This window comes from Colossoma macropomum, unplaced genomic scaffold (genome assembly GCF_904425465.1).
Source record: "Colossoma macropomum unplaced genomic scaffold, Colossoma_macropomum, whole genome shotgun sequence".
Taxonomy (NCBI): domain Eukaryota; kingdom Metazoa; phylum Chordata; class Actinopteri; order Characiformes; family Serrasalmidae; genus Colossoma; species Colossoma macropomum.
In genome coordinates, this window is record NW_023494795.1 from 14321768 (window position 1) to 14393856 (window position 72089).

The 72089-nt window shown below is 39.0% G+C and overlaps 3 protein-coding genes across 6 annotated transcripts; all 3 read left to right on the forward strand.

Annotated features, from left to right (window-relative positions):
• The first annotated feature begins 3134 nt into the window (after nt 1-3134).
• Nucleotides 3135-12547, forward strand: scrn2 (secernin 2). 4 transcript variants are annotated; one of them, XM_036581575.1, is made up of 9 exons: nt 3135-3217; nt 5586-5748; nt 6401-6582; nt 7309-7508; nt 8219-8434; nt 9558-9723; nt 10204-10384; nt 11216-11378; nt 12157-12547. In XM_036581575.1, exons 2-8 carry the CDS (start codon nt 5587-5589, stop codon nt 11366-11368), a joined length of 1260 nt encoding a protein of 419 aa, XP_036437468.1. In that variant the 5' UTR covers nt 3135-3217; nt 5586; the 3' UTR covers nt 11369-11378; nt 12157-12547. The 4 variants fall into 4 exon arrangements, with proteins under 4 accessions (XP_036437468.1, XP_036437467.1, XP_036437469.1 ...); XM_036581574.1 differs by lacking the exon at nt 3135-3217 and adding an exon at nt 3225-3308; XM_036581576.1 differs by lacking the exon at nt 3135-3217 and adding an exon at nt 3259-3337.
• A 660-nt stretch (nt 12548-13207) lies between these two features.
• On the forward strand, nt 13208-22307 carry mysm1 (Myb-like, SWIRM and MPN domains 1). Its single transcript, XM_036581578.1, has 20 exons — nt 13208-13323; nt 13844-13916; nt 14104-14174; nt 14281-14346; nt 14451-14523; nt 14688-14786; nt 15027-15498; nt 15725-15929; nt 16182-16312; nt 16409-16512; nt 16755-16832; nt 17577-17659; nt 17794-17848; nt 17942-17992; nt 18972-19046; nt 19232-19420; nt 20252-20384; nt 20640-20745; nt 21685-21742; nt 21833-22307. Exons 1-20 carry the CDS (start codon nt 13265-13267, stop codon nt 22214-22216), a joined length of 2565 nt encoding a protein of 854 aa, XP_036437471.1. The 5' UTR covers nt 13208-13264; the 3' UTR covers nt 22217-22307.
• A 1092-nt stretch (nt 22308-23399) lies between these two features.
• On the forward strand, nt 23400-47498 carry oma1 (OMA1 zinc metallopeptidase). Its single transcript, XM_036581580.1, is given in 9 exon segments — nt 23400-24182; nt 26390-26618; nt 26874-27047; nt 28945-29052; nt 33901-34029; nt 35494-35568; nt 37185-37245; nt 37248-37333; nt 45642-47498. Coding segments are annotated over 9 exon segments (1470 nt in total). The 5' UTR covers nt 23400-23835; the 3' UTR covers nt 45903-47498.
• The last annotated feature ends 24591 nt before the right edge of the window (nt 47499-72089 follow it).

Genomic DNA, 72089 nt, shown 5'->3' on the forward strand with positions numbered 1-72089 from the left:
CAAAAAAACTTGGACTCTTAATTTATAAGACAAGGATGGCAAGCAAGCGTCTAAATGATGAAATGTTCATTACACAATTAAATATTTAATGTTGTAATGTCCACAGTAAAGCTGAACTGCTCTCCCTGATTTTTCCATGCATATTCTAAATATGTCCTTTATTATTATTTAAATACAAAGTACCCATTGATTTGCAATAAGCCTACAAAACAGAATATCAATACAAGGTTTAATTATCCTTGCCTGTCAAGTTTAACTAAATGTGTGGTCTAGTTCAGCTTACCTTAAATAGAGTGGAGTAGTGTTAAACAGAAGCAGACATCCTATCAGGGAGTTACAGCAATATTAAATTTAGTCTCCCATAAGGAGAAAATATATATTTCAAGCATATTTATAAAATATGTTTTACAACGCTTGAAAATGGTCAAAATGTATTTCCTAAATATATATTTAAAATGTATTTATTTGGATTTGTTATTATGTTTTACAATTGTACGTAATTCTAATAAAGGTTAAAGATGTAACTAAATATACATTAACTGGATAAATGATACTGACTTGTTTTGCATTGTACTCACACAAAATGTATGCCAAAAAAAAACAAGATATCAAATCGGCAAACTAAATTTTCCCAGTGTGTCAATATCTACAACACTTGATTTTGTCCTGTTAAATGTCCGTTTACCAACATTTACCATTAAGATACTGGAGTACAAATTCACTTCAAAAGGTTTCCAAACAGTAAAGTGCATTAGACAAAGTATTTTGGCAATTTTCATACATTTTCAAGTGTAATAAATAAATTTACATGCATGTATTTTTGTAAAGTACATTTCTATGTGTAATATTTCCCCATAACTTTTAACATAAGTGCATTTTAAAATGTATTTACTAATGTTATTAACATGGCAATGTATTCTGAAATGCATTTTATGTTTGGAATGTATTTTGGCGTGGATTGCAATTAATTTGAAATGTAAACTTTAAAGTGACGGAGCAGCGGCAGTGAAGTGACGGTCGCTAATAAAAGTGGCCGCGATGTGGCAGCTGCTAACAAAAGTAACCACGATATGGTGGCTGCTGATAGAACTGGCCGCGATGTGGCCTCCGCCAATTAAAAGTGGCCGCGACGTGGCGGCCACTGATAAAAGTGACCGCAATGTGGCGGCCGCTAATAAACGTAACAGCGATGTGGAGGCCGCTGATGAAAGTGGCCACGATTTGGCGGCCGCTAATAAAAGTGGCTGCGATGTGGCGGCCGCTAATAAAATATTGCTGTAACTCCCTGATAGGATGTCTGCTTCTGTTTAACACTACTCCACTCTATTTAAGGTAAGCTGAACTAGACCACACATTTAGTTAAACTTGACAGGCAAGGATAATCAAACGTTGTATTGATATTCTGTTTTGTAGGCTTATTGCAAATCAATGTATATTTTGTTTTTCAATAATAATAAAGGACAAACATAAAATATGTATGGAAATGACAGGGAAAGCAGTTTAATTGTGTAATGAACACTTCATCTTCTAGATGCTTGCCATCCTTTAATAACATTTAGCTGCAGCCTAAACACTCACTGGCCACTTTATTAGCTCCACTTACCATATATGTCCACATCTCTTTCACATACAGTAATGTAATTGTGAGCAGGGTTACACATCACATGCTCTCCAGCTCAACTGTGGAGAGCGACTGGAAATAATATGCATATTTATCTATCCAATATATCAGTTAGGAGAAATTATAAATTTGGAAGAAAAAAATATTCTGTTGAAGCCCACCATTTCATGATTTCAAACCATTTAAACTCTGGGTTGTGGCTGCAGGACTTTCCTGGTGCTCCAGATGCAGTTTGGAGTCTTCAAGAGGCTTTTATCCTGGATGTTAATTTTTTATTATTAAATAATATCAAGGTAGGATATTGTCATAATCTGGTCCCATTAAATAATCTCCATCTTTCTTTCAAGCACACAATCCTTTTTTTATCCTCAGAATGTGCACTACTTTCTACTCCTCTTCTTTCGTCCACTCTTCGCTCAGTCCTGACTAATCAGTCCTCTCTGTCAGCCTCTGTTAGTCTTTACAGCTCCTTTATTTGCTGCTTTCTTCAGTGTTTCAGCTGAACTGAATCTAAGCAGTGCAGAGGGAATCATCTCTCTTGTCACAGTTCCTTTATTATGATCTCTGCAAAAAGTTATTGGTGGTTCTAGAAGACTCCAACGTTCCGACATAGTTACTGTTGCTAAGTGCATGAAAAATTACTTATGGGCCTAAAGAAACAATGCTAAATCAAACAAAGTGCACGCTTAAAAAACATGGTTCTTCAAGGGTTCTTTATTGAAGACAGCAGTTCTATTTAGTACCATGAGTTCAATATAGAACCATTTCATGCTTTAATGGTTCTTTGATTGGTGAAATATTTTTCCGATTGATTGCGAATGTGTTGTATATGGTTCTATATGGAACCTTTTTGAAAATGGTTCTATATAGCACTAAAAAAGGTTTGGCTATTGTTATGAGGTCAAGTGTGAAAAAACAAAAGAACCCTTTTTGGAGCTATATAGAACCATTTTCTAATATTTTTTCTAATCTAATCTTAAGCATAAAATGTTCTATTTAGAACTCATGGTTCTGAACTGATCAACCCCTGTTAAAAAAAAAGAAGAAAAAGAAAAAAAAAAACCCAGCAAAGACCAGCAAGCATTTAATGCTGGTCTAAGCTGGTTTAAGATGGTCTATTGCTGGTCTGGTGCTGGTTTAGCTAGGCACCCCAGCATGGTCATACCAGCATAAAAACACAACATATGCTGGTTTTGGTGGTGATCAGCATATTAACCTCCATTGCTGCTGCCCAGCATACCAGCATCCAGAACACAACATATGCTGGTTTTAAGTGTGCACTTTACTTTGTGTACTTTTTTGACCAGTGTTTTCCAAACAGGACACCAGGCCAAAAGAACCACAAGTTAGTATAATGTACATTCTGCGCAGCCATATCAAAACCCCAACTCTACTGTAAAATCAGCCGATTTTAATCTTAAAATTAGCGTATAGTAGCCGCACATCCGTCGTGCTTTTAGATTATTTAGCTATTTAAAATTTCACCGCCGTGAAATTAGTTTGGATGACTTTTATTTTGACAGCGCTTTCCAAGCAGGTTCTCAGTCAGAGCCCTGCCTTCTACAGGCTTGCTGCCCGAATTGGAGCTTTAAGAAGGTAATAACTTCATCAATTTCATTCAGAAATGTGCCGGAAAATCACAGGGATGAAGCCAGAAGTCAGAGGGATCCGTGTTGTTGTGTGTCATGTGTGTATTTTTGAGAGTGTGTAACGCAGGTAGTGAACCGCTATTACAGGCAGGCCGCCTGAATCTGTAAACTGTCAGGTAGAAAATATGACTGTCAGACTCTTTACTGCTGTGATGCGTGCGCGGCTTTAACAGCAGCTTTGTTTGGGTCTGTTATCCTCCAGAAGGCCCGTCTGTCTGTCTGCCTGAAGGAAATGGAGGCGTTAAGGTGAAACGCTAAGCCGCAGCCTGGCTGTCTCTCCATTTAACGTTAACACTGCTGCCTAATCTCTGCGGGATGAGATGAAGGCATCTTCGTCTGTGGCGAACGGCGCTGTAATTTAGCTAATTTGATAGAGATTAAATCAACTTTCTAACAGAGTGCGCGCTTCCGTCTTAATGGAGCCTGTAAAGCGCTCATAAGATCTGACTGTTAACAGACTGACGGCAGCCTGAAAGCCGTTATTGGCTCCTCTGAGGAGAGATTAGCTTCTTTCTTGTGGCCGCTCAGCCCAGCTGTCACCACAAGAGGTGATTTTCTTTCGCTAATTATTTTATTGACTTCATAATTAAGATGGGCTATTTTTGCTTCAATGGTATTTTATAGATTTCTATTATAAAAGTCACCCTCCACGGAATAATAAACCGAATACAAAGTGTGTAAAATTCAGTTAATAAGTCCACACAGTAGGAGTGTGATGTTTTAGAACTGAGCAGAGGTTTAGCTTGTTTACAAAGTGCATTACAGGCAGTGGAATGAATGAATGAATGAGCAAATGAATTCATCATCTATGTCAGGAGAACCCTCCTTTGTATAGTTATGTAATATGGGAATATTTTTTCTTTACAGAGGTCTGTAGATAGCAAGCTAGAGCCAGGCTTTATTTTCACAGGGTGCCCAGCCCTACTCATGGAGATCAGCCCTGCACAGATGGCTCCCTATTGTTAAAGCCACTATTTAATTGCCTATGCAATGCACTGTAGGGAGCCATTTGAGCTTCAGTCTTAGTTCTATCTAATATCTAACGTACTAGGATTTTATACTCAGATGCACATGAGGACCCTCTTTGCCTTCCAGTGCAATAGAAAAGTTAAGCTACACTGTAGATCCACAGGGGCAGTGATGGATTTTACAATCCTCGGTTTCAAAACAGTTGGGGGCCTAGTCCTTTATGAGCAAGGATGGGTTGAGTTTCACTGCTTTGACAAAAAATGCATCAGCAAATTATCCAGCAGTGTTCCTCAATGGGCAGTTGCAAGGATGTTAGGTAAATCATTCCCTAAGGTGCATAGCATCAGTAAAAGTTTCAGGGAATTTGGAGAAATGCCCATATGCTTGAAAGGCAAGGCCAAAAAACACAACTAAATACCTCTGACCTTAGATCTTTCAGATGGCACTGCATAAAAATCGGCATGTTTCTGTGATGGATATCGCATGGGCTTAGGAACCAATCATGACTGTATTAAATGACTTCTCTTGGCTCCAGCTCATCTGAAATGGACAGATGCACAGTGGAAATGTGTTGTGGTATTGATGACTCAGTCTTTTAGTTTTGTGATGTAATTAATGGATATGGTTTTCTCCTGAAGAAGGAAGAAAAGGACCATCTGGACTGTTACCAGCGTAAAGTTAAAAAACCCAGGTCTGTCATATTATAGGGTGTATTAGTGCCCATGGCAGGGGTAACTTGCACATCTGTAAAGGCATCATTGATGATGAAAGATGTATACACGTTTTGGAGCATCATATGCTGCCTTCTAGATGGTGTCTTTTTAAGGGACATCTATGCTTATTTCAGCATGACAATGCAAGCCACATTCTGCATGTGTTGTATTGAAAATGTGTGGTGTATTGTACAGCACAGTAACGAAGGCCCTGCATGATTGTGCAGCTGTATGTACTTGTATAATAGATAAATGCTTTCAAAAACTGGGTTATTTCGAGTCTTTAGTCCTCAAACAGTTAAATGTTATTAAAAGGAAAGAGGATGTAATACTGGTAAACATGCTCCTCTCCCAATTTCTTTGGAATGTGTTGCAGGCATTAAATTTGGAAGTGTATATTTATAAAAAAAAAAAAGTTCTTAAAAAAAAACAGCAAATATTGTGTTTTTGTACTCTTTTCGATTTAATACAGGTCAAATAGAATTTACTATAGACTGCAAACTGTTTTTATTACAATTTCACATTCTGTCGCAACTTATTTGGAGCTGAGGTTTGTAGAAACGCACACTATTATGTGTGATTTGTTTCTTTGTCTCTACTTTTCAATTCATTCAGTCCATTGATTCATTTTAGGATGGCCGAACCACCCCAGTCATGTGACTGTTTTGTATCTCTGCCACCGGGTTCTAAAAATGATCATGTGATATTTGCAAAGAATTCTGACCGGCCGAGAGATGAGGTACAGGAAGTCGTTTACTACCCTGCTGCCTCACACACCTCTGCAACCACAGTGGAGGTGAGTGGCACAACAGTTACCCATTGCACAACAGTGATTTGCACAAGTGCAGTCACACACTCACTCATACTTACAACCTATACTATGGAAATGTCTGCACAGCTTGTTGAAAAAATGTCTAGTTTAGGGCTTCCGTAATATAGCTTAATAGCTTACTGCTTACATTGACTTTGTAGATATTGGATATTGCTTACTCTGGCACTGCTCGGTCCACACTGTGGAAAATCAGGTTTATGTATTAACCAAATATTAACTCACCCATACCTGTCCTTTGCACTCTTACCTTTAAGCAAGTGTCTTAACAAGTTTGTGATAAAGTTAAACATTAAAGCCTGGTGAGTGTTTGGCATCATGGCGTCTCCTCACCGGACAGTAAGAAAAGAGAAGAGTGAGAGAATCCATCTGTAAATACTAAACCAGTAGAGAACTCTGGCATTTTCAGCTTAATCTGGATCTGTTGTGTTTGTATCAACCCCATAGAAAACCCACTGACTTACAACATACTTACAGTGGAACCATCTGCTGTTTTTCAACTCAAAACGTTTTCTGTTCTGGGAACCATGTTGAAAATATTGTTAGTGGTAATTAACTGTATGGAGATTATGTTGAAAAACACTGGATTATCACACTAAGGTTTTTTTTTTCCTTCCAGTGCACATACATCTCAATCCCGCAAGTAGAGCACACCTATGCAGTTGTGCTTAGCAGGCCTGCCTGGCTGTGGGGGGCTGAGATGGGGGCGAATGAACATGGGGTGTGTATTGGAAATGAAGCAGTTTGGACCCGTGAACCTGTGAGTCCAGAGGAAGCTCTGCTGGGCATGGACCTGGTGCGGTGAGTCCTGCAAAGCAGTTGTCCTTGCTGTTTTTTTCCCAACTTTGACTTTATTCTCTGAGCATGAATTCATCTGCTGTTATAAAACCTTGTATCTCAGAAGTGATGGCTTTAAATAAATCTACTGGAGTGTAAAATTACAGCTAAAATCTAAATAATTAATGATATCTTCAGATATTATTGGTTATGGGAATTTTTAGCCTTTAAACTCCATAAGCCTTTAAAAAACTTAGTGACTGTGTCTTGTCTTGAGTATGTAAACTCTCTGATTCATGTGAGAGCGTGGGCTGTGTGCTGTGGATTTGGTTAGGTCAGATTTAGAATGTATGAACAGTGTATACACTACAAAAAATTGTATTTCTCATATTGACAACATTATAAGCTTATTATTGAACTTATTTCTAGACCTTTTTCTTGTTTTAAGTAATTTTAGTAAGTCAAATTATGTCATTATACTGGCATATAATTTGGCCTGTTTTAAGCATATTTCTTACAGTAATGAACCTGCCAATATAGTGAGATAATCTGACTTACTATAATCAGTAAAAAACAAGTAAGATAAAGTCTAGAAAGAAGTCAAATAATCTTATAATAAGCTTACTGTAATCTCAAAGTAAGAAATATTGGATATATATCTCAACTAAATGTGAGATAATTTCACTTGTCAATATGTCATTTTTGAGTAAGTATATTATTTGTTTGGTTTGGAATACTGTGTGTGATCAGGTTGGCTCTGGAGCGGGGGGACAGTGCACGGGCTGCTCTGCATGTGATCACTGAGCTGCTGGAGCAGCATGGCCAGGGTGGCGCCTGCAGGGAGGACCCCGAACACTTCAGCTACCACAACACCTTCCTGCTTGCTGACCGCCAGGAGGCCTGGGTCCTGGAGACTGCCGGGAAACTGTGGGCCGCTCAGAAGATCACAGGTCAGAGCCGATAACTAGTCTGGTATTATGAAAGAGGTAAACATTAGTATTGACCTTATGGACTGTGCATACTCTTTTTACTCTGTTCAGCCTGTAAGTGCAACCATTATATCAAATAAGGGTTTCAGAAGGACAGGTTTCTGTATGGAGTGCAGTTCTTAAACAGGGGTTAGATACACTACCCATCAAAATATTGGCGACAACTTGCTTTCTTTTGAATTGTGAACTGATGAGTTTTGGCTATTCCTTTTCAATAAAGTAATAAAAAGTACATGCAAAGGCCATGTTAACATTTATGTGTTAATACATTAGGTGTATTTACAACACTCAGCTTCATCTTCATTGACATATCTTTTCTAGTATGAAGAGGAGTTTTTTCCAATTTATTGATAAAAGCACAAATTGGAAATTTGGCCCAAAGGCAGTTTAAACATCTGAAAAGTGCTGAAAAGTGCTCATATCACAACAAGGAGATAAAACGTGTGGGGGTGTAATTATTGTCAAGGTAGTACTGTCACAAATATTTTGACGTCTGCTATTTCCTTAAAATAAACTTGGTCTTTAATATGCAACAATATTGCAAACTAACAAAAAATATGCTCATTTGCAATGAAATGTTTTATAAAGCTTAGTCAGTGTATGTACAGAGTATCCAGTTACTGCATGATGCAGTTAATGATATAGATGCTGACCTGGTTTTGCTGTGTCAGAGGGAGTCAAGAACATCTCTAACCAGCTGACGATAGGCACGGAGATCTCTGCTGAGCACCCAGAGCTGCGCAGTGTGGCCCAATCTCAGGGCTGGTGGAGCGGGGAGGGGGAGTTCAGCTTCAGTGCTGCCTTTAGCCCAGACAACCCCCCTGCTAGGATGGAGCTGGCCAAGCAGCGTTATAAAGGAGGCACAGCCCTGCTTCAGGAGCATGACGGTGAGTGAGCTGTATCCAACCTGTACAGATTATGATTAATATATGGAATGCACTAGTACTATTCAGCCTATATTAAATATTAAATTAAATTAAATATATTAAATATAGGCTGAATAGTACTTGCACATGTAGAGAAGATAGAAATGTGGTAGGGACTGTGCAATGAGGATGTGACTAACACGCATATTCTTTGTGGAGTTTAAGGTGAATAATGGCTAAAATTACTCTCTTTATGTGGAATATTTAATATTGCCCAAAAGTCATGGCAGTATGTGTGTTTTTTTTAATAAATACAAATAAACACAAACTCTGTAAAACATAGCGTTTTTATTTTTTTAAAAAGTTTAATATTAATATATCGGTTGGAAGAATACTGTTAGAAGACCACAGGTTTGGGTCCTGACTTCATATTGCACTCCAGTCATTTTGTGGATTTGTTGAACTCCATCAGCAACAATTTAATTTAGTGAAGGACTGATTAGCTGAAGTAGGATGGTAAATAAATATTGAGCTTCCTCAAGGAGAGCTTTGGGAAAGGTTAGGCATACACACTGACAGACATAAAATCATAATATATTATTTATGTTTTGTGTAGATGTATTCTAATTTTAGTTTTTTCATAAATAAATGCTTACTGTCCAGATTCAAACAGTTTTACATAACGTAAGACTGGTGCACAGTACTGTAGCTCTGATATTGGGTCTATATAAATGGTCAAGTTTTGGTCATTGGCTTGAGAAAACATGACCTCTGGATTACAGAGTACATTTTATTTAATTTTTAATATTGGGTTGAGCTGCACTAACGCTTGCTTTTCACTGATACAAATCTGAAGAGAAAGCATGAGAGAAAACAGAATGGTGAAATGATGGTTTTGTGCTGCATCCATACTGTGGACATTTCTGCTAGGTCTTTTTTCCTGGGACATCACAAACTACATCACTAAATAATTTTTTTAAAGGAACTAGACTTCAGCTCTTTCTCCAGGTCCAGTTGTCTTGGTTTAATCTTAAATGTAAATACTTTTGGTGTAATATAGATACACTGACGCTAAGGTTAGGCTCTGTTTCTGTTTGAAATTTGTAATAATATAGAGTGTGTGTGTGTGTGTGTGTGGCTGCAGGCTCTGTGACAGCGGAGGTGATGATGAGCATCCTGAGGGACAAACCCAGCGGCATCTGCATGGATTCCGAAGGTTTCCGTACCACTGGTAGCATGGTGTCCATCCTCCCACGAGACACCAGTATGCCCTGTGTCCACTTCTTCACTGCCACACCTGACCCTTCTAGGTAGGTCTCTACTAGAGATACTTTATACAGTAATGTTGTTAATAATTAATAGTAGTTATCATGCGGATTATGTACAGATCCTGCAAGAGCCAATGACCTAACGTTACATTTCCTGGCTTGATCAGGTGCAAGAATACCTTTAGTACTCCTACAGTCATATGCAAAAGTTTGGGTGCCCCGGTGAAATTATGTTTAGTTGATTTTCTAAGTGAACATAATTTAACACATGAACATACTTCTGCAAGTTTCTGTTCAACTACTGTTTATTTGCTTAATGTAACAACAAAAAATTAAATGTGACCAAAAGATATGGCACATTTTATTTCATTATTTATTTGCTTTACTTTAGGTTGGGTTCCATTTTAAGAATATTACATGTTGACATGTTGCATCTGATTTTAAAGAATCCATCCATAAACAATGGCATTAGGACTTATACATTCAGTGTATGAAGGTGTCTTACCATTTCTAATCCTACAGGTCTGTTTTCAAGCCATTTATCTTCTCGGAGAGCATGAATCCGGTCACTATGGTGGTATCTCCACAGTATGGTCCAGACGATCCTGTGAGGACACAGCCTCGATTCCAGCACAAGGTGGACAGGAAGCATGAGCTTTACAAAGCCCACCAGGCAGCGCTGGCTACCATGGAGGCAAATCTGGTGAGGTTACAGTAAAAGAAATTGAATGGGAGCTCCACTGAATTGAATGGGTCTCTGCCTTTTTTGAAGGCTGCTGCTGGTTACACTTCTCCCAGTTGCCAAGTAACAGTAATCACCTTATCTGTCAATCATTGTATTTTTAGCATCTAGGATGCTGATTAATACTGTCTGCTATACACGCTTAAGAAAGATGGTTCTTTAAGGGTTCTTGTCTAGTAAAGAAAATGATGGGAAATGTGTTGTACATGGTTCAATATAGAACCTTTTTGAAAAGGTTTCTATAGAGCACCAAAAAGGCTCTTGTTACAATGTCAAGATTGTACTGATGGAAGAACTCTTTTTGGTGCTATATAGAACCTTTTTTAAAAAGCTTCTATATAGAACCATATATAACATGTTCTTCATCAATCTGAAGAGCTGTTTCACCATAATTTTGACTGCCTTGTGTGCAAAAACAGAATATAGTGTGACCAGCCTCTGTGGCGTTGCAGAAGACCGAACTAATTCTTTTGTCATTTGGGGAAAAAAGTGCTAGTTTATTGGGACACAGCCAGTCAGTCATCTTGGTTGTCCCCATGCCAATGACAGAAACAGCTGTGATTGGTCAAGTTAGTTAATTAAAAATAAAAATAAACAGAGGGTGTATAAAATGTCGCATTCTTATTTTGGGGGTACAGGCCATCATCAGTTAAAACATGTTGGAATTCATTAATATTATTATTCATTAATATTATTATATATATTATTATTATTATTCACAAATAAAAAGCCAACAGATTGTTTGCCCCTGTTGCATGGATATTGAATTATGTATGTGTGTGTATGTGTCAGGATGCTGGAGCATCTCTACAGGAGACTATGCGGTTCTTGGAGTCACAGTGTCTGCAGGAGATTGAAGCTATGCTCAGAGGGGAGGTGGAGGGCCAGGAGCTCGGGGACCTCTTCTTTGACTGTGTGGACACAGAGATAAAGTTTTACCAGTGAGAGACAGCAGGTGAGATGGGAACACATTTTTACGATGGTCAGCAGAAAACGAAATAATTCAGCATCAGAGCTTGCTTTCCTCCTCTTCTAGCAGTATGCCTTCACTGTACTGTCTGCATAATTTACACGTTTTTACATCTAACGCTTGACAGACCCCCCTGCTGCTGATAATGGCAGATATGAAGTAATGTGTTTGATTTTGGCACATGCATAAGCGTCCTGATTGGTTGAATTCAAAGTGACAAACCAGTTACATATCAAGTAGGTTTGTTGACTATTGCTTTGATTTGATTGACACACATAGACTTTAAGCATCGCTATTTTCAATTTTTCTATATTTATGGTGTCACATGTGAGAATAACAGAGCACTTGTATCCCTGCATGATTTCTGACCATAAAACAAACACTCACATATGTAATTTGGTGCACTTTTAGCTGTTGCAGTGTGAAACCAACCAAACCAAATGAAAAACGTTACAAAAATCCATACAAACTAGCCTAATGTAGGTAATTTTTACAAGGACGGAGTTGTGTGCTTTGGTTTCTTATTAGATTTAGTAGCTCACTGGTCTGTAATGGTTGTTGAACCTCACAGTAGCTAAGAAAGAAAGCGTTTGTGGGCGGAGGATGAGTAGGTCAACTCTAATTAGCTGATCCTGTGATATTAACTCCTATTCATCACAGCTTGTGATAAACTAGAAGAAAAGTCTGCAGGAACAGGCCTATTCTCTTTCTACAGTTTTCCTAATTTTGTTTTTAATATGCTGGTCTTTCTGCTGTTTTGCAGCTCTCTTGTGAATGTCGCTAGTGCTTGCTGATCTGCCTGAAGAGGGACGGACCCCAGAGCTCAGCTTCCTGTCTGCTCCCATCCACCTCTCTTAGTTTCCCTGACGCCATGCAACACATTGTGATGTCCATGCCACATTAACTGTAACTGTATAAAACAGAAACTAGATGTTCATGTGAGTTGAGCACCATAATCATGTGTAATTGTCGCACAGGGCAGTCATATACGCCCCACATTAATGAGTAAGTGATAGATTACTAAGGCGTGTGTGTAGAGCTGTGTGAGAAGAGTTCAGTGGAGAAACACTGATCATTCTTGTGTACTTGCATGAGGGTTCAGCTGCCTGGCTGATCCTCTGAGGAGAAAGTCAATAAAGGTTTATTAACTACTATGTTGGATTGTTGTCTTGTTTTGTGCTGCTTAACTGATTTTTTTCACTTGTGCTGTTCAGTATACACTCATCCTCTTTATGAGAAACGCTGGTCTTGAACATTCATTCACTGGCCTCTTTATGAGGACTACCTACCTTACAGGTCACTATATAGATGTGAAATTTACCTCAAATTCATCATCTACTGGTTTCTGACTACAGGACACCTAATGATCTGATATTATTTGGGTGGTCAGTAATTCTCAACACAGCAAAGACACCAGAATGATAGTCACTGCTATGAGTGTACTGGGCGTAATGACATTGCTGGGGTCTCTAAATAAATATTTTCTGATAATAAAATTTTAATTTAAATGATAAAAATGATAATTAAAAGCAACTAAAAACATTAAGATTATTGTTTTATTATTATTATGATGATGATGATGATGATGAAGTGTCTGTATGTATGCTCACACTTTAAGCCCTCACTCTAATAACGTAATAACGTGTATATTAATTACATAGTAGTTACTTTACAATGTGTATGAGTTAATAATAATAAGGCGTTAAAGAATAGTAATAAGCGCGTTATAGACTGACTGTGAATCTCCTGAATGTATTTCATGTCACCACAGTGCTGCACTCAGGATAAACTCCCTGCCGGAAGGGGTCGTTATGAGAAAACTGGAGCGACGGCGTCTCGTCTCGTTTGCTTTGATCATCATCATCACCGACATGGCGGACGAGATGGATGTTGTTGACATCGAGGGGGATGAGTGTGATGCAGAAGAAGGGTAAATAAGCCTCTGTGGATGTTGCAGCTCGTCTTATGGTCGGTGTGGGTCCGTGTTTCTGTAGAGACGCAGGAAGGGGCCGCAGGGCCACAGCGAGCCTGTGTGTTAGCTCAGTTAGCAAGAAGCACTTCTGGAGCCAGAGCTGGCTGGACATGTCCAGGAGTTTGATAAGAATTAGAGTCCAGCTCTCATTAGTAACTTAGCTAATGTTCATCAGTGGTAGCTTTACCTGGTGTAAATATCTGCAACCGTTGTTTCCGTGCTAGGTAACGTTAGTTAGCTGGCTGCTAGCTAGCTCGCTAGCTTTCCCCATGTCTCATTGATTCTGTTCAGCTAGTCCATTCAGCGTGTTTTATGTGTTTTAGTATTAGTTATTTCTTTCCAGAGAGTTTGAAGATTAAAGTCAAGGCTTTTTAATGGCCTGGCCAACAAACATGTGTGAACGTGTTCTCTGTTTTTTGTGAGTTCTCATCTGCAGTTTTGGGTTAACTGAGCTAACGTTAGCTACATGATTTTCTAGTGATCTTACTGGAGCGATGATCCTTCAAGACCAGTATTTACAGTCAGCATGGAAGACCAACACTGCTATCTTGGTAAGGTAACATTATCTGATTATAATACTGATTGGGGGAGGACAATATGACGTTGTTGATATCGTTATCGTCATAAATTATGATATAACCTCATATAGATATAGATGTAATCCCACTCCTAATACTGATACAGCTTGTGTCATCCGCTGGTTTAGTCTGCTCATGTTGTTGTTCTTCCTTCCGTCAGCCATGGACCCTGGACAGCTCAATTAGTGATGAGAACCGAGAGGTCATTGAGAGCATGCTGTTGGAAGAGCAGTATCCTTTTTTTTTAGCCATGCTGTCAGAATCCACCTTGGCTCTTTTTTACGGTTGACTTGTTTGTTGTCAGAAAGCAGCTCTATATTTCCTTTACTATCTTCAGGTATTATTTTGCTGGTAAGAAGGTACCTAAAGTGGCATGGACAGAGGAAAAGCCTAGAGTAAAGAAGTAAGTGAAGCAGCACCTGAAACATTTTACACTAGCTGTAAATGTAAGTTTACAGCATGAGAATGCATCTAGACTGTTCTTGTGAACAGTTTGTCTGTGTGCAGGTCACCGGTGAAGAGCTCTGGAGCCCCAACTCGTTGGGCACCAGAGGAGAAGGACCTCTTTGAGAAGGGACTGGTATGTTTGTGTTTACTTTTTAAAGACATTTTTTTGCCATGATATTTTTAGGAGGAAATGCAACAATAAACATAATTGTGTATAAGAATAGTAATAATAATAAGCTGCTAATAATACTATTAGAATTCAGGCATATTTGCTGAGCTCTGTTGTGTGGTCTCTAGGCTCAGTATGGGCGGAGGTGGACCAAAATTGCAAAACTAATTGGCACTAGGACAGTTCTTCAAGTGAAGAGCTATGCCAGGCAGTACTTCAAAAACAAGGTATGTCATGGACCCAATGGGCCTCATTCACCAACCGTTTTTCATTCATTTGTGAGACAACGTACACCAAGCTTACGTCACATGCTATCAGGTGGTATCAGGTGTTGTTATCAGTACATTCTTATGAGTAAATGAGCACCGTATCGGGGCAGTATCTGATACCAGTGTCAGTATTGATGTATCTCTAAGAGCAGCTGTAAGACTGATATCACATGTTTTACTCTAATCTTTTAACAATAGGCTAAAACTGAAGGTCATGCTGAAGAGTCCTCTGTCAAGCCCCAGAGTTCAATACTTCACACCCCAGCCTCTGTATCAAGCCCTCCCTCTGTCCAGCAACACCTCTCTGTACTGACCAATGCTGTACGTATCGAACATTTGTCTGATGATGAGGATGTTGACATCACTGATGATCTCAGTGACAATGCCTCCCAGCCAGAGAGCCAGTTAGATCTTGGGGATGAGCGTAAAGTGTTCGAGCAGCCTCAAGTCCAAGGAGAGATTGCTCCAGTAGTGCCTTCTACAGGCAGATTGAACAACCACCTTTTGAATCCAGGGGAACTGACTATCGGACCTGTAGATCTAAGCTCTGAAGTGAACAGCGGACACTCTCAGTCAGTGGCTGAGCCAGAAGCTGGAGAGCAGAGAGAGGCCTTTAACTCTGACGCAAGTCCTGAGACATGCACCCTGCCTGGAGATGAGAGTGCTGAAGGTATGTGCTGCCCACTGCAGTTACACTACAGGCCAAAAGAGTACAGGAAGAAGTTAAAATATTTTACAGTTAGGTCAATTTGCCAACACTGATGTCTTTTTTAAACTATGTTTTCTAAGCTTGTTTGTTAATAGGCATAGAAAAAGTAGTGAGTGGCAGCAGTTGCACAAATTATACAGTATCGTCACTATTGAGACCTACTGACATTGGTATTCTTTTGTTGTAGATAAAGTGGGGAGTAGTCCAGTGGAAGAAGCAGAAGAGGACCAGGAGGAAGAGGAGGAGCTGAAGGCTCCTGAACAGGAAGTGACACTGGACACAAGCACCATTACTGAAGAAGAAAAGCAGGCCATCCCAGAGTTCTTTGAGGGCCGTCCATCAAAAACTCCAGAGAGATATCTGAAAATCCGCAACTACATACTGGACCAATGGTGAGTCTGGAGAGGAGGTGCTAATACATAAGTAATATAATACAATATAAGTGTATTCTAATAAAAGGTGTCTTTTACAGAAAGACAACAATGACTTTTGTAGCCATCACTGAGCTAGATATAGTCTAATATAAAATTGGGAAACTGCAAAATGTAGAGGTTATAGTATAGATGTTCTTGGTGTTCTGCCAGATGTTATATGTCTGTGGTCTGCTCAGCATTAGTGTGTGTGTGTGTATATGTTTGCGTTAGGGAAAAGAGTAAACCCAAGTACTTGAATAAGACATCGGTGCGCCCTGGCTTGAAGAATTGTGGGGATGTGAACTGCATCGGCCGAATACACACGTACCTGGAGCTCATAGGGGCTATCAACTTCAACTGTGGTAAAGCTCTAACCTTCAGTCTCTCTTTAGTTACTCTTTTGGTCTCTGTAATCTGTTCTGTTCATTAAAACATCCGTCTGTCCTTCCACCCTGTAGAACAGGCCATCTATAATCGTCCACGGCCAGTAGACCGCTCTCGTCTGAAGGAGAACCGGGACAGCCTGGAGGCCTATCAGCTGGCTCAGAGGTTGCAGTCAATGGTGAGAGAGGCCTGTGGCAATTATTCTCATAATATCTACTACCACTGCTGTGCTAGGGGTACCTTTAATATGTCAGCTCAGGTTTTATCACTGAGCAGATTTAGTAGATGCAGCCTAACATATTAGTTGTAGTAACTAGGGCCTTTTATCTTCACATAGCTAAGACAAGATTGCTTCCAGCAGCTGGCATTGTGGCCACTATATTGATTGTTGATTATTGATTGATTTTTTTTTCTTTTCAGCGCACAAGAAAGCGGCGAGTGCGAGACATATGGGGAAACTGGTGTGATGCCAGAGATCTGGAGGGCCAGACATACGAGGTAGTGGAATCGCTCAGACATTTGAATGTTAAGAGACTCGTGAAATATGTTAAATTTGTAAAACAAAAAAAAAACTTTTATATTTAAGTGTAAAACTATCAATCTTGGTATTCCAGTGTAGTTAGTTACAGGTTTATGCAAAAATATGGGCACATCTGGTCAAATGACGTTATTTTTATGAACAAAATCAACAAAAAGTGCACACTTCTGCATGTGTGGCCTGTGCAAGTTATGGCACAATTAATGTCATGTTTTTTTTTCTTTAGAGGATGTGTTAGCTTATTTTCACCTAGAAAACAAACAAAAATGGAATATGACTGGGTGTGGTCAAACTTTTGCATACTACTGAATGTAACTGCCTTGTATAGATACTATGTATATGCCACATTAATGCCAGTCTTCTGAGGTGAAAACAGGTGTGCTGCAGCTTGTTGAAAATGACAACCTGCAGCCACACTGGCCCTTGCTATTAATCCTAAGACTTAAGGTTGTTCACTATATGTCTTTTATCCCAAAAACAGTGAATTTGTGAAGAGGTAGTAGACTGATGCCAAGCGTGATAAATAACGTTAAAGTTCTATTTAATTAAATGTGTTCCAGTAGAGTATAAAAACAAACTTGAACTTGCTGTTTGTCGGTGCTTTTGCTGCATGCATTCTATAGCAACGCTCTGCTACGTGACTAATTTGTTACTTATTAAAAATTTCAAGTTTTTTTTTTGTGCATTCTATCTTTTTCTATTAGCATTTGAGTGCAGAGGAGCTAGCTCTTAGGAGGGAAGAAATGAGGAAAAGGCAACCAAAGCCCTGCAAACTCCCTAAACGCGGGTGAGCATTTGTCTGTGTCTGTTTGAATCATTCGACCCATTTCTTACTTGAAAAATTATGGTATATTCTTTAGTGGGGTTAAAAAATGAGGAGCATCTAAACAAACATTTTCCTGTGCATTTTTTGCTCTGCAGCTCTTTTGACCCATTCCAGCTTATTCCATGCAAGGCCTTCGGAGAGGAGAAACAGGTAAAAGTCTTCCAAGCACATTTTGTCAGAAACATATTGTAAGAGTGCATGACGAATATTCTCCATTAATATCACATTTTCCTTCATCTTCAGGAACCATTCCGAGTGATAGTGTGCGCAGAAGCTTTGGTTGTCATGGATGTGGTATGTTTACAGCAGGTTATTTGTATGTGTGGGCCTTGAGTACCTCAGTGTGTGCAGTAAAATACAAATTGGTTATTGGACATAGAGACATGACCCAGACACAGGGACAACAGATGCATCTTATAGCCAGTGGCTGTAAATCTGGTCAGCGGAACCAAATACAGTGATGCCATGACAAAATGTATTTAGTAAGGATGGTTTGTATTTTTGGTCCGAAGTTTGTGGACAGCTGCTTATCCAAAAATCAGGGGTATTAATAGTGAGTTTCTCCCCATTTTGCTGCAGTAACAGCCTCTGTTCTTCAAAGGAACATTTTGCAGTGAAGTGCAGTGAGACTCTTCTACACTGATACTCCAATTGTGTGGGTTGGCCAGTAAACCCTGCAAATTCACACTTGGATGTCACAATGAAATATGAAAAAATAAACAATGCTTATAGGAAGTCAGTTTTATTCTGTTCAGTTGTAAAACTATAAGGGTGTACACTTCATTTTACTCTACATTTTATGTTTCAAATTAGTAAACAATAGTTTCAAGCAAACTACTTCAATAAACTAAGAGGTTATTGAAGACTTTATGCACATATTTAACTAGTGCAACTCAATCCTGATGTTGGAGGATTAGTTCTGAGTCACAAATGCCACTCCAGCTCATCCCAAAAGTATTAGATGGTGCTCCATCATGCCAGAGAACACAGTTCTAACGGCTCCTCAGCTTAGTGCTGAGAAGGTATTGCCATTGGGCATGATGACTAGGCTCATGTATAGCTGCTCCTGAGTGTCCCATTCTATTGGCAGTGCTTTTCTATGGAGATTGTACAAGCTGAGAATGTGCAATTGAAAACCCTTTGTCAGCAATGGGTGCACCTTAAAGCAGCTGAATTCATTAATTAAAGGGACCACCAGTACAGAAACTCTACTGTATAGGAATGTCCTCCAATACTGTACAGTTTCTGAGCCTTTTTCTCTCTGTTCTGCCAGCATGCTCACGTTTCTATGGGAGAGGTGATTGGACTGCTGGGTGGATCTTATGATGATGAAGAGAAAGTGTTGAGGGTGAGTACTTTAGTACTGCTCATATGGTTTGTTACTGAAGCCTGGAATATTACTCAAATAACATATAAATAAAATGAAGTCTACCTTTAAATGTGAATGATAGGTTACCAGTAATGTTACTACATGGGTGATGTAAAGGTGGTAATGTTAGGTAGTTGATAAACTGTTGATATATGTGTTTGTAGATCTGTGCAGCAGAACCATGTAACAGCCTCAGCACTGGACTGCAGTGTGAAATGGACCCTGTCTCCCAGACACAGGCCTCTGAGCTCCTGGAGGCCAAAGGTCACAATGTAGTTGGCTGGTATCACTCTCATCCAGCCTTTGATCCCAACCCTTCCCTCAGGGACACTGACACCCAGGCCAAATACCAGGTAGGAGATCGTGGTAATTTACTAAGACAATTATATAAATAAACAATGACATAAATACAAATAAACACAAGCATAATACTGATTATAAATACATTATACACTGATGAGATTAAAGTAGTCGGAGTAGTAGTGGGAGGAGAAGGAGGAGGGGTGAGTTTATAAATCCTACACAGGGAAATTCTTAACAATTGATGCCCACAAAATAAAATAAAGTAATGAGCTTGGTGCATGCAGACTCTAACTAAGCTCTAAACTAGAACTGTTCAATCCTAGACATTGTTTACTTGACCCACACTATATTTAGTTCTTTACAGATTCATAGTAGCATTTCGTCATTATAGGCTTCTAACATTTAGTCATTCATTTTCATGGACTAAATTCTCATCCTAACTATTGACAGGCTTTGTATTTCATTTATTCAGTTTTCAACATTACTCATTAGCCCATACTTTATCTTTTGTTCATATTGTTATGATATTGTTTTGCTGTCTGGTATTGTACCAGAGGAGGATGGGTTCCCCTTTTGAGTCTTGGTTCCTCTCAAGGTTTCCTCCTTTTCCTCTTAGGGAGTTACAAAAAGCGCTACACAAATAAAATTTAATTGAAAATTTAATTGAAATGCTTAAAGTCGAACTAAACACACTAAAATTAAATGGAAGGAGCAGAGTCCCTCCATACTACCTCTGAAACTGTCTCTGCACATTGGTGTCTCACAGCACTGTATCTTTCTATTAAATTGAAGTTATCAAACAGAGAATAAGGCCTTTTCTCGTTCTCTGTGTCTGGCACTCTGACTGATTTGTTTCTGTGTCTTGTGATTTCTTCTTGTAGAGTTATTTCTCTCGAGGAGGAGCTCCATTTATAGGGATGATTGTGAGCCCATATAACCCCAGTAACCCCTCTCCTGTGTCCCAGACCACCTGTCTACTCGTGCAGGAAGAAACAGGGCCTGCTGGCTCTCAGAGTGCGTACTAAGCTTTTGTTCAACACAGAATCAAGCTGAATGTCCAAACATCATTGTTCTGTGGAGTTTAACACGGTTCCAAAAACATGTTGTTCACTGTAAATCTTTAAAAAGTTTAAAAAAAAAAAAACTATTGCCAATTATTTCAAAATCTATGACCACAGCAAGTGTGTTTTTTGTGGGAAAACCCATTTATAGGAAAAGTTTTACATGTGATGTATTAAGTTTTGTGTGTGATGTGCATATATATTTTAGAGCATCCATACAAGTTTGAGTATCGAGTCTCTGCTGAGCTTCCTGACTGGACAGAGGTGATGAGAAGAGCAGAATGGGTGGTGTTCAAATACAAGGGGTCTCATGGGTTGGTGCACTTTTTATATTTTGTTTTACATATACATTTATCAAAGGCAGCACCCTTTAATTAACAGTATCAACAAAACTAATTAGCCCAAAAGACTAATTTGTGATTGTTTAGTTTGGAACAATAGTGTAATTCAATTATTATTATCAAATTTCATTATCGGAGATAGCTTAGCAACCACCAAGCAATACCCTAGCAACCATGGAAGATACCATAGTAACCACCTAACAACATCTTAGCAGTCACCTCCACTACCGTAGCAACCACCAGAGATACCAAAGCATCCTCCAAGCAACACCCTAGCAACAGGTTAGAAACCAACTTAAATAAAAAAATCATATCAACACCACAGCAACTACCTGGAATACCATATCAGCCACCTAGCAACACCCTAGTAACCACCTGCAATATCATAGCAAAAACTAGCAGCAACCTAGCAAACACCCAGAATATCATAGATAACTACATGCACCACCTTTGCAACCATTTGGAGTACTATAGCAACCCCGTATGATTTTCCTAGTAACCACCTTAGACCATAGCAGCACTCTAGCAAAACTGGAGATTTGCTTAAACTGTGCAGTCACTCTGAATTTTCTTCAGGAAATGCACTTTTTTAGTTGTCATCATGTTGCCCCCTGACCAGATATTGAAAGGCACCTTAAAAAGCTCACATTAAAATGTACAAATTAATACAATCTTAAAACATCTCACACATCCTCAAAAATGCTTATCTGACAGAGTACATAGAAAAAACAAAAATAAAATAAAACAGTTACTTCTGTTTATACATCAGATTAACCGCTGAGGAGGAGTCAATGATATGTAACCACTTTAGATTTAGATTTATTGCAGTGTTTGGCTTCTTACATTTGGGATGTACTAAAAATAGTTATTTTTATTTACCCTATAATCCACTCTGTGGGTTTCTTCTTTCAGGTGTGTACCCATGGACAGACTGTTTCGCAGAGATTCCACCCTCACATGTCTGGAAAAGGTAATAAAATAATGAAGACAAGCTTTGCTTCGGTAGCGCAGTGTAGTCATAGAATGTTTAACTAACTGTGATTGTGTATCTGTTCTGCAGCTGCTTGTATCGTTGAAGAATATTCTTGCAGAGGTACCAGAGACAGAAGCAGAGACTTTCCTTGTCCAGATTGAAACTTTGTTCATTACACACTTCATTGATAAGCAGGAGACTGCCCAAGATGAGGCTGGCTGTTCCTCTCATCTCCATGAGCCAATTACACAGTCCCCTTTACTCACATTCACCTCCTCTGATCCAGCAGACAGCAGCGCAGCCTTGGACTTTGATGAGACGTTTACTACAGAAGAGGAATCTGTCACTAATGCCAGCAACTCTGTTAAACCTTGCTCCTCAAGTCCTGGCAGCCAAGTTATACAGAAGTCAGAAGCCAGTACAGAAGTCACTGTGCCTCTTACACAGTCAATCAGTGCAGAAAATGAGTAATGACACTCATCTGACCTGAAGACAAGCTTTTATTGTTGCAGAGAGTAATGTAAATGTGTTACATGTTAAAATGAGACTGTTCCAAAAATCATTTATGTGAAATGGTGTGCCTTGTTTGCTCATCACCTACACAACATGGAAAAGTGTTATTGTAGGTTCATTACACTCAGAGTGAGCATGTCAATCATTTAATGTATTTAATTGATGAAAAGCCATTGTTTTACACTTTCCTTTTTTAAGATCAGTGTTTCTTCTCCTTTTCATAAAAGAAATTACAAACATATTCTGTTAGCACCTTAATCAGCGTTTACTTTTTCTAAACGCACAGTGTTCCTGTTGAAAGTGCTAATTAATAAGGTGGGTTCAGGTAAACACAGGTTGGAGGCCCTCAATGATAAAGCGATTGTTTGATTCTCTTTAATGTAGAAATTAATGAAGCAGCAGCTAAAATTTAATTAAGTCTTTTAAAATGTCCCAAAATACCTGAATATACTGAGCTGAACGAGACATATACCTTAAATGTAAATCCATCACTGACCCTTTTTTTAAGTGTAAAATTCCGTTAACTAATTAACATATATATATATTTGGACGCATTTAGTGACCTGGGCCTGGTTGTAGATCTCACATCGAGGTTTGGTAATAAAGATGTTATCCAGTTCCTGTAGCTGGATGAATTGTTTTTATGACTGAGTTTCAAATGTCTTTATGCTACTACAGGGAGATTCACTCGAAAGAGGCCCCGAATATTCTGTTGTAATTCCCGTTAGGATGAAGTAATCAGATCCAAAAAAATATGCTGCATACTTTGACGTCTGTGTAATCGATTGCATTAGGTGCGATGCTGGAAGTGATCTCTATTTTCTGCCGGACACATGAAGGGGTGCGGGGGTCTGCACCCGGGAGTTGCAAACAGAGGTCAAACGTCGCGACGGCTGTCCGGCGCCTACCTCATCGCTCCGACGCAGGGGCATCCCGGCTTGTTCGAAGCTCCATGTACAGAGGAGCACATTGCACGTTGTTTAGTTCAGGTTGCTTCATCCTAGAGAGAGTTATTACAGAATAGTCGGGGCCTCTTTCGAGTGAATCTCCCTGTAGAACAAAATAACTAAACCTACCTGCGAAGTAAAGAGCACCACAGGGCGGAACCATATTTGCATAGGTGGTTGAAGGAGGGATTGTTTTTCATGTAGCACGCTAGTCAATGATGGAAGTTTTTAAGTCTCGGAGGTCACTGCGATTAAACTGACCGGCGTTAGATCATTTTGTAAACTATATAACGTTAAATACGTGACCGTGAGTTCTGTCCCGCTAACCAGGGTTACTGTCTTACGTGTGTGCCTTTACTTACAGCGGTCTGACTAATGTTAGATGATTTAGCGGACTCATTCATTTTGACCAGCAGCCTTGATAAGTTAGCTGATGATGCGAGCCAGTGCGATGCGATACGTTACGATACTGTTTTTAATGCAAAATAACCACGGCCAGTATTTAAACACTGCTACAATGACTTTATCATAGCGTATCTGAGCAGCACTCGAGGTTCAGCAAAGCTTGACAGTTTGCCATCTAACGGCTAGTCAGTTTTAACTATATAGAACTGGATAGACGGAGCTAAAATGGCTTTGATTTGCCTTCGTCTGTTTAAAACCCAAACCGTATCCCCTTTTCTCACACTGCACCGGTTTCGGACCGTACATGCTCGTCCTCTGCTTCGATGGCAGCCGCACACATCTCAGGGAAACACGAGGCTCTCTGCTCCTTTCCGGAGCTTTAAGGAGTGGACTCGACTCCAGAAAACAAGCCTCGTTTATTCGGGTAACGTTACTGTAAATGTCCGTTTCTCAGCAATAACTGAACCTGCGAAAAACTTCCACACTTCGGCTGCACTCCGAGCCCTCCCAGCCCCCTTCATATGGCTGGTCCTCAGACCTCTCCAAAAGGTGGCAGCTATCATAATAGGAAGGTGAGAGGCCCTGCAGTGCTGGAAGACAATTTTGACAATATTTTCCGCTTTGTTTCACATGTACAGTCTGAATTATGGAAAGTGTGTTTATAGCTCAAGCCTGGCGCAGTGGTGCACTATATGTACAGAAGTTTGTAAACACCTGCTCATCCAACGTTTCTTCTGAAATGAAAGGCTTCTCATAGTGAGTTTGTCCCCCCTTTGCTGCAATAACAACCTTCTGAGAAGGATTTACACTAGATGTTGGGACACCTTAAATACTGTGGTGATTTGATTGTATTCCGCCACAAGGTTATCAGTGAGGTCTGGTACTGATGTTGGGTGATTAGTTCTGGATCACTCCAACTGCAACTCATCCCACAGGTATTAAATTGTGTAGATGATGCATATACATATACATTTTGACCCACTTGTCTTTGCAGAATGGTTTTAATTTGGCAACGTTGGAAGGTTTTCGAGCATGAACTGCCTATTTAGGCCTCGCAATAGCATCTCAATGGGACTTTGACTCAGCCACTACAAAGCTTTAATTTTGTTTCTTTTGAGGCATTCAGAGGTGGACTTGCTTGTGAGCTTCAGATCATTGTCCTGCTGCCTAATCCAACTGCGCTTGAGCTTTAGGTCACAAACTGATGGGTGGGCATTCCCCTTCAGGATTTTCTCATAGACATCAGAATTCATGGTTTCATCAGCTTCAATCATTAGCTTCATTGAGAGATACACTACCAAATAATTAAGCATGTTAAGTATGTACACTGAAAGTTTTATTCATTTTACATTAGTCTATGAATAAATACATCATAAATTGTTCTAGACAGTTATTCTTTTTATTCTTAAGGTGGGCTTAAATGGTGCAGCGCTACAAAAAGCATGCCAACTACAGCCAATGCAAGCTAACTTTGAATAAGAATAACTTTATATTTCTGTATCTGGGCAAAATAATAATATGATACTTAGTCCACATTATATTTAGGCTCCCATGCATGATTTTATAAATGCATCTTTTGTTTAGGAGGTAACAGATTGTCTTTTTTCAGTATCACTCACCGTGGAACCATTTAAGCCCACCTCATCATGTTTGAGGAGTTCCTCTAATTACGAACTTCGAATTATTATATTAGCATCAGCTAATGTGTGTTATTTGTTTTCAGTGAGAAAAATGACAAGTAGAAAAAAGCTACAGCACCTGTCAAAAACTCGTAGAGGCATGTTGCCTTTATCATGACCCTTTTAATCTACCTTTGTGGGAGAAGGTTAAAGATGGTAAACGCAGGTTCATCCTTTGCCAGGCTAACCTGGAGGGTGCTGACCCTTTTTATGTCAACAGTCATAGGGAAATAGAGACCCTCTACAAAATAACAAAAAAAGCAATGACATCAGTTAACTAATAAAATTACTGCATGAAATGGAATTACCAGCAATTCATGTGTTGTTCTGCATTAACTATGTTTTTGACATGTTGAGGGTTGTTGGTTCAGGTAATGGAAGAGAGAGAGCAAACAAGCATTAGTAAAGGGAGAGGAGGCATTTCTTGTTTTGAATTTATTTTGAAAACAACACATTTTTTATATTTTGTCAGTAAATCATGATTTGGGCTTATTGGAACACACACAGGCTTAAATGGTGCCACAGTGCTAATTAAGCCCATGCCAGATTTTTGATGTATTTCATAAGATTTCTCTATATTCTATTGAATTAATCAATACATGTTCAAATTGGAGATTAATATTGAATTTTCCCACCGGATATTCATTATAAAGGTCAATATCTGTGAAAATACCTGAGAAAAGATTTTGACAGACTTAATGGGCACACTTAACCTACATACAAATACACCACTTTACTGCTCTTTAAAATAATATTAATTCAAATAGTTTTCCTTCAAATAATACATACATACAAATACACCTCTTTGTGAAAGCTGCCATGTTTTCATTCATGAAGGACATTCTCTTTCCTATTAAAAACTTTAGTACAGGTATAAATATTAACTTATATGTTGGATTGGTTTATGTCCATATCTGGTTAAATTTAGATGGTATGAAACTGATGATGTTCCAATTATTAGTACTTGCAACTGTTTTCATCATCTTTTATTTCTTGTCTTTTGATTATTTGACAACTTTGTCAACTAAACACACATGTAAGTGAGCTGTCGAAGACGATCGTGAAGCTGTCAGAACCGCTTCTCCCTTTCTCTTACATAGAAGTATCAGGAAGTGGTGGAAGGCTTTGCCTCCTAATAAGAAGCAGCTTTTCCGTGAGTGGGCATGGCAGCGGCGATGGCACCTGGTAGGAGCTGGAACAGGCCTGCTGTTCTTCATTTCACTCTTTTTCTTCACCCACCTGGAAGAGTCTCCAGTCACTGGCAGAAGCAGATTGCTGGTTTTTAGCAGAGAGACCTTTATGGAGCTGGCCCAACATGCTTCAGATGTGGTAGGGCTCTTTCACTTAAGGTGAACAGGAGGTCTACAGGAGGTTTCTGTAGACATAATGCTGATATGTATGCAGTCAGGGAACATAATAATGTGGCCATTTCACTAATGCTACAGTGAAACGACAAGAAAAGTAGCACAAGATGACGTTCTGTAAAATTGTATATTTTTCAATATTTATGTGACAAAATTGGCCATGTTTATATTACTATACATTTTACATGTTTTTCTCTTTCTCTCTTTCAAACTTATTCAGTGCGTGGAGGAGTATGTGGATGCATTCATTCCTGTTTCAGACCCCAGGCATCAGGTGGTTGAACAAGTGGTCCAGCGCTTGGTCCAAAGGAACTGCGACATTGAAGGGATTAATTCCTTGCCCTGGAATGTTCGTGTGGTAGACAGACCCTCTGTCAACGCCTTTGTTCTGCCTGTAAGTCCCTCAGGAGAATCAAAAAATCATCAAGCAGTAGAACCATCTTGATTTTATTTTATCCTAATGATTCGGTTCAGTCAAGTTCAGCATCACAGCTCTGAATGTGAGATTATTCAGTCACAGATTCTTAGATGGCGTGTTGGGTTTTAACATTGTTAAAATAAACACATTCTTGAAATGTGTACTGAATTGTCAGAGTTGGAAATGGTCCCTCTGTCTGTTTTCAGTCTCACCAAATACATGCTGCTATGTCTGACCATCACTAGTTAGAGACAGTGAAGATTTGCCTAATACTTTGAGGAAATTAAGTCATTGTGGCTAATACATAGTGTTTAAAATTTTAGGCTTGTATCTTAATTTGTTTCTGAGATGTAGGGGCTGTAAATGTAGCCAGGGGCTTCATTTTTGCCATAGAAAAGGTGCTACAAAGTTTGAAAGATCTGATGTGCTTAGGTGTGGCCATATACTTCCATTTATTAATTTGGAATCTCTTGTTAAGTGTTAAGTATGAAGTGTTTTTACATAATAACATACATGGCTATTCTTTTTGTTATAAGTTTTTTATTATAATTTTATTTTTTTATTATACAGCACTGGTTCTCAAACTGAGGTACATGTATTCCCTGATGTATGTCCAATGAGGTTGGTTGTATGTCCCAAAATTTCAGAGATTTCCACTTTATTTAATATTCATTTCTGGATAGCGATGTGTACTTTTATACATCGAGCGTATGCATAAGTGATGAGTGAGTGTGATATTTGCATATGGCAAACCCATACTCTAAAATGTTTTTTGCTCTTTATGTATTATTGTCTGTATAAAGGCTTGTTGGAGAGGAAGGTGTTGTACCCTGGCCTCGTTTAGGGGAGACTAATGACAGTAGAGTTCATTTAGTTATCTATATGGTCCTTGTTAATTGTGTATTGAAATTATTTTTTCTTTCACAGATGTGGTTTAGTGTGGGGTTGTAAGTTTTCAGTCTGTTGTGCTTAGTGCTTAGCGATTAGCATTTTATTTGTAGAGCTGTTTCAAGGCTGTTGAATGCTTAGTGAAGGATGTTTGTGATCTGTGGCATGTGTTAATGAACATTTTTGTTATTCACTATTTATTTTACAGCACGTGTCCTCATATTGATCACTGTTTTTGCTGCTGACTTTGTTATTACAAATGAAAAAAGTTCACTCCCCTTCCTCATCCTTACGCTCTGACCAGCAGTCCAGAATGAACCATGCATATGAAACAGGCCTTAGAGGCATCCCTAACTTCATTCCTTCATTCATTCACTTACTCATTCAGTTCTGCTCAGTATATCTGGTGTGATGTGTCATCACATCATAAACATGATTGATATATTATGGGGATCGATTTTACAAGATTAAATATCTTACATCATAGCATCATAGCCGCATGCGCATGTATGCATACTGCATATGCAATGGGCAAGTGGGGTGTCCAGCAGGAGATTCGAGAGGGTTAAGGGGCTACTGGACTGTAAAAAAGTTTGGGAACCACATTTGTTGACTATATAGCTGTGGAAGCATCTACAGCTCGGTTCATCATTAAATTTGTTTTCTTTGTTTTTACAGCTCCTTAAAATTGTTATTCCAGCACTTATTCCAGCGCACAAATGCATGTATTTTTTCATAGATTTTCAGCAACCAATAACACAGCAAACATGTGTCTCACTATCTTCTGTTTTGGTAGTTAAGACATCTTAAAAGGAACAAATTAATGTATTTAGCCAAATATTTCAAAAGGACTATTTTTTTGGGATTCATTTTAAAGCAAAATTATTTATTAAAATTTTAAATAAAACCTATTCTTGTTGTGTACTGATTACGTGTGTGTGTGTGTGTGTGTGTGTGTGTGTGTGTGTGTGTGTGTGTGAGACAGAATGGGAATATATTTGTGTTTACAGGAATGCTGGAGGCTGTTGCTGACATTCATCAGCTGGCCATTGTATTGGGGCATGAGATGTCCCACGCTCTGATTGGTCATGCTGTAAGTCCCACCCAATTATGCCAGTTCCTTTATTGGCTTTCGCTGTTGTCATTAGCACATAAATGTGGAATTGTTTCATTTCAATTCACTTTTTCTTTGCGTACTGTGAGAGCTGCGTGAGCTCCCAGTCTGGTTTGCCTGTCTCATCAGAATCATGTAGGCCTGTGGTGTGTGCAGCTCGTAATGTTTAAAGAGATGCATTAGTATTCCATCCTCCTCTTTCTGTCCTGTTGCGTTTTGCCTTAGAGGTAAAGCACTCTTCATTGGGTTTAAACTGCTTGTTTATCTCTCTTTGGCCATATCATGTTTTACTTTCATCTCTGTGCTGGGGTTAAATTCCAATGAAATGTGCTGTCTCTCTGAAATATACTAAGTGCAAATAAGGGCTCAGTTTTAATGGGAATCTCCATAGTTTTGGCACTGATATATCAGTACACTGCAGTGAGTCTGGGGGCAAGATTTGAAGAAGCACAGCGCAGTCAGCACTGTATTATTGGCATGGTCCATGCTTGTTATGGCCATCATTACTGGAGTCCTCATCACACTGAGAGTTAATGACAGCCATAGCAAGGAGATTCGCTCAGCTTTCTTCACAGATTTTTGGAGCCTTCTGTTTCTGCTGCATTAAAACTTTCAAAGGAAGGAATAAATTGACAAAAATGAAAGTTGTTTGTCCCCTGAATGCTGTGGATCAGTTAATAAAAATGGGCCAGACACAGTTCAGATTTTTAGCTTAGCAAAATGCTTATGTCTGTTTTTTTATCGATAACTACCTAATGCGTGGCAATGACTTAGTAAGTTGTGGGAATGAGATTAAGTGCTTCCCTGCCTAAGTTGTGTCCATGCTAAGTTGCTATGAAACTTTATTTTAAACTAGTGCATTTCAATACACAGGACGTCATCAGAGTTACAAAAAAAATAAAACAATGAAACCAGTGTAGTTTAAATACACAGTGAAGCAGAAACTGTTGTTAAAAATCAAAATGATTAAATCTTCCAATAAAAACAAATAAATTAGAAGGCCAGTCGATAAGAGGCTACTATTACCACAACTTAATCATCTTGTTCCCACACCTTATTAAGTCATGGGATAAGTCATGGTCCATTTTTCTAGATAACTACAGAGCCCTGCTGGTACTGTCCCACCCCTTACCAAAGTATGAGAACAGGATGCCTAATGCATGGTCAGGGTTGGGGGGGTTGCTTTACAAACATATTCAGTTACAGATTACTGATTACCTGTTATAACTTAATCCAAAGGATTACTGTGTTAAAAATAATGTAATCTGATTACTTTCAGTTACTTTTGGGTTACTTGTCTACAGTATTTAATTGTACGTTAAAGATGTGTAATTAAAGAGAAGAGAAAAATAATTTCACCAAGACTTTAACAAGAGTTTAACTCAACACACAAGTGACTTAAATATTGTCTCACATATATGCTTCACAGAAACAGTCACTGATCTCACATTTAGCGAAATGGCAAAATCTAAGTGGAGCAATATATGAAAACATTTAAAACATGAAGATGACAAATCTGTATGAGTTAATTTGTTTAAGTTTAGACATGCATACTCAAATCTTGAAGTTCAGAAATCAAGTTTTGCTCCCCAGGAAAAAAAATGAGTGATTTTAACAGGATTTTTTGAAAGACTAAATGCTCTTAGACTAAACCTCAGATAAACAATTAATCAGTGTAGAATGATTCAGTACGTTTCCCTTATTTACCTCAATTTAATAACGGTTTTTATTCCGTAACTGCAACGGATTAGTTACCACTTTTTTCTATTCTAATTACGTAACGCCGTTACACGTATTCTGTTACTACTCAACCCTGTGCATGTTAATGTCTTACTAAGGCGTAGGAATAACTTAATACTATGACTTAATTATCTTGCTTCTTCGCCTTACTAAATCATGGCCACAATTTAAGATCACATTCCCATGCCTTAGTAAGTTTTGGCCATGAATTAACTATCACAACTTAACTTCTTCCCACACCTTACTAAGTCGTGGTCACAACTTAATTAACTAGTTCCTATGCCTCACTGAGTTGTGGTCATGAATTATTTTTATTAAGAAGGAATGTAACCATCAGATGTTTGCAGAGAAAAGAATGAAGTACAGTGTCAGAAACTAAATAAGCAAGTTTATTTGGGATTAGTAAACAACTCTGTGTAGTTTGCACAATGCTAATTAGTGGTTATATACTTCTGTGGCCTTGTTGGCATTAACCTTGATTGGATCATGGTGTTAGAATTATCATTCAAACAAGACAAAGCATGTTTACACTTGTCCTTTTCAGATATAGCTTTTACATCCTGACATTGATCAGATCTCACTTCCTCATGCAGAATTTGCATTTTTAAATTAGGCTCCTTTGGCACTAGATAAAAGAGGAGTAGCCTTTACAGACAATTACTATACTACACAGACAGTTTTCAGTGCTTTGTAAATTATGTTGCAATTGCCAGGTACATTTTACTATGTACATTTTACAACTCATTACAAAAATCAGTTAAAATCACAGCCAGGAGTGATAGGAAAGGTGGCAAATGTCTTTTCAGCTTTAATATTTGCAAGCCTACATTTGAATACATGTGCAAATGGTTAGAAATAACTTACAACAGTGAAAGTTGTGGATGGATTGTATGTGATATAAGATTAAATGTAGCCAAGCTGGCCACACTGCGTTTACACACACGCACAGATACGATCGCAATGCATGCATGAGTACCTCTGGATCAGGACAGCTACATCCGAACACATTCCAGCTACAAACGCATTCGTTTACACTTGTCTGGACAACATCCAGATATGGGATGTTTTTTTAAAGCTAAGTGTAAACAGTGTGTATTACTTGGTAGATATATTAGCCTTGTAGCTCCATTGGAAAATTAAAGAAACAGACATCTGACACAAGACATGTCTTTGACAGATTGACTATATTTAGGGTATGGAGGAAACTGTAAATTTAATACATACACCAAAACTTCAGCTGCCGAAAATAACAGTTCATGAAAATTTTGGCCAAAATCAAAAAAAAGATTAAATAGGACCACAACGAAGTGTCAAAGTCAAAGACTTCACAAATAATTGATTATAATGAAAATGAGACAGTGATTAAATACAGTTTTTTTACTTTCCTGTGATGGTCGGCGCCTATGCGTTTAAACAGTTTGAGCTGCTGCAGATCAACAGTGTGGAACTATTTCAAGGTTTCTACGAGGGACATTACATAATCAGTTTATAATTTCTTTTCACGCTGAGTGTCAAGAGGGGATACAACACCCAAAAACTTCTCGGTTCCAGTATTGATACCACTTGAAAACATACCATCTCAATACACAGAATATATCACCTTGAATGACAAAGCTTTCTCTGTTGCCAAGGATTTCATGGCACATGCTGAAGCAAATGTAATCGTTTTTAATAAAGTTTATTTTATCTAAGCTGTTTTTATTTATTGACAGCTTTTTTTGTTTTCCAGTTTCCTTTTTCTTGGTCAGTTCTGTCCTGAATTTCGGTTTCGGCATGTTAAAGAACAGGCAGTAATTTGCCTGGTAGTGTGTCAGTTCTTAATTATGATGGTGGTTCTTGCTTGATATAATGAACAGACTCTTATATAGCCATATGCCTGTCTGTCTGTCCGTCTCTTTCTCTCCGTTTCTCTCTCTCTCTTTTACTGTCTCTACAGTCTCTCGCACGCCCACACACTCTCTTGCACACATAGAGGTAGTTCTCCGTATGTGTAAGGGTCTTAAAGATGCTCATTACCCTTAACGGCAGCTGTCACGTTTCTAGCATTTCATAAAAGCACAATATTTCTGTGTCAAACGTTACTATTATTCTGAAAAAATAAAAACGATTGCACTTCTTGTAGGTGCCATCACTTTATAGCCTTGTCAGTCATATTAAGACTGTCGCTTCCAGATCCTTATCTGTGTCTGTTAAACGTCTACCTCTACACTGCGTCTATGAAGAGCTAAGATTGTAGAGTTTAGAGAAAGACTGTATATTTATAAGACGAGTGTCGTGTTTGTCTGGCCTGAGACACACATGAGAATGATTGAGTAAAGTGCATTTCAAGGAGCCAGGCTGCTGGGAGTGAAATGGCGAGGCCGTATTAAAGAAAAAGCAAGCGAGAGGCGCGTTAGCTTTCTGAAAAGATGGGTTTTGAACAGGATTGTTTTTGATGGCTCCAGGAGGTAATATAAAGTTCTGATGCCATCTGCATTGCGGCACATTTTGCTAATGCTACTCACTGAGCCATTGGCAGACAAGGCTCTGACTGCTGGGATTTGCACAGTGGTATTTTAATTCAGGTGGTGATTAATAATTAATTTTTATCTGTGTTCATTTGAAATTGTTAGATGCTTGTGTTGTTGTTTTCTTGTTGTTTTGGTAAGTGCTCACGCATAATTGGCCTGTCAAAAAATGGGTGATAAACAATAAAAATAACGTGCTCTGTAATTTCTCTTTACAACCACAGAACACAAACAAATTAACACTTGAATGATGAAATGAGCTTATAAAAACAAACTTACAAAGCTCTGCCTCTTACCCTGAATATTAAAATAATGAGCTTTTTTCAAGACTGTGCACTGTGTATATTAATTTTCTCTGTCTCTCTCTCATTCTGTTTGTCTCCCTTCTTTCTCTCTCTTTGCATCACCTCTTTGCCCCATCTCTCTGTCTGTGTGTCTTTCTCTTGTTCTCCCCTCTTTCTTCTCCTCTTTCTTTATCTCTCTTATCCTCTTTTTATGTCTTTGCCCCCCCACCCCTCTCTCTCTCTCTCTCTCTCTCTCTCTCTCTCTCTCTCTCTCTCTCTCTCTCTCTCTCTCTCAGGCTGAGCAGGCCAGTATGTCTCATGTGGTGGATTTGTTGTCTCTGATCCTGTTGACAGTTATATGGGCCATCTGTCCTCGAGACAGCCTCGCTCTGCTGGGCCACTGGATACAAAGTAAACTGGTCCAGGTAAGAGATGCCTGAATATGAAAGCAGTAGTTTGGCAGAACATCAGATGTACATGTAATTTGTCCATTTCCCTCATTGTAATTGATGAGTCTGAATTTTGAATGTACGTTTTGTCCATTTTAGTAGATAACAGTATGTCATACACTGTTGTAAACCACATGCCCTAATAAGCTAACTTCACACCCCATATCTTTGCTGACTGACTGTACTTGAGGTAAAGGGGAAAACTGTGAAAATTAGATTTTTCATCAGACTGTCCCTTTTACTGCGAATTGTCCCTTTTGGCCCTGTAAGGAAGTAAAACAAAGTGCTGTTCCCACCGAAATACATCAAAAAGCATTCTCTTATGAGCGCAGTAGTCGTGTAGCCCATCTATGGAAACAGAAATTCTGTTATACAGCAAGCATGATGTAATTGTTCAGTGTTAAACAAAAGTCAGCCATGCAATCTCTCAGTAAAGTTGGGGTTCTTCTTAGTCTCTAGCAAGCCAACACTGTCTGCGTATTGATCCTACAGTGTTTTGTTCTAAAACTGCCTTTTTAATGCGAGTTATAAATCCACACTGAATCAGAACTCTGTAACACTTTCTTCTGCACGGCTCATTGTGTGTTCTATACACTCCAGTTCTAAAGTCTGCAGTTTCACTACATCTCTGTGTCCGGGTTTGAAACAAAATATATGCTGGATGTAGTTGTATATTAGCACTTTTAAGTAATAATAGTAGGTCACTGTGTGTTTTAATTGCAATTGTAAGTGCTATCTAACTCACTTTAGATTTTATTGAACGTTTTGTTCTTCCTAACTAGATACTTGCTCTCTCCTGACAGTTTTCTTGTTTTCTTTCCTTTGTTCTGTTTCTCCTTTCACTTCTCTTTGTCTGTGCCACTTTCTCGTGATCCTCCCTTTTCCGTGACCTCTATGTAAGGTGCTTCCGTGTAATTTAAATGAATAATTCAGCACAAATCAAATTTACACAGTTGGTGTATCAGATGATCAGATAAGACATGTTGGGGGTCTGAAATGTGCTTCTTTACATTCACACTTGAATGACACATAATGTAAACTTCTACCCACCAGTTAGAATTGTACAATAAGCATGCGTAAATCATCAGACCCCGCAAACTATATCAGTGACATACCATATCTAGAAACAGGACAAAAGTGTTTAGCATAGCTAACAGTAGCAGCAGTCATCTTGAATTCTGTCTTAAGTTTTGTCTATAATTATAGATAACAGTTTCTCATACTGAGGTTACTTAACAACTCTCTCTGATGATTTAAGCATGCAGTTTGTACAGCAACTGATAGTTTTACATTTTCATTAGTTCTGGGTTCATTAGCCTCGTAGTACACTAAACATAACTCTTCTGACTACATTTGGGGTGAGAGAGAAACTGATTTTTTGCTAGACTGTTCCTTGCTTAGCAGCGTACTCAGTGAATGCTTTGTGTGGCTCTGTTGTAGTTCATGTTTGACCGACCCTTCAGTAGGAAACTGGAAGCAGAGGCTGATCAGGTTGGATTGAAACTGGCTGCTAAGGTACTTCAAACATCAGCACATACGCTCATTAATAAGTTACATGCTCATATAATGCTCATATAAAGCAATATATTCAAACAGTTCTACTGTGGTATGTGAACAAGTGTTATTTATTATGGGTATTGTCTATAATTGAATTTAACAATTTTGATAAGACCACCCCTTCTAGACACAAATTGTGCACTCTCAGTAATTTTAAGAATATTTTCTCTCGATTATACACTGATGGTCAAAAGTTTGTCTAGCATTAATAAAAAAAAAAATTCTGTAAATATTCTAACAACTTCATAGTTTTCAAATAATAAGTAGGGATTATTAATTTTAATAACAGAGCTGTGGATGGTTCAGGCTGTATAACATCAAGAATAAAGTTATAATATATATAATATCCAGAATGCACCATACTTAAAAACTATTGATTAAATCTCAAGGCAGATTACTTGGGAAAAAAACTATGAATAGATAATTACAGTAAATTATTTCTTAGTTAAAACATCTAAAAAAATGTTCTGTGTCTCTGTTTACAGTATTTTAATGTTCACTGTATTAAAGATTTAACTAACAATTATTAATATGTAAAACGATTCCAAACTTATGAACAGTAGTGCATATGTGTGTATATATTGTTATTTGATATTGATTTATTAACAATTTTTTTTTAAAGTATTTATTGTTTTTTTTTCTTAGTCACAACACTTTTGTTATTTTTTTTTGTTTTGTTTTCTTCCTTCTTTATGGCTTAACTGCCTTTTTCATTTCTTTTTCTTGTTTTCTTATGCGTGTTTATATTTGTTCTTTCTCTGTAAAGCAATTAGAGCTTTAATAGATTTATGTAAGTGTTAATCAACTCTTTTGGCAATAGTTGCAACAACCTGATGTATGACAAACAATTATTCAGTGCATTCTCCCTCTTTGTGCTAGGAATGATAGATTGCATCTATGATAAATGTCATATCCACATTGTCCATTAGATGGCAGTGTTTACACATGCAATTATGGCTTAGAAGAGCAGTGTCTGCTGTTTTAGAGAGTTTGGTGTGCCATCCAGAGCTATGCTGCCCTCATATTTTTCATTCTAAGCAGACCTCCTTTAGAGCAAAGTGGTCAGTTTCCCTTTTGCTGTCAGTGGGTGCCTCCCTGATAATGGACACCCCTCTGCACATGTTTGCTCACATCCCCTCCATCACATAGTAAAGGGAAGGACACAGGCATGTTGCCCTGGTAACAGTGAGGGGCTAGTCGGGCTAGACATGATTCAGGGTGCTGTGGAGAGGGTCTTTGTGAGCACAGCATACGATGAACAGTTTAGCAAAAACACAATCACAAGCACTTCATTTACTTACTTTCTGTTTTGTAGCTCTGTTGCTATTCTCTCTCTCTCTCTCTCTCTCTCTCTCTCTCTCTCTCTCTCTCTCTCTCTCTCGCTCGCTCGCTCGCTCGCTCGCTCTGACTCTGTAACCGTATATCAGGCTAACTCTCTGATACCCTTGTCACTTGACAGGAGGCAGCCTGGCTGAGTTGCAGTGTATATGTCATTGAGGGTTTCCTGTAGAAACAGTACTTCAGTACAGTACAGTACTTTGTCTAACTGTCTGTCTTTCCCTCTTTTTCGATAGGCGTGTGCAGATGTGAGGGCCGGGCCTGTGTTTTGGCAGCAGATGGAGCTAGCTGAGCAACTGATGGAGAGCCCACCACTCCAGAGTGGTTGTCCACCCACCCCTCCCACCACAATCGCATCACACACCTCAACCGCCTGGTCCCAGAGGTAACACACTCGCTCCTCTTTGTAACATCACAAGTCTGCACCATTCGTCCCAGTGGTACATGCACTAGAGCCCACACAACAAATCCATGAAATGGTGAGAGCTGAAATAGGCTTCTCAGATACTCAGAGCTCATCACAACATTAACTGATTTAAACTTATATTTGGATATATTATTATATGTCATATATTTGTTTCGGTTTTGCAAAAACAGGTCTAAATTAAATCAAAATGTGATAATGGTTTTTATACTGTAGCATAGTCCAGAATGATGGCCATATTAAAGACCATGTACCATGTGTTCTAATGCACACAGAGTAGGAAGCATGTCATTTCCGAATCCTTTCCTGCCTATAGAGCTCAATGCAGGTCCTGGAAGAAACCAGCATCTCTGTTCTTCTTGGTTTCTTCAAGACTTTCCTATACTAAAGCTTCAGAGGACTTACTGGAGCTGATAGTTAAACATCTTCTGTAGAGCTGGCACCTAAAGTTTATATAAAGGTGCCGTTGCTTTTATGGATAATGAAGTACAGGAATATAACTCGTTATATAATATAATATTTTCGTTAGGAAGTTCCTGGTGCGAGGAGGAGCAGTCAGAACGGCAGTGCACAGAGCTCCCAGGCCTGTCTGCGATTTTCAGACTAGACCCAGACTAACAAGATGTCTGGAGACCAGCATAACGTTCTGCAGCCGTTAGCGTTCACATACGTGCGCACACAGAGGGCATGAGGGAGGGAAATGTTGGCCTGTGGCTGTTGGGGTTGCCAAACACTAGCTAATGCAGGAGAAACTCTTCATTGGGTAACTAAATTATTCACTCTTAATCAGGGATGGGCAGTATGGTGATATTTTGTCATTATTGTGATAAAATACACGATGATTCGCTTTTCTGAGTGTATCATGGGTATCATCTGTACTTCTGGAGTTCCCAACAACCGCATGGATCATAAAAGACAGATTTTTGGCCCGTTATAGAGAACATGTAAATCACAACAACAATCAGTATGTAGTAACTTAGGGCCAAACAGTTATGAGCAAGAAGTGTAACGGGCATAAAATGCTTGAAAAACGTGCTCAGCACAGGTTTTTTTGATACAGGGAACCGTGTTTAGGGCCACAAAAATGTTCAGTGGGATGACATAGCAACGCAGCTATTCGCTGACTGGTTCTATGTTTATGTCGGTATTGTAACACCGCACCCTGAGTTATTTCAAATCCAAACACAATCAGCAAGTTCAGTTTGCTCACACGGATGCCAAATAAATACAAGCAATGCACAACTTCCAGTCCAGCACTCAAGAAATGTCAAAGCTTCAATCTAACAACAGTTTCTAAATGTTGAATGATGTTGCTAAACAGAAGAGAATAGCTGGATAGCATTAGCTTCTATTGCCTTCTAGCTAGATAATGCTAGTTGGCTCCTCTCTCCTAGCTAATTAGCTAGTAGGTGCCACCCCAGTACAGGTTTGATTAGACTAACTGGTGTTCTGCTATCACAAGTATTGATGATGAAAACTTATAAAAGCGAGAGTATAGTCAACTGATTGGTGGTAGAGTGACAGACGTTTTGAGCTGTAGCCTGCTAGGCTAAGCTAATGCGAGCGTGCAGGGCCTCCCGCCACTGTACAGGCTCAGTTCCAGCAAACCGATGCTTTAAAAACACCTGTTTGGAGGATAAAGACTCGAATATTTGAATATTTGGTGTTGAAGTGACAGACAGACAAAAATAGAATTGTTCTGTGGTGTTTTGAGCTGTACCCTGCTGTGCTACACTAATGCTAACATAGTTAGCCAGCTACAGGTGCAACTCACTGCGGTACAGGCTCAGTTTCAGTAACTGATGCTCAAATGCCACCCATTTGGAGGATAAAGATCTGAGGGCACAATGTCAAATGGCGGGTGTTGGAATGAAAAGACAGAAACAAACATGTTTTGTGGTAGGCAGTGTGTGTGTGTGGTTATTAGGCCATAGTTATGCTAGTTTTCTTCAGTATTTCCTGGTTCAATTTAGCCGCAAAACAGATGGAAAAAGAAACTGTAACCAGTCTCATGAGTCCGTACTGGCGCGGAATGACCCAGTACAGCCCTGAGAACCTCAGTGTGGAAAAGAGGCTTTGGTGTACTAGCAATTGACACTCCAATTCATCCCAAATTCCCAAGTTTCTCCACACCAAACTCGTCAAACCATGTCTTTACGGACTTTTCTTTGTGCACAGGGGTGCACTCATGCTGGAACAGGAAAGGGTCTTCCCCAAACTGTTGCCGTAAAATTGGAAGCATATAATTGTCTAAAATGTCTTTGTATGCTGTAGCATTAACATCACCCTTCATTGGAACTAAGGGGTCCAAGACCATTATCCCTACTCCACTAAACTTCACACTGTGTCTTCTGGTAGGTAGTGTTCTCCCAGCATTTGCCAAATCTAGATTTGTCCGTCAAATTGCCATATAGTTAAGCGTGACTCATCACTGTCCAGTTTGTGCCAAGCTTCACACCACACCAGCAGCAGTTTTGCTCCTAGACACTTTCGTTTCACAATAGTAGCATTTACACTATTGTGGTACTTATTGTGTGTTGTGAAAATGTCTCAGAAAAGTATCATAATATATATTTTGTCATATCATCCACTCTTATATGGGCCCTCATGGAAGGCACACTATTTATTATTTTTATTATGATTATTATTATTGTTATTGTTGTTATTATTATGTATTGTGCAGCATGGTAAGTATTTAACAGTATACAAATTCTCACGTTTTATTACTGGATATCTTGAGAGTGTGGCTTAATGAAATGACTACTAGGCCATTCTATCAGCTTTTAGAAATGTTAACATTTTTTTACTGGAGGACACAATGAAGGCACGTTAAGCCTTTGGATCAGTTTGTGGTGCATTTTTTGGCCTGCTTTATGTACAAAAATGGCACACAAAGCTAAAGGCGCATTTATGGGCCATGAAAATGGTAAAACTGTGGTATAAAATGCTCTTCTCTTCCTTGGATATGCATATGCGTTTGAGAAAGGGCCTTGAAAAATATGGGAGGTTTAAATAAAAGTTGATGAACATGTTACATGTGTGATCAAAATTCCGCTCAATTTTCTAAAGTTTGAGCAGCTCACGGCAGTTGCAATTTGATTGAGATTTTTGTTACTGATAAATGAGCTCTGTTCTGATTGGTTGCCCAATATTGTGCCTCATTCAAAAACGCACTCAGAGTTGAAAGACTTCTTACACAAAACTTCAACACAAATGGCAGAGCTGAACTGCTGTAGGCCCAATAGGTGGATATATGTAAATAAGTTGGTTCACTGTGCAAATGTTATACTGGCATTTATATTAAGAATAGTTGTCTAAGTTATACAGACCAGTACATGCTTAACCAAGCTTGCGTTTTTTTTCTGAGGTTGCTTGGTCTGACAGCGTTTGGTGTAATGTTCAGTTAGCAGACTTAGTAAATTGAATGTCAGTTCTTGTGCGTGGTGGGCACGTATTGCAGTTGCATCAAGGTGCATTTTGCACTGCGCCTTTGCTCCTATTTAAATACTTCTCTTTTTATGTATCAAGGTTCGCCTGGTTTTTGTAGTTGGGGTGTATTAAAGCTGGAGTGGAGATGGAGGTGCTTTGTTTTGCCTCTCTGGCTAAATTCTCGTTTTCAAGACCCAAGAAAACGGTTTTACTTTCATCTCCTGTGTTATTTTGAATCTTGCAGAGCTCAACACATTTCCCACGTTGCCTGAAATCTCCTCCAATTCCATAGACACCTTTTCTTGATGTGCGGGTGCTTGTGTATGTGTGTGGTATGTGTGTGAAGATGAAGAGCTCAGGCTGACACACTGCAGGCTAAGAGAAAGCTGGCGAGTGAGTTGAGTGTGGAGGACACTCATTTACAGGAACATGCACAGTCCTCTCTGCCGTCACACACCACTGACTCCACAAAATGGCTGTTTAATATACGATGCAAAGTGGTGGAGGTGGCTGCGGCTGCGTGTGTGGCTGTGCATTTTAGTCACTCATTGGGGCTTACTTAACCTTCAGCCTGAACCCGTAACAGTGAGTGAAAGAGTCCTGCCTGCATCCTGGCACTGAGGTGGCTCAAACGCAAGGGAGAACAGATGGTAAAGATGTTAATTGTCCATCAAGCGTGTGTGTGTGTGTGTGCGCGTGTGTATGTGTGCGTGTTTGTATCCATTTGCGATCTTAGCATGCCTACATTATTCCTTAGGGAGGTTGCTTTCGAGTTCCCTATAAGAGACCTCAACTTAACTAGAGAGATGCACCCTCCATATACTTCTTAATGACTATTACCAAAACTAATGGTCAAGCCAGTGTCTCTACTGGTGCTCATCTCATACTTCTCTTTCACAAGGTTACTTTGTTCATAAAAAGGTAGTTTCCATGCCTGTACAAACACTAGGGGCAGTGGTAACAAAGGCTTGCAGCAGTATAATCTCATGTATTCAGGCATGAAGATGTGTGAGAATGAAAGGGTGAAACATATGTTGCTAATGTGCAACAGTCAGAAATAATCCTGCACTTAGTTAATTTCGTTCAGCCATAGTACACATGGTTCTTTTTTCAGTGTCAGGAAAAATGCCGAAAACATATTTAACAGAAAATTACACAGACGCAGTGTTTAGTGTGTCCACCCATTGCCCTTTTTACAGCTTCCGTTCTTTTTTTCATGGAGACCTGTTTAAATTTTTCAGAGAAATCAGCAGGAATATTTTTGTACATTTAAGTTCAGTCTTAGAACTTGGTTGCATTTTCTGAATTCTCATCCAAGTAATCCCAACTACAAATTTAGACTCATCAGTCCATAAAGCCTTCGCCCACATCTCCGGTGTCCATAGCACTGAGTTATCTAATTACAGTCGAAGGACACAAAGAAACAACTGTGAATTATTTAGATCTAAAACAAGAGTGGAGCTTGATTTTTTTCAAAAGAGAACACAGTACGGTTTTGGGGGTCTGCCGGGCCTTGTACTGAAAGACTGTTTTCACTAGAATTAAATTAATGAACAGTAGTCTTTTGCACAGTAGTGTAAGCTGTTTTATTTTATTACCCAACCAATGATAAAATATTGTGACAATACCAGTAACCATTATTAGACGATAACAATAGCATAAAACCATCAAATCGTCACAAATCAGTGTTTTTCCGAGGTGTCTGTTCATTTATTCATTCATTCATCTACACTCCTTTATCCTCCTGGGTCACAAGGAGGGTGCTGGAGCCTATCCCAGCGCTCACTGGGCAGAAGGCAGGAGGTGTCTGTTTACTATAATGTAAAACAAACCACTAAATATTGCTGCTTTATCACTGAGATTTTTGATAAATGAATATACTGGTACTAGTAAATCCTCAGGACTTCAGTATTGGCCTATGTTATGAACAAACCTATATATCGGGCAGTATTTTTATGGTATATTTACTATAAGAGGCTCATCATATTGCACATAAAGTGTTGCTCTTCTGGTTTTCAAACAGACTCTAGTACATATGTCTGTTTATGCAGACATATTTATATTTTATGTTTCTTATGATTTAATCAGTCAATTAAAATGGATCTAGTTGTAGATCAATTAGATATAGAATAACTGAGGTGTGAATGTAATATAAGCCTAGGGCTGTTTTTTGACCAGTTTTGTGTGGAACTTAAGCTTCAGTCTGAAACTTAAGTCTGTAAAGGTTAGTATCTGAAATTGGTGAATATAAAATATATAGCCAGCTTAAAGATTCTATGGGTTCAGCTTATAGTAACCGTATCCATTTATATTACACCTTACAGAAGTTGTTTTCAGGTAACTAGGGATGCACATCTTCCATGTGCTTCTTAATGACCATTACTCTAGCAAAGGGTCAAGCTGGTGTCTCTTCTGTTCCTTAGATCTCTTTCACAAGATGTCTTTTTCATAAGGCAGTTTTCAAGCCTGTAGAACTGTGATAATGTGGGCTCTCAGCAGTAGTGTTAAGTGTGGTAGAACTCAGCGCTGTATGAGAATGACTTTCTGAGGGGCAGCTTCAGCTCGCCCATGGAGCAGTCAAGTGGAAGACTGTTCTGAGACCGTGCCTGTCAGTCAGAGAGAAAGAGAGAGACAAAAGGTGAGCCATCTTGCTAAATATTACCACCATAGGGTTTCTCTGTGGGTTGATTGCAGTTCTGAGGTCTGTAGTTGGGTAAGTGGGGATCCTCTTTCTTTTTTTGTTCGTACTTTCTATCTCCCTCAAGTGCTGTAGAGAGTGCTGCCTTGGTGCAGCACTAAATGGAGTTTAAAAGGAGCTTAACCTGAAAAGATTTACCTCAGATAACATGAATAAGAAGTAACTGATACCAGTTAGAAAGCTCTCTTTTGAATAGTGCGTAGTAACTGTTCACTAATTACTTTTAAGCACTGTCATCAGTTTTTGCATTTGTGGGTTTAAGTAGGGGAGAATGGGGTTCATTGGCACAGTTTTCGCTTTGTGCCAGGATCCTTAGGCATGCCATACATTAGCATAACCCAACCAGCAGCAAATGAATGATGTTGAATATCTTGGCTATAAAACATTTTCCGTGTCAAATCTTTCCTGGAATTAATGTTTTTATAACTGAATTCGGAAGAAAATTCCTCCTTCTGACCCAGACCAACCAACCCCCTTCTCTTTGAACTCCTCACAAAACAACTCACAAACTAAAGTATGATAATGCACTTACATAAGAGCATGCTACATTGTTAATATCCATGTTTTATATTCTTTTGCGGTGGAGCAGTGCTGTCTGTAGTACATCGTAATGATCTGTGCATTGCTACCTTTGCAAATGAGTTACCATCCATATCACAGGTTCACTCTGTGAAGTTGCAGTCATGCATAGTTGATCTGGTATTGTCTTACCTAAAAGATGCATGTGTTTTAAATGGCTGCATAATCTTAGATGGGTCCCTAAATAACTAGATGACACACAAAGGATACGCTTCTCTAATATGTTCCCTTGGGTAATTGTTGCCAATAAGCTTTGGACAAGCAGCTCTTTCATCAAGTGCCTTTTACATTTATTTATCTGTTCAGAGCTGTGAGTTCCCCCTAATGGCCTGATCTTCAAACATCCGCGCACTCCTTAAATCCGTCTCTCTCCCGAGATAATGAAAAGAGTTTGTGTCAAGAGCTGCATCTGATATTGTTCCTCTGGGGAGATCTGAATAAGATTTTGACCAGAAAAGGCTTCCGTGTTAAGCGTTTCTCTGCAGGTCTCTCCATCCCTAGATCATTGTTCGTCTTAGTGTTTCAGACAGAGTTACTGTTCTTTGGTCTGTGGCGTAGGGTAGGTGATATGACTATGTAATGACCAACTGTTTTATTAAAAGGAGATTTTTCTGAACTATCAGAAGGTTGCAAGCTTGAATTTTGAGTCTAGGAAACATAACTGGACTTGCTTAATAGGATATAGTGCACTGCAGTATGTGGAACGGTGATTAGAAAAATTGTATTTATAGTTTTTTAATATTATGTTTTAAATGTGTCATTACTGGTCCAGTGTGTATGCTTTAACTTATCAAACCTCACCAAAAATCAAATATCATGATACCTGTTGTAAAAAGTAGCTAGTTTTCCATCAGTGTATTTAGTTGTGAGCTTTGACATATTAAACATGGAATAAAATCACCAAAATTTACATAAAAGTTGTTTGTGGTGGATCCCCATTTTTGCAGATAAAAGGAAATGCAATAAATTACAATGGAAATGCATCAGAATAATGTGAATGTGGATAGAAAAAAGTCATATGATTGATCGGATGTTTCCATTTTTGTCCAAGAGCTGCTACAAAACATGGCAACAGGTACTACTGTATTAACAAGTTTAAAAAACCATAACAGTGACATTAGATGGTGAACAGCAGAGCAATTCTCAGTCGCCCCTGGACATAAGGTGCCTGCTGCTGATTAGTGGACATTTCCTGAGCCATTATGTTAGCTAACGCATTGTGTCTCTGTGCTCTTACAATGTAAAACAAAGTTATATTATGTAAAACAAAGCTTCTGTCGTCTGACCCTAAGAGAGGTCAGAGGGTGGAGATCACACCAATTTCAGATCAATCTGTGTAAACGAGTCCAGCTGTCTTTATGCTAGATGCCTTGCACATGCTGAATACCAATAGTCTTCCACATTAGACTCTTGGTTAATCCATTCTTTATCTGTCCATCCTATTCATCCGTCCCTCAGGTATTAAACTTTAAAGAGTTCTGTCTTCTGCGAGGAGGTTGGTGGGCGTAAAGTCAAAGATCATGTCCTCCATCTTGTGTGTTCACCTGTTTGTTGTTTCTGCAGGCTCTGGAGATCCGTGCGAAGTGCGACTGCCCCGCCCTTCCTGCCAATGATCCTCGTGTTGCCTTTTCCAAGACTGTGCAACAGCTGCTGGAGAATACCAAGAAACAAGAAAGCGGGGAGAGGAAAGAAAGAGAAATAGCTAAAGATACCTCCAGTTCCCCACCCCGGTTAGGCGGAGTACTGGCTACATCTGTCCTTTCACAGGCTCTGCTGAGTAAAAGAGACTTAACTGACAGTGGACTGACACTTAAAGGGGTTTAATCAACTGTAAGCCTTCTAACATTGAATGACAACGATCAGGTCCACTTCGAACTTTTTTTTGGTTTAGGCATGCAGTTTGCATAACATTAATAGATGGTTATAAGCTTCTGTTACTTGTTAGCTACTTTAGCCTTGTAGCTCTAGTGCAGAACTGTTCTCCAGACAAAAGTTTGTAGACACCTACTCATCCAACTTTTTTTTTTAAATCAATGGTATTAATAGGGAGATTGCCCCCTTTGCTGCAGTAACAGCCTCTACTCTTGTGGGAAGGCTGTGAAGATATGATTGCATTCAGCCACAAGAGCGTTAGTGAGGTCAGGTACTGATGTTGGATGAATAGTTCTGGATCACAAACGTCACTCCAACTCATCCCAAAGGTATTGGATGGTGCTTCGTCACTGCACTGCTTCTCAGCCCAGTGCTGGAGGGCTTTATACTCCTCAAGCCGACACTTGCCATGGGGCAGTGTGATCTTAGGCTCATCCACTCCAAGGTGTCCTGTTCTATACTCAGTGCTTTTCTTTGGAAATGATATATTTTTTGTTGAACTGTTGCTTAAGTCAAAGGTAATGTGGGCATAAGTGTCACTGCGAACCTGGCGGAGCAAGTAAGGGCTGAAGCGGAAGGCTCCCCCAAGTTCGCAGTGACCCTTATGTCAAGCAGAGTTTCAGTAGGGCAGACTACAGAGAATATGCCCCCTCTGTGGCCTGGTAACCTGTCATGATAGATCCACTGCAATGGCAATCAGTAACGGAGTCTGTGACACAATTCTGCCATTTGTGCATTTGGGTATGTGAAAGGCAAAGGCTGTGTGAGGTATCATTTTCCATATGGAAATATGAATAAAGGGGACATTCATCATAAAAATCAGAGAGTGATCATAAACAGGGGTTTAATTAGCTTTATTGTTAGATTTAGCATAATGGCCCAATGCAGATGGATTTCTTCAAAGACCAGAAATAGCCTTTGTGTATTAAATAGGTTCATGCTAAATGCTAAACTGAGTGCTGCAGATTCATTGTGGTATAAGGGGCTACCTGCACAAATTGTTGGGTTTTTTCATAACAGTTCATAACAGTTTCTCTGTCTATGCAAAGATATTTATGATGATTAATGTTTGGTATAGTTTTATCATACAAGTACTAGATAAATCGGATGCTGTGTGACTGAAGCTCACCTGTAATTGGAGCTTGTCCACTTTTATGTCTGAATTTCATCTGTAACTGTGACATTAAAGACATTGCTGTGCTAAATCTATAATAAGTTCATACTGTGAATATGGACAAAAACTTTGCTGAAGTATCTAATTGTTTTCAAATGTTTTAAGGGCTTATTTTCTTTTTTTGATCTAAGAATGTTATTTAGTTACTATAAAATAAGTGCTCCCGCAAGTTATGTCAGAACTTTCAAATGACATTTTTAACTAGCCAGTATCTAATTCTGTACGATTGTGCTAGGTAATTGTATTGTGTGGAGGAAAAACAGCCAGTAAAAGAGTCGTTTTTCCCTGATTGTGGTGTTTTGCTCATTTATTAAAGATGATGTTTCTCTTCTTCCTGAGCCTGGCAGACGGGTGCGTCTCACCGGGGACTCCAGACAGACGTGCACGCCGCACTGCCTGCCGGTGTCTGCCTGCTCACGCGGTGCTGGTCTCATGGCTCCTTTCTGTGCTGCTTGGCTTGTGTGTGTGTGTGTGTGTGTGTGTGTGTGTGTGTGAGTGTGTGTGTGTGTGTGTATGTGTGTGTGTATTTGGCTTGAAATTGGCAGCGTTGTTGCTTAAGCTCTTCCTTTTCTTTCTGAACACGTTAATTTAGCCGCTATGCTCCTTGGGCCGGCTGGTCCCCCGGGGTAACTGAAGCAGAAACTCATTACCAACTGTAAGATTGCATAAGGAACATCAAGCTGCTGGCCATCACCCGCTGAGCCAATTAAAAGCGCTCTCAACCTGTGGCTCAGAATTTAGACAGCATGGTGAGCTATCTAGAAAATCCAGTAGCGGTTCTTCTCTGGTGGAACTGGCTTTGTACAGTATTCATGGTATTTCTATGGAAGATCCAGAGCAGCTTAAGTTTGATCATGTTATAAAGGAAGGCAAATGTAGCATCAGGAGTCTTGCCCAAGGACTCTTATTGGTATAGCAATGTGTGCTTGGCCAGGCAGGGAATCAAACCGTAGTCTTCCATGTGGAAAGTGGCAGTGTTACCTAAGGTGCTATACCAGTCAAGCAGGCCCACAGCTTGGATTAGAGCGATTAGTTGTTCTGTCTGTAAATCAAGCCTTGCAGTATGAAGTCTTTTCAGCAAACAAGGCTTATTGTTTCAGACATGGTCTCTAAACATTTTGAACTTCTGCTAGTTGGACCCTGTAGGAGTGGTTGGGCAAACACAGTAAAGCTGTGTGAAAAGTATGACATCTGCCAGTTCACACTACCAGACTGATGTAAATTATTTGAGCTGGTCAGCAGTGAGCGATTCCAAATTTTCTACACAGCTCTTGATGCACCCTTCTGCTACTGTTTGCTATTAAATTGAATAAATTAATACAAATTAATGATGCTAACTTTTTCTTACAGAAGATGAATTCTGTATAACCCATACGTCTGTCGCAGACACGCTTTCTTTTTATATACAAATGATATGATATTTAATTATTTATAATTATTAATAGAGCACTTTTTATACCACTGGCAGCTCAGTGTGCTTTACAGAGACGTAATAAAGCTTAAAAGTAATAGAAGAAATTATGAGTATTAGATTAAAATCGTATAAGGCAGTGACGTTGATAACAATTAAAGATGTACGTAACATATCTCTTTAATAAATGATAAATTGATGGTGTGTTTTCAAATGTTTCTTAAAAGTGTGCACTGAGCTTGACTGTCTAATAAAAGGTGATACTGAGTTCCACAGTTTAGAAGCGTAATAACAGGAAAAGGCCTCACCGTGTTTTCTGTATTTGCAGAAGAACCAGTATATGCAGATCCAAGATCATGTGCTGGAACAGACAGATGTGCTGTGAGGTACTTAGTTGCTCAGCCATTTAGAGTCTTAAAAACACATAACAGTACTTTTAAGTGTATTCTGAAAGATTCTGACAGCCAGTGAAATTCTTACAAAATGTGGGTGATGTGAGCTCTCCTTGATGTTTTACTACCAACTAACACCCATTTTCACAAACATCTTCAACAAATAACCAGAGCTTTGCTTTGTTCCCAAATGCTTCAAAACTTCCACCATCATTCCAGCTCCCCTCTCAAAATAAAACGTAATTGGACTTACTGACCACAGGCCAGTAGCCATAACCTCTGTAGTCATGAAGGCCTTTGAACGCCTGGTCCTAGCCCACCTGAACGCCATTACAAACTTTCTGCTGGATCCCCTGCAGTTAACATACAGAGCTAGCTAGCAGGTCTGTTGATGATGTGGTCAACTTGGCCCTACACTTCATGCTACAACATAACTGGAACCTACACTGAAGTTTTGTTTGAGAAAATAACTGGAACATAAGTTACAGTTTTGCTTGTGGACTTTCAGACTTTTCAGCTCAGCTTTCAGTACCATAGTGCCAGAACTGCTGCAGGTCAGACTGTCCCAGCTGTCTGTGCCAGATCCCATCTGCTGGTGGATTGTGGATTTCCTGACAAACACAAGACAGCAGGTGCAACTTGGAAAACATATGTCAGACCCCCAGACCCTCAGTACTGGAGTTCCACAAGGTTTTGTGCTCTCACCCCTTCGTTCCAATCTCTACTCCAACAACTGTGTCTCCAGGGAACCAGCTGTGAAGATCCTGAAGTTTGGAGATGACACCACCGCAGTAGGCCTCATATTTAATGAAGATGAGTCTGCCTACCTAAAGAAAGTCGACTGGCTGGTCACCCGGTACAGCAGCAGTCACCTGCTGCTCAACACACAAAAGACTGTAGGTGCAATCCCCTTCCCTATCACCCCCCGACAACATATTTGGCTCTGTGGTTTTCACTGTGGAGTCACTCAAGTTCCTGGCCACCACCATATCCAGGCACCTGAAGTTAGAGAGGAACCCTTCCCACAGCCAAGACAGCGCAACATAGAATGTTCTTCCTGAGACAGCTGAAGAAATTCAACCTGCCACAGAGTCTGATGATCCAGTTCTACAAAGAAATAATCAAGTCCATCCTCACATCATCCATAACCATCTGGTTTGGTTTCTCCACCTCAGAAGAACGAGCCAAACTTCAGTGCATAATCAGAACATTAGACAGGATTGTTGGATGTAGTCTGCCAGTGTTTCAGGACATCTACAACAGAAGGGTGATGAAGCATGCTGGCAAAGTTACAGCTGACCCCTTTCATCCTGGACATCACCTCTTCCAACCACTCCCCTCTGGTAGAAGATTCAGGGCCATCAAAACCAGCACAACCGGACACGCAAACAGCTTTGCCCCAGAGCTGTAGTGCTCTTTAACCACAATGGACCCCTTTCACCTTAAACTTAAACTGAACCATTATACCTCCTACTGTATTAAAGTAACTGTAACATATCATTCTGTAATATTCTGTATATAACAGTCATTATATTATATGGCTCCTCAGGCTTGCATATGTACAGATATTTATGCATTTAAATTTTTCTTATTTTTATTTCATTTATTCTTTTTTAGTTTGTTTGTCTCTTAATAGTCTGTGCGCTTGTCTGGTCTATTCAGCATGTTACATTCTCATGTTTTTATTAGAGTCTGTGCTGCTGCAGTTTGTAAAAACTGTGGAGTATGTATAGTTTTCTTAACCCTTGCATGGTGTGAGGCTGCTGGCTGGCTACAGCTGCTAAAGGAGAACCCTATGCTGGCCACTTGTTATATTTTAAACATCTGGTGTTTTTACATAAATTGTTATGGCTGTATTGATTTAAAAAAAACAATAACGCAAAAACATTAACACCACACAAGGATTAAGAAGCTCAGTAAAAAGAGCATCACAGTAATTACCTCTGCTTATAACAATTGCATGAACAACATGATTAAAATGTAATCTAAAATGTTAGTTTTGTTTATTTCAGGATATTACTACCTTTGAATGAATGTGTATGCAAATTGTTGGGTTTAGATGGTTTTTAACAATGTATTTACTTGCGTTTGACAGATATTGCTAGCGAGTGGTATTTTGAGCGTTTTGGGCCTCGTTTCTCCCCTCTCTGCAGACTTAAAATTGGGCATTTAGAAATGCATGTAATAATTATTGATTTTTATGTATATCGAATGACATTATATTGGTGATAGGATTTTGGCAATATCACCCTAGAGCCCTATCTGCCCAATGCTGGAGGAAATGATGGGTTTACTCTTGCTGAGAGGAATCAGAGGATTTCTGATCACTTTACTGGTGCTCACTTTCCTGCCCACCAGAAGGAGGATGACCACTCATTGTGAGCTGCCAGGTAGGGATCCAACACTTTGAGGAGACTGAGTGTGTGTGTGTGTGTGTGTGTGTGTGTGTGTGTGTGTGTATGTGTGTTTGTGTGTGTGTGTGTGTGCATTTAAAGTAAGTGTACAGAGATCTTACTTCTTATACTGAGCCGTGATGCATTTTTTAAATATTTCACTAGAGAAAGCTACAGCAGAGACGTGTGTGGGAAGGCAGATTGGTATGTGTCGCTCGTGTGTAGGTGGCCAGATGATATCCTGCGGTGCTGTTTCCAGTGACCTATAACTCCATTTACAAGGAACGTTTCACAACCACACCCACTCACCTGCTGCTGAACAGAAAAGGTATAGATCTCTTCCTAAAAACTCAGAAAAAAAGACTAGCGATTCCTCATAGCTTTATAAACCCTCACATATTCAGACAATACACACACCCTAACTTATTGGTTTTGAATATGCTGTTTTTTCTGTGCTCCAAACAGTTTGATGCCTTTGCCCTGCTTTTCTCCCTCCTTTGAACTGACAGTTATTCTCCTGTGTGCCTGTTCCGCTGTGTTTCTGGTATTTCTCTTCTGATATTGTAACCCAACAGTAAGACAGTAGTGATTCTGTTCATCTGTTTATCATTTGGTGCATTTGGAAGTGTGTATGATCATTGTCTGGTGTGAAAAGCTTGTGTTATTGCTAAAGTGCTCCATACAGCCCTATAAGCTTCAGTCTGGACTGTGGTACTTTGGTATTGCAGGTGCAGCACAGCATCGAATTTTGACAGAGGACTTCATTTGCCAGTGTTTTTCAGTTCGTCATAGCATATATTTTGTCATAATATATCCAGAGCATTTTAATTGCTCATTTTTTTAATGTTGGATGTCTTTTAAGAAAGAAGAGAGCACCTTTATGCCTTAATTACGCTGAGCTGTACCTGTGAAATTGGTCTCTCCCCATTGCCTCTGGTGCAGAATCCTGACCCACTTAGTAAAAATAGAGCCAGCTCTCTGTAGATGAAGGCTTTCCTGTAAAGGTGTGGAAAAGCATGTCTGTGTAATTTAAGGAACTGTTGCTATGGTTCTGCCACCCAAACCAGCAACCGGCAGTGAAATTAGGTGCCAGCTCTGGGGTTGGCTAATGAGCACTACAGGTATTTCAGAGTGAATTCAACAAAGAAATGAACTAGAATAGAAGTACAGTAGCTCATCTTTTTCTTCTTTATTTTAAAAAAAGATAATCTTCACACTTTTCGCTGATTAATGTACTGTTATAGTGTAGTGGATAGAAGCACTATCCTCCATATGACACACAGGAGCTCCATTACCAGGAAAGCACACCTCAATATTCATTTGTTTTAATCACATCGCCTTTTTCTTGCAGTGCCATGTTAATGAAAGTCTTCTGCTGCACCTCAATAGCAGGGTACTGGTGGAGAATTAAATAGCCACACTATAGTGAAATTCCATTATGAAAAAGAGTTTTGTTAAAAAACACAAGTCATCGTTTTTTATTGCTTTGTAATTCCCAGTTGTTTTCCATTTTAAAGTCTTTAAATGGATAACACACATCGGAGGCTAGTTTAGTTTTCATTTAGACAGACAATAATGTTACTGTTTAATAGTACTTCCTCACGCTACTCTTGCCTACTGTTTTAAATCTATATGGATAAGATCATCTGCTAAAAGCCTGAACGGAAATGTTGCATTGTTGAGAAACTCACCAACTCAGATTTCTTTACAGTGGTGCTGATAGGAACCAGAGGTCTCAATGTCTACAACACAAATATAACCATTCTATCCAGGTTCACCTCCAGTGAATATACACTCTGGGGTTTTATATGTAATGATAATATCAGTAAAACAGTGGTACATCTGGAAAAAATTTTACCTAACAACAGTCTGCATTTACCCCTCCGCCATTTTTTTAGCCCAAAACCTTCTCAAAACTATTATAAAACAATGTCTTAGGCATCAGGCAGTGCATTCATAACTATTTCATGCAATAATCTTCTGTGATGTAGCTTTTAGAGACTTTACACACTTTTAGAGTTTCTGTAGAACAGAGCATTTCACATTAAGCCTCTCCTAATGTCATACAGCTTAGAAATTGAATTATGTAGGAATGAAAAAAAATTGGTGGAATTCCCTTTGAGGATGAAAAAGTCTGTATGCGACGAGAAGAAATTATATGAAACTCTCTATAAATGAAATAAAAACTGGTGGCATTGCCTTAGTTTCCTAATGTTAGGTAGATGAGCCATTAAACTGTGTGAACCAGCTGCAGGCTTATGTGTGCTAATTGTGTTGATCAGTTTGATTAGTTTAAATAGCCTTTGTACAGTAAATGCTAACATTAGGGTTCACACTGAGGTAATTACACATTGTTATGTCTGTTAGCTTATATAGGAATACAGTAAAATGTTTAATTTCATTTTTTTTGATGATGATAGTTCTCCCATCAAACTATATTTTGATATTTGATTCTCAAACTGTCATACAGTGATGTCACATGTTATGTCACAAATACCACTAAAAGTCCCTTTAAAATTTTGGGAAAATGTTTAAAACACTGCAACTTGAAAACATATCATCCACCAGGGGGCACTATTTTAAGCTCAGTCAGGATATCCTGACATTAGAAGGCTTTTTCCCCCTGTTAGATAAAAATCACTGCCATTTTGAAAATACTATTTTTGCAGCATGTTATAATTTTCCATCTCTAATAAGTCCCCAGAGCTGTTATCAGGCAGTGAGGGTGTGTGCAGCTCATAGTTCTTTTGCGTCTTTATCCTTCAGATCTCCTCGAGTCACAGATAGCAATCTCCTCATGCCATTATAGATAAGAGAGAGTTTAACAATGCATTTAGCCAGCTGTACAGAGATTAAAGGCCCCATCTGGAATTGCTAAAACATCGTCCCAGCCGCCCCAGGGACTAGCTCAGAGTTTACTAACAGAGAACGTGGCAAATGCTCATAAAGCTGTGGTTTAGAGGGTGCAGTCTTATAATAGTGTTATCTCAGGACTCTACTTTGCATTTTCTGATCATGATAAGTATACACACTGACCTTGTACTACCCACATTGGGGGGCTGGCCATTTTATCAGGTACACATACTATATAGTGGGGTCCAAATATCTGAGACCACATCAAAAATCTGCTATTTATTTCATGTAAACTTGGAAATAAACAGCAGAACATTTTACAGTTTTAAAAATTGTTAAACTAAGAAAAGATATGACAAGTAAAATGAAGAAGACTTTTATTTCTATGTCACTACTCACATTTAAGCAATTTTGTGACAAATGTTAAGGCCTTTGTACAAAAAGATCTTTTTTTTTTGTCTTATCTCTTCCATTGAAGCTCATGTTCTGATGACTCTCATTTGGATTTGATCTATTCATCAGAGGCTTTTGCACAAACTTGTGTAGTCCATGCCAGCTCAAGTGCAGACAGTCATTAAAACAAAAGAAGGACATATAAATACTAAGAAATTCTGAAATTGTTTAAATTCTACTTTTCATTCAAATGGTTATGCTGATAATCATATTTGTAATGAAAATGTTTCTATTGAATTTGAAAGGAATGAAAAATAGAAGCTTTTTCAATAGTGGTCTCAGACTTTTAAACCCTACTGTAGGTGCACTGTGTAGGTTTACAATTACTGACCCCGGCCAATCTGTAGCAGCACAATGTGTCAGCCACCCCGTCCATCAGTTGAACCACCCCAGGACCACTGCTGTCCAGACCAGACTAAAATGGCCAGAAAGTGTACAGTGTTAAAAGCCCCAGCCACGCCGCTGTGCCTGAAAAATTTGTACCAGCACCACACCATCTAACTTGCCACTACTACATCAGTGTCTCTGCTCTGATGAAAATGATCTACCGTCCAAATCATATCTGGTCAGTGGTGGCCCTGTAGTGGTCCCTTTTCACTGATGAGGTATAGAAAGGGTGACATATTGTGCAACATATGGGCTACAGTCAATAACTTTCTGCACCTCCATAACTGGCCATTTGTCCATTTTTATCAGTCATAGAGGTGCATGTGTTAGCCCCCTTTTAATCCTGTTCATCAATGGTCAGGACTTCTCAGCACTCATGGTAGTGACATGTCAGTGTTTGTATGTGTGTGTTGCACAGACTGGATAACACACAGCAGTGTAACTGGAGTTTAAAAAATTATCACTGTCGCTGCTGGACTGAGAATAGCCCATCAATCAAAAATATCCAGCTAGTAGCACTCTGTGGCCAGAAATTGCCCACTGATGGACTAGAGACTGACTCACACAGACAGCATCAAATGAGCTATCGTCTCTAAATTTTCATATACAAGGTGGAACAGCCAGGTCTAATAGAGTTGACAGTGAGTGTAGACAATGTTTAGGAACTCCAGCAACATGGCAACATGGTTGGTGTACCTGATAAAATGACCAATGAGTGTAGGTACAAGGTAGGAGTATCTAATAATCTGGAAACTGCATGAAAGCCTATATGTTTTTAGAAGCAAATCCCTCATGGAACTGGTTAGCATCACTCACTCACTCACTCACTCACAGGCTACAAATTCTCCACAAGGGGGTGCCAATTGCACTCATATAGCTTTGGCTTCATAGTAGCAGTGCTTCTAATCAATGACGCTGCGTATCCTTGTGTTTTTTGTGTGTCAGTGCACTAGTAAGAATTGTCCAGGCAGCTGCAGGGTTCTTAATTGGAGCTTGTAAGCTGTGTACTTTTAAGGGGTATGAAGCAATCCATCAGCAAAGAAAACCACCTAGAAGAACACAGTGGCTGGAAAACAAAGAGAGGGAGAGGTGGGGAAGGTCCATGCTGTGCGTTTCATTTTCTCCTTCTGGTTTCTGTGTTCAGCTGAGCAGCAGAGCATGGTGGGTAACTCACATGTTACGGGGTGGGGAACAAGTCTGAACAGACAGGCACATGTGCTGTCCATCGCAGACAGGGTGCTGAGGGCTTAGTGCTATATTGCTGAGGGCAGAGTGCTCTAATGCCCTCAGACCGTTTGCTAGCTAGTTCATGATACAAGTAGAGTGGGGCTGAAAATGTGATTAGGTAAAGTACTGAATGTATGAACTGCATATGGCCTCAGTCCTCATCATCCTCTCTTTTTCTTGCTCACACATGCACATTTAGGCCTTGTGTATGGATTTTATCCTCTCTCGCTTCATCAAACTGCTCTCTGCTCTCTCAGTATCGAACAATGCTCGCGCTCCAGCCGTGCCGTCACCCAGAACTCAATAAACCATTGCTTTTACACACTCAAATTTTGCTTCTCCTTCTCTTTTTCAGCAGTGTCCTCGCTGAAACTCGCTGTGTGAGCCAAAGAAACGGCGAGAGAGATGATGTATTACAGCAGTCAGGAGGATGCTGTCAGCGGTGCGGGGATGAAGGATTAGCATACGAATGCGTTTGAATAATTTCCCATTAACCTTCCCAACACTTGCGCGCCTGTTGTTTTAGGACACACATTCTAATGGTGACATTACAATTCAAAGCCGTGTACGACACGCACGGCACGTCCCGATGTCGGGGCCCTTACATGCAGCCCTCTGGATCTGTTCGCAAGTGACTACGATGACAAACTGAGTTCATGCCTGGGTTCAGGATTCACTAAGTCCTCGGTTTTTAATGTTTTACTAACTTTGGTAGTAAATACCAATGTGTTATTAGGTTTTGGCTAGTAATGGAATGCAACAAGAAAGGTAACTGCGTTCTGTTAAAGTTATAGAATAAAAGACAGTAAAAGTAAGTAAAAAATAGTGGGTGGGGCGAGGCTCTGCTGAGAGGCAGCGTGCTGCTAAACTTACACAAAAACTCAAGACAAACAATATGTTTACTTTGGCAAGATTGACTCTGGCAGCATTGTGTGTTCACATGTACTTAATTATCTGATCATTATTGGATTTTGGCAGTTATCTGATTATTCAAGTGGTCATGTATAGGCTACAGCATACTCTGATTACTTAGATCGGATTAAGGCTGAAATCTGATAAAGAGAGCTGGAGTTTAGCTCAGTAATCAGGTTTTTCAGTGCATGTGCACCTTTACTCTGATTTCTTTCGTTTTTCTCAGTCTGTGCCTGTGCAAAAAGAGGCCACTGTCCAGGAAATTGCGAGCAGCACTTAACACAGCATCTGCGAGATGGAAAACAAAACACTTGTCAAGCAAAGCTGAAACCAAATCATGCTGGACAAAATGAAGAATTTGAATATTCTTCATCTTCTCCATGATGTATATTATATTTTAAGCTAAAGTGACTTGATATTTAAAAAAATAAAAGCTACGGCATGACGTTTGTGTTTTATGTTACATTTATGTCTTCTTCTATGAGTTTATTGGCTGCTTGTAAAGCAGAAATCTGATTACTGCCTGAATCATGTAGACCCGGAGTTTTCCATTATCTGATTATCCAAGTGCATGTAAACGCATTGAATGCATTACTGACAAAATCTGGCAGTTATTGGATTATTAAGTGCACGTAAACACACTAAAAGCAATGGAAATGAATCAGATCATGTTACTTTAATATAGTACTATAGGATTATGTTACAAATGACATTTTAACAGGTAATCAGTCATCTGTACTGGAATACATTTTTGAAGTAATCCTCCCGGCCCTGTAAATCTGGTTGTTGTTTCAGAAATGAGGTTAGAACTGAAGGTTAACACTTAGACAGGTAAAGTAACGATAGCTAAGTTAACCCAGTGGTTTGAATATATAACATTTGCAAAAACCTTAAGCGAGTCTTTTTTTCTTGTTTGTGCTAGTTATTTGATTGTCATTTGATTTATTTTCACCACAACATTCACATGCTTAAGAGTAGTTTGAAATATTCAGTAACTTCAAGCTGTCACCTAAAACTTATCTGTGTGGTTTCATTTTAGTAAAAAAAGCATTTGGCATTAAACGCGTCATGTAAATGGATGTTATGGACGTGTATGCATTTAAAGACAAGTGTAACCGCGTTTGTGATTGTGATGTGTTTGGATCTAGCTATCTTGATCCTGAGGCAGTCAAACACAAAAACAGTGCAGTTTTTACATCTTAGTTTCCATATATGGACTGTACGGACTGTATGGACTGGGCAGTAAATAGTATATTTTGACAATGGTTTAACAGTGTCTACATACTACATCAAACACTTATTAAAAAAAATGAAGAAAATGTGGTTTTACAGGATATGGGCTTTGCACCACAATTGCAGAAGGTTTTATAAAGATTTAAACACAACAATGCCTGTATGAGCCATGACTGCTCTGTCCCAGCATCAGACCTACCTGAGTTAAAAAAAAATATATATGGCATGAAGAAATGAGATCTGATCAATATCTGGATGCAGAAGCTACATTTGAAATGGACAGGTGTAAATGTGCTCTGTCTTGATTGGATGATGTTCCCATCACCACGTTTCACTGTGGTCAGGCATTCCAAAACCAGAGCCTTTGTTACTTCATCAGGGCTGTCTCTTGCTAAAAGCGGTATAAGCAGTTGCATAGGGCCCCTGGGTTTATTATGATTTCTTATTTATTATTGTCATGTATAATATTATTGTTGTTATTATTATTGTCTACTGTTTGTGCCAGTCATGACATTGGCAGAAAAATAGCTAATTTATTTTCATGTTATTGTTTCTTTCATTATTTGTTTATTTGGTAACCCTTTATTTGGAGTGGTTCTTTGTACATGATTAATAAACTCAACAGATTATCAGTCACACATCAACAACATATCAGTGAAGTAGCAGCAGTGAAGCATCTAAATATCTTGTAGATGTTCTGTTGATACATTACTTACATTAAGTAGATGTACTGTTAATATGTTACTCCAATTACCCAGAACCTAACCTTACCCAACATTACCCAAAACCTAACCCTAACCCTGCCCCTAATCCTAACCCTAACCTTAACCTCAGCCCAAAACCTAATCCCAACCGATATGTTTTTGACATGTTACTGAGAGTCCACTGAGTGTTTGCTTCATCTAAAAGGACCACTCAAAATAAAGTGTCACCATTTATTTTATTTACATAGACCATTTAGTTTTGTAAAGAGTCCCCCATTTGTTTTATTTAATTTTTTTTAAATGAATGAAATATTAAGTTTTTCCATTCTTGCATACAAAATAACAGAACTGCTGTGGGTGGAAGGGCCTCCATGTAGAATGATGCTTAGGGCTCACAAATTCTCATAAACAACATTGTTCTTTGTAAAAGTTGTAAAAAGCCTATGTTTGAACTTACGCACAGCTGGTGAACGTTAGAACTTGCTTGCACCATGAGATGATTTGGCGGGAACTCGGTTCGTGATGTCACTGTGTCCGCTCTAGAGGGAATGTTTCATCTTTTAATTGCAGCGTGATGCCGCGGCCATTAAAACACACTAAATAGAAAAAGGCTGGCCTCCTGCTGCTTGGACGCTCTAGAAATCCCATCTCTGTCTCTAATTACATACTCTAACATACACACACAAGTTCGTATTCCTGTCTTTGTGGGGTCTTTCCTTCCACCTCTGTATTCTCTAACGCTATACTAGCTAAATAATACTATGTCTTAACTTAAAACTAACCCAAACCATAAATTTAGGTGACAGTGCTCTTTTCCCTTTTCACATAAAAGCATTGTCCCTTGTCCTCGCAGTGACAACATCTTTGTGTTTTCCTATTGTCCTGGAGACATTTGGTCCGCACAGAGAGCTAAACACGTGGCATAAAGGGCTGGCAGTCCTCAAGCACCTATCCAATATCCTTTTTTCACACATATCTCTGCCTTATTTGGTATGCAAAGGTTCAGAGTCTCGCTCAATGAATCGTTGGCTGTAACCCAATTATCAATTGAGAATCAATGCAGTAGAAAAAGCCTCTCTGTTTAAGGGCGAGAATGCAGTGAGTCTGGCTTCCCGGACTGATTGCTTCCCAAAGCGATCAGAAATCGATGTGTGTGTAATGGAAGAGCGGGTGTATTGCTGTCTCAGGGCCTGATAGTGGATTGTGGTGAGTTTAATGCGTTGATTGACTGTTCCTCAGATCAGAGACTCTGTAAGTGAGGAGAAATTAGCCCTGTGTCTGGTCCTGAGGCTGGGACTACCATTCAACCAGTGTAACTATATGTGTGTCAGCTCTACAAATACATCCTAGTAGAATGAATAGAACAAGCGACTGAATAGAGTGTTGATAGTAACTGGCTGAAACTGATTTCAGGCCTATGGTGATAAGGTGGGTGATTTGATGTGATGGGTCTAATATATAGAGTAGACAGGGTCATTTCTGGACTGCTGTTCGAACTGAGACACACAGAGAACTGAGGAAACACAGCCCAGCCTACGCTTGATATAGAAAAGTCTGCATGAAAAACTGGAATCTTTTCTGAACAAATGCTCTAATGAGAAAAAGTTGTCCAATCAAGCATAATTAAAAACCTCTTTTGTGACGAACTATAGATGTATTCTGATCATCCTTTACACCTTTTCCCTGTTCTGATATCTCCTTTACTCCTTCTCCTTTCTGCCTATTACTATTATTTTAATAATTTCACACACATGAATGTGATACTATTTAATATCAGACAAAATGTTAGAAAGTGATTTGAAAATCATTCTGTACTTGCATCAGGTTATGTTAGCTCAATAACACAAGCTTAATGTCACTTTTATTTGAATATGAACTACAGTATTCTTGATGTATTAAATCAAACTAGACTGCATGTAATGCCTTTTGTTTAAAGTTCCAATATGCATTTTTATTAGGCTACATATGATTAGCTTAACATGACTGTTAAAATTTCTCTGGCTGCTCTGTGGTTAAACACCAATATACAAACACTGGTATGTGTATGTTGTTAATATTCTCCAGCTACTGTGAGCTCCATATTGAGAAGAGTTGCTATAGGCTGTGCTTCATGAAAGCTGAAAGCGTTTGAAGGAAAGATGTTGGGGCGCTGTGGGAAATTTAAAGTGCATTCCAGTCACATTATAAGTCCCTGCAAAGTGGACAACATGGGGCATTCACATATTTAAAGGTGATTCTAAACCTTAGCAAGTGACAGTGTTCTGTTGGAAGGGAGTGCCACACTGTGTAGAGAGTAGGGCTGCATGATAAATCATATTTTTAGCATTATCGTGATATGAGTTTCTGTGATAAATGCATTGTTAGGAGCTGCGATGACAGAATAAATGTAATTGGATTGGCCAGAACATAGTGGTAGATGTTTCCCTGCTGGGCTTGTTGTAGTGTTGCCCACCTCACTCGCACAGACGTGAGGAAGAAATACAGGAATAAATAAATGGAATAATAAATAATTAATAGAAATGTATATAGAGTATTTCTGATCTTATGATATCGTATTAATCATATATCAAATTTTATTAAAACATTTATTTTAAATTTTAAATACATTTATTAATAAATGGTGTTATGTCTAACTTTTTATTTATTTATTTTTACTTTGTGCAGTCATTGATTTATTCATTTATTTATTTACGTTGTGTTTCATTTATGCAGGGTTTTATATTCCAAATGAATGTATTTATTTATTTATTTTACTTTTCTGCTGTTCTGGTGCGTTTCATCCTCAAAACTAATGAAAATAAAAAAATAACTCACTCAGGCTCCAAATTCTCCTTAAGGGTGCAGCATTAGCAGTCAAATAGCTTTTGATGGTTTATAAGAGCAGTGTCTCAAATGAGTGACACTGGCTGTGTCCAAAACCGCACACTACCATCCTAAATAGTATGTCATATAGAGTACACTACCAATAGAAGTCCATTAATTAGTGTGGTATGTGTAGTGTAGTAGTTTGTGATTTTGGATGCAGCTACTGTGTGTTGTTGTTTACAAAATTGTGCTTGCGGTTCTGATGAAGTAGCTATTAGTATTTCATTTTTATTTTGCCACAATAGTGAATGATGATCTGCAAGTTTTTTTTGATTTTTTTTTCTTGCTGTTTGCTTAAAGGTTGGTCCAAAGGAGAGACTAGTTAGATTTCAGCTGACACAGCTAAGAAAAAGTCTTTACTTGTGGCACATCCAGTCAAAGCAAAAATCATATTTAAATAGTAATTTATCGCTTTTCACTGCGATATCCACCAGATTTAATGAATATTGCATTTTATGCCCATTGCATGCAGCCCTGATGGGGAACAACAGTTTATCACTTTGCAGGAAACTTTACCTATCAGTCATTGTATGTCTCTTGAAGTGTGTGTCGCTTCTTATTTTATGATGACGTTGCAGTGCGTTCCAAACGAAAATATTTAATCAACTGTTTGCTGACATCCCAGGTCAGTGTGTAGGGGATGTAAGGGTACTCCTTAGTGATGCTGTGGTCTGGAAGGCAGCTGTAGTGTCTGCAGCATGTGCCCATTAAATTGGCTCAAGTGACGCCCCTACAGCAGTAGATCCAGTAAAAACAGATTGAGCATAACTTCATCAGTGCTTAGGTTAGGGTGCCAGCTCAGCTGTAGGCACTGATGCACACACATTTCACAGAGATCAGAGATCCTGGCATGTGTGTGTGTTCAGTCTCGATGCTATGGTTGGCATTATGCAGTGTGTTTTTTGATGTGAAGGACAAACCAATGATAAGTGTTGTCTCCCTCTCAGCAGCTCTCTGCTCATTTTTGAAATGTCAGAGTGCAGCTATAGAGTGCAGCTATACCTCAACACTGCTACACATACACTGGAGCCACTCCTAATTCTCTGCAGATCAATCTGGCTGTGTGCATAGAGACAAGAGCTTTAATTGGGCCCAATATTCTGGTCTAAACCCAAATATGGCCCGCCAACACCCTGTGCTAACTCAACCAGACGCAGTCATCATCAACTGGAGAATAAAACTTGTCATTCCAAATGATACTGCCTGTTAAGTTAGCATAGCGACAGTGACAGTCGTTATCAATAAAAAAAGAATGGCCTAATTATAAACTGAATACTCTAAAACTCTAGAGATGGGGACTTGTCTCTCTACTCAGACTTAAGACTTGTGACATTTCAGCCTGAGAGAATAAAAACACAAACAAAATTAATTACACGCAAAAAACAACAATTCAATTATGAATGCAAACCATAATGCAGTAAATGAAAAGAAAATGTTAGGTTGCAACCTTACATGTATGACTTTGCCTGTCAGTTTTGTTACAATTAGGTTCAATGTTGTTCCCCTGCAGCTCGCAGTGGCGTCATGTTTGATACAGCTTTGAGTAACAAGACTTTCTTTAAAGAAAACCCCTCAGTCAGATTAAGCACTACATACACAGTGCAGTAAACAAGGCAAAGAGGCAAAAGAACTTGAAACTAGCAACTTGGTTAGCATGTATGTTTAGATAGCAAGTAAACTCTAGTTACAGTAACCATGTAAGTCACAGATCATATTATTATAAAACTTACTAAAACTTCAGCTTGATTAGCTATTATGCTAGCTTGCTATACTTGCTAAACAAACTACAGACTAACTGAACAGTTTAAGATGTTTTGCCTCTTTCTTTTAAACACTGTGTTTACTTTGTGTAGCACTTCAGTTCTGTTGTTCAGAATGAAAGTATTTGTAAAACTCCAATGCTAATCAAAACAGAAAGCAGTAATTAGTAAATTCTGTTTGACCTGTATTAAATTGAAAACAGTACAAAGACACAATATTTTATGTTTTACCTTATGAACTTTTTTTTCGCTTGTTCCAAATGTAATGCATGCACATTCCAAAAAAGTTGGGACAAGAGCATGTTTACCAACATTTTACATCACCTTTCCTTTAAGCAACACTTAATGATTGTTTTGAGGACCGAAAACACCAAACGATACAGTTTTTTTCCATTCTTCTCTTATACAAATCTTCAGCAGTGCATCTGTACAGGGCCTTTGATGTCATGTTTTGAGCTTCACAAGACACATGTTTGCAATAAGGGAAAGTTCTGGACCACAGGAAGGCCAGTCTAGCACCCATGCTCTCTGATTACACAGCCATAATGCTCTACCACATGAATATGGCTTGGTGTTGTGATGTTGAAATAAGCGTAGTTGTCCCTGAAAAAGACGGCATTTAGAAGGCAGCATAAGTTGCTCCAAAACACGTTCAGTGTTAATAGTGTGTTCACAGATGTGCCTACACTAATACTTCCACATATTATGACAGATCCTGGCTTTTTGATCTGGATGGACCTTTACCTCTTGGGTTCAGGAGAATGTCCATTATTTCCATAAATAACCTGAAAGGTTGACTGGTCAGACCACAGTACTACACTTTCCACTATGCATCAGTCTGTTTCAGCATTTCTAAATGTTGTTGACATATAGATTCACTGTACATAATACAGTCTTAACTTGCAGTATTTCAAAGTATTTCCTAGCCCATGCGGTGATATCAATCAAGAAGCATGCTAGTTTGTAATGCAGTTCAGTCTGAGGAGTTGAAGGTCACAGACATTCATTTGTGGTTTTTGGCCTTTCACTGGATTCCCTGAGTCTTTTTATGGTATTACCCACTGTAGAGGGTGAAAATACTAAGATCCTTGCTGTCCCTGGCTGAAGAACGTTATTTTTGAACTATTGGATTTTTTGCTGATGTATTTTAGGCAAAGTGGCGAGCCTCAACCCATCCTTCCTCATAAAGATCTAGGCCTTCCCTGGATGCCTCTTTTATATACAAGCAGAAGCATCACCTGTTTAAGATGTTTTGATCATTTTACAGTGTTCCTAACCTAAACTGTCCTTGTCCTAACTTTTTTGGAACATGCTGCAGGCATCAATTTCAGAGGGAGTATACATTTACAAAAAACAATGAAGTTGATGAGATAAAACATGTCTTTGTACTGTTTTTTTTTCCAAACACAGGTCAAAGTAATTAATAAATTGCTGCTTTCTGTTTTTTATTTGCATTTTATCTATTGTACCAACGTTTTTTTTAAAAAATTGGGTTTGTATAATGAAAGCCTTGTTATTTGAAGCCATGTTGAACCTGACAGGTTTTTAGTAAGGGGTTACATTTGTACAATGCAGTGGCTGCAGCTAATAATGAGACTCTAAACTAAAATTCTTTACTAAAGACTCAAACTAGACTCAGATTCGAACCCCAGAGACTTGCTCCACATGGACTCGCGTGAAGCTTCTTGTAAACTTCTCTGTCTTACTACAAACAACTGTGAGACTTTTTTTCTCTTTTATCTGGTATGGTAGAATCCAATGAGCAGTTGCTGAAGTGCTGTAGCCAGTGCAGAGTGCATGGGGCTAATGATTTTACCCTGTGATTGGCCTCTTAACCAGAACCACACAGTAATCTTTAATTGTTTATTGTGTCTGCAGTGTTACAGTATGAGCACATTGAAGATGTTTTGAAGATTGTACTTCATACCTCCAGCCGTGTCTGGGACACACCAATTATTTTCTAACATGACACAGAATGTTTGTCTCAAATGTGAGCAGCGCTGTGACACTGATGATTATCTCACATCAGGGGGCAAAATCTCAGGAGAGATTTTGGATGGTCACGTGGGTGGAACATCCTAGAAAAAGACTAGGCTGTGTAATATGAGCAGCTGAAGAGACTCAAGAGGAAAATCGTGTTAGCAGGAAAGATATACAAAGTTTACTAGCATTTCCTGGGTTATCTTAGGACACTCTACCAGAGAGAGACAGAGAGAGAGAGAGAGAGAGAGAGAGGAAGAGAAAGAGGAAGAAGGAAAAAGAGAGAGAGAGAATAAAACCGTTCTGAATGGCAGTGGGTGGTGAAGGAGAAAATTTGAGTTGGTAGACAGTAGAGTGTGCATGTGTGTATGTGCGTGTCAGAGAGGAGCTGACTCAGATCTCGGGCCCTGTTGGGGGTCTCAGTGGGGTGTGTGAGCTGAGTGATGTCCTAGTCAGCAGCCGGAGGTCATCAGATCAGATTCACATGCGTGCACACACACTTTTCCCCCACACTTTGAGCTGCTATTATATATATATCAGAAATAGATTTACTCCATGTGTAACAACTGGAATCACTTTTTTCAATAAAAAAAAACAATTTTGTTGCTATTTAAATGTATAAAATTGAATGTATTTAATGTTTAAAATTATTATATTAGAATGCCAATATTCAATGTTTTAAACAGTTTGTAGGAAGCTGTAAAAATTAAGAAATTATAAGAAATTTTGTTGATGAACAGAGCTGTAGATGATTCCATAAAAACAGAGAATGCTGTATAACATCGAGAATGAACTTTGAAAGTGTTGACCAAATTTTGGTGAATAAATTACTATAAATAGAAAATAACAGTTTATTAATTAAAAGGAGTTACATTTGGTTTAACATATCAGAACTTCTTGTTGTTCCCAAATTCTGAACAAACCATTGGTTTATGTTTTGGTGTCTAGGTTACAGTATTTAACTCTCAACTGTGTAAGTTGTTACTGAATAACAGTTATTAATATGACATGTGATTCCAAACCTTTGAACAGTAGTGTACTTCATTAACCATTATAAGTCACAGATATTGTATGGTAGTAATAACAACAGTATGTTGTCATTTTATATAAAATGAAAAAAAAGTCTTTGTCATTGTTTCAATGAGCTTCAAATATATAATTTACTTGAAGCTGATTGAAATAAGCAGAGAAGTTCTGTAAGAAGTGCAGATTCCAAACTTTCAATCCAGTCTCAATTTGATGAAAAGGTATTGTTGTGCAGACTTTAACCTGTTGGCACAGAATGTAAATTGAATGTAAATACAATGCGTTACGCAACTAATTGTGTAATTAATCATGTAATTTTGTAGCCAAATGTGTAGAAAATGAGGATAATAACTCAACTTCTAAGGATTAACCTCTCAAACTACAGACTTATTATTCAAATGTTAATCTCAAGATGTTTTATTTAGTAACTGCTTTAAACTATGAAATTAATGTGTACATTATATACAATAATATGCCACTGTCAGACACCACCTTTTATGTATTAGTGTCTAGTCAAAAAGTTATTCATTTTTCATTCATTTTCTTAGTAAGCGTGTTTTGATCGCTGCACGTCCTTTCAGACTCATAGTGTTGAGTTGTGTTCTCACAGTGGAAGGATGGACAGAAACACCTGTGGATTTTTTTCAGATCTGAAGTAAGAGTGAAGCTTGAGCTTCTCCTCTCTCTCAAAGATGAAAGCTTTAAGGACAGTTTATCTGATGGTAACAGTTTTGATGGTCTTTTAGGTTTTGCATAGTAAGAGCACAATTTTCTCTGTATCTTTTAATCATTTTTTGGACTGCAGTGTTGTAAACTCCTGTTTTTTCACTTATTTTCCTTGACTTTGCCCTTCACCTATGCCAGTGGATGATCTTATATCTAATCTCCTCCAAAATATATTCTGAAAATTTAATAACTTGTACTTATTTGCTGTTTTAACTGGAAATGTAATAAATAAAGGGTGGTCTTTTGCACAGTACTGTAGTTATGAGAGTGAGGTATTGAAACATGGGCCCACATACAGGCCTATGAAGTTTGTAGGTTAAGTCATACAGTTTCATGGTTGTCCTGTTTTACTACGCTGAGTCTTTAACTTTGGACAAACAGCAGTTTAAAGTCACTGAATTCCTGTGTTGTGTTCATATGCACTGTGCAAACCTGCTAACAGAAATAGAGCTTTTTAGGAAATTAGCTTTTATCTGTGCAGCTTATCTGTGCCTCCCACATCTTATCTGAAGGCCTTCCCTGAACCCTATTTCACTGTTTTATTGCCAACTCCCATTTCATTTTAGCAGCCTGACCCGCCCCCCTCCTCCCCTTCTTTAGCCCTCTCTGTCCCAGTAACCCGACGCAGGTCCCCCTGACCTCCATGCTTCCAAATTGTTTCACCTCTTAATGAGAAAATGCTGTGTTGGTGGCTCAAGGCTTGGACTGGGGCCAAAGCAGGCCAGGGAAGGTAATGTGTATTCTTGCTCATTCTCATCGATCCTTCCTGATTGTCTGGCCCAGGCCCATCATGACAGGACAATTGTTTTTCATTACGGCCAGCCAGAGAAGTCCAGGGGTCAGAAACCCCGCATGACCCCACAATGTCATGTGTTGACTATACCACTGTGCCACCACACGGGTGAGTGAGTGGACCACACTGTTACTTGTAGAGGGCAGTATAGATTTTTAGAAGGATCGAAGGAGAGTAGCACGAAATCATGACAAGGTTTTACTAGAGTCTATGTACCAAGTTCACACATTTAATCCTAGAAGTATAAATCTCTGACTTTACAATGATTCAGTGACCAGTGACTCAGTTCTGATTGTTCAAGAAATTAATCAATACATCATGAAAATTAATATTTCATCATGATTTGATTCATTTTGGTTCAGAATTCTTAAATTCTTAAATTAAATTATTAAAACTTTAAGTAAAAATGTTGCTGGAATAACTAGTTACATTGTAGTGGAAAAGGGACAATAAAAGTAAAAAAACAACCTTTTTAATATCTTAAAATAGCTCTTCTGTCCTCTTTCAAAACCCAGTCCCTCCTTTCACCCACCCTCAAAGTTAGGTTTGATTAATGGGTTTCAATGGCTATATTTAGTGAGTAATGAGAGAATGCACAGAATGTTATTGGCTGACAGCTTTAAGAAGATGAAGAGACAAATTAGTTTCAAATATTCTGTTTAAAGCAGCACTATGTAAGAATTTCATGTAAAGAAGTAGCATCAAGAGTCAAGAGAAAAAATGCATTAAAATATGGTGTCTGTGCACTGCTGTGAGTCTGCTTGTAAAGTCTTAAATAATCATTTAAAAGTCAAGGGCATCGGGTCATGGCAGGTTTTCCGACCACGTCATATGTCTTTTTGTATTAACGTCACACGCGCAGACTCATAAAAGAGGGCCCAGCTCAATGTTTAAGTCTTAAATACAAAATCATCATTATGCTGAAGAGGATGTGATGACAGCAGTTGTTCACCTGACTGAGTTTGTTTTGAAAACTCTTTCAACACACTGATGATTCATCTACTCAGGACAACCAATGTAACAAAATGTGTAATTGCACATTGTAGGGGACAATTACATATTTCCACCAGAGAGGTCTCCAAATAGTGTAGTTTTACAAATAAAAACCCAGAGATTTAAGTGATTTGAGAAGAAAATGAGATGAGAATCTGTTCTGCCAGCACTAATGTCAATAATGTTTGAGTTTTCAAGCTATGAAAACCAGATAAATAGTAATACTGGGTGATTTAGGCAGCTGATGTTAGCTGGCGTTAACATTAACGCTAGCTGTTGCCATACAGAATTTTATTCTAACTTAATAAAGGTCCCCTTAACGTCTGAAACCAAAGCCTTGTGTGACATTTTTATCACAGAGTGATGACACATTTAGAGTAATGCTAACAGCAAAGCTTTGAAGCAAGATTTTTGCTCTTCGCTCCATCCAGAGTCCAATTAGCCATTAAACTGCAGCGTTTTGCTCTCGTCCCACCTCCTCTGCTGTTCAATGCTGTCCTCCATAGGGGGCTGCTGCTTACAGATGAAGCGGATCTATGAGGCAGGCGATCTGCTGTAGCAGCCATTCTGTTACTGCATGTCTCTGCTTTTATCTGATCAATAAACAGGACATCGTCCCCCTCTCTCTCTCCTCTTTCTCTCTCTCTCTCTCTCTCTCTCTCGATCTTGTGAAGCAGAGATAGGATTTCAGTGTGAGACATGTTCCTTATTCTGTTTCTCTCTCTCTCTCTCGCTCCTCATCCCCACCTCTCTCTCCCCTTCGATTGGACACATGCTTTATCGGTTTATTAGCCGGCCTGTCTGTATGAGACTGCTGGGGAATGAAGTACATTTTCAGTGCAGAGCGTGTATTGAATGAGTGTGGGTGCTTTTTTCTCTTTTCCTTAACGTCAAGTTCTATCACTGAACATGTATAAAACAGGCCTAGCAGTCACTGGCCCCCATTTCTCTCTACTTTTTCTTTGTTAGATATAAAAATGTTATGTGAAAGTTACTTTCTGTGCATTCATGCTAGTCAGTTTTTCAGTTTTCTTTCTAAATACACTATGAGGCCAGGCTTTCCCCCAGAAGCCATCTTACCTGAACTGTTCACATTTCCTGATTCAGAAGCCCAGATCTTCTAAATCCAAAGCAAGTGGTGCACAGCCTAACATGTTTTGGTTTTCTGTAAATAAGTGAGAATATATTTCAGTAAGATGAATCATTTTTACAGCAGTAATCTGCACATCTCTGCTACAAATGAAACTTTAAACTTAAACCAAAAGTGACATAAGTAGAAATGTCATGACTTACCCCATATATGGGGTTAACTGTAACTGACTGAGGGTCTAGTTGTAATTTTTGTTAGAAAATTCCAGTACATTGATACAAACACAGTTAACTCAATAACATTCTATGATGTTTCTGACTTACATACATAAAAATATATGCATCAAAGTAAAAATGCAAAGTTTTTGACCACAAAGTAGAGCAGCAAAGTTCAGCATGATAAAGTTCTTTCAAATAATGTAGTATCAGTAGAACTTTTCATTCATTAAGGTTTCTAAAAAATGTAGTTGTTTTAAAAATATTTGAAGAAAATTATCAGCTTTCATGGTTCAACACCACGTTAAAACCAGTGAGTCTATACAGCAGCGTTCTCCAAATCAGGTCTTGGAGGGCCAGTGTCCAGCACAGTTTGGTGATTACCCTGTTCAAACAAATCCAGGTTTACTGGGTGTGTTTGAGTAGGAGAACTAGCAAACTGTCCTGGACTCCAGCCCTCCAGGACTGGACTTTGAGACACCTGCTATATAGATATTGGTTTAAACTAACCCCATATGTGGAGGCTGCAATTTAGCCTGACTGTCTCTCAGTATGAGTTGTTGATATGCTTCAAAACAGTGCACCAAATGATTAAAATAATGTAATTATGTGAATTCTGTGACTTATACACGCAGTAATTTAACACACACACACACACACACACACACACACACTCACTCATTTACTAAGCCACTTATACTTCTGGGTTGCAGGGGGAGCTGGAGTCTATCCCAGCAGTCATCATGCAGAAGTCCATCACAGGGTAGACAGACAGACAGACAGACAGACATATACGTACATTCACACACACACACACACACACACACACACACACCTAAGGGCAATTTAGCATATCCAATTGGCTTGACTGCATGTCTTTGGACTGTGGGAGGAAGCCAGAGCACCTGGAGGAAACCCACAGAGACACAGGGAAAACATGCAAAATCCACACAGAAATAAAACCTTGGTTGCCCAGCCGGAATCAAACCCAGGCCCTTCTTGCTGTGAGGCCATGCTGCCCTTAATTTAAGCACTTAAGATGAAAAAGAAATCTTTTATGGTACAAAATTGAGGTGACTGGAGGAACAACAGGGGAGAACTCTCTTTGGACCCAGCACTTTTTGGTTGAGTTCAGGCTTGGAAAACCCTCCCTTCCTCCTACATTCATGGACCACTGACCTACACGCATGAAGAGACAGATAGTCAAACTCAGTGGCAGAACCAGTTAAAATCCATTTTAGCTAGAGGTGCGACATATCTCAGGGTCAAATCAAACAACATTCAGACTGTTCATGAAAAGGTTTTTTTTTGAGATATGTTGTTATATTTTAGCTCTGACATAATCTGTGAAGCTGAAAGTAAGTAGTTACTCTGTGGCAGTAACTGTAGACAGTTGACTTTTGTCAGTTAGAGAAAGAAAAAGAGAAGAGAAGCTTCATTTCTGCTTCACTAGCGTGCTTTAGCCAAAACCTGCAGAGGTTTTTAGAAACAATAAATTTCACCAGATGCGAAATGGGGATCAGGCTGAAACATTAATCGTCTTTGATCAAGA

What these genes read in the sequence shown, in the direction of transcription:
- scrn2 (XM_036581574.1), top strand. An exon ending in GCCACACCTGACCCTTCTAG is followed by an intron (nt 9,724 to 10,203) that starts GTAGGTCTCTAC and finishes CTAATCCTACAG; the next exon opens with GTCTGTTTTCAAGCCATTTA. An exon ending in CTACCATGGAGGCAAATCTG is followed by an intron (nt 10,385 to 11,215) that starts GTGAGGTTACAG and finishes TGTATGTGTCAG; the next exon opens with GATGCTGGAGCATCTCTACA.
- mysm1 (XM_036581578.1), top strand. Translation starts at nt 13,265, where the DNA reads ATGGCGGACGAGATGGATGTTGTTGACATCGAGGGGGATGAGTGTGAT. An exon ending in GGCAGTACTTCAAAAACAAG is followed by an intron (nt 14,787 to 15,026) that starts GTATGTCATGGA and finishes TTTTAACAATAG; the next exon opens with GCTAAAACTGAAGGTCATGC. An exon ending in CTTTGGTTGTCATGGATGTG is followed by an intron (nt 17,993 to 18,971) that starts GTATGTTTACAG and finishes CTGTTCTGCCAG; the next exon opens with CATGCTCACGTTTCTATGGG.